Source organism: Clarias gariepinus, chromosome 22 (assembly GCF_024256425.1).
Source record: "Clarias gariepinus isolate MV-2021 ecotype Netherlands chromosome 22, CGAR_prim_01v2, whole genome shotgun sequence".
In the NCBI taxonomy this organism is placed as follows: Eukaryota; Metazoa; Chordata; class Actinopteri; order Siluriformes; family Clariidae; genus Clarias; species Clarias gariepinus.
The window spans coordinates 5,048,433-5,112,500 of NC_071121.1; the positions used below are offsets into that span (position 1 = coordinate 5,048,433).

The window sequence follows — 64,068 nt, forward strand, 5'->3', positions numbered from 1 at the left end:
CGCAGAGAAAGTGAAAAAGCAAACGTGGTCATTGATTTTGCTGTTTAAATATGGCAGGCTCATGACTTGTAAGACATGGGAAATACAAATGCAAATGGACTTTTCTTTTTTATTTGAAATTTGGCAGTCAGTGTGCATTCACGAAGGCGAAACAGGAAACGGTAATGCAAAGTTTGGAACTGCATTTGAATTATGGCACACTTTGTGCATCCACATATGGGAAACGCAATTGCAAATGTAATTTGCAATTCCTTTTGAATATTGTCCGGGATATCGCTCCATAATAAGGTAAATGTCAGAGTTTGTTATGCAGTTAGTAATTACATGCATATTTTACAGTGTAGAATTTATTGTTAAATGTATTTTTTGTTGCTTGAGCTTAACACTTATAGTATACTTCTTTGTAGCAATCACACAGTTCTTAGCCTTTGCTGTGACAGCTTTAATGAACTAATTAGGTTTAATTAGCTAATACAGTAAGTTACATCCAAATTACAACTGTTTATGCCTGTCTCTGATCAGACATTAGTATATGTTATTAGTTTTTAATGTGTGCGGGTGAAACATTTACCATATACTGATAAAAATAATGCTGATATAAACGAGTGAAAACTGTGTAGAATGTACTCCGTTCTACAACAAAGGAGAGCGAATAGGATTCAGCCCTGTGTAAATACCATCCTGTTCAGAAAGTAAGTTTAAAGCTAAAATTTAAAACTAAACAGTCAGCAAATGTATTGGAGTCGAGCACTGACAGCGTTGTTTTATTTTCCAGGCCATGTACGTGTTCCTCCACACAGTGAAGGGGACTCCGTTTGAGACGCCAGACCAGGGCAAAGCCCGGCTGCTCACTCACTGGGAACAGATGGATAACGGCATCCAGTTCACATCCTCAAGAAAATTTCTCACCATTTCCCCCATAGTGCTGTGAGTTAGCCGTTAGCCTACTTGTGAGCTTTGTGAGAAACTCAGCATCTGGGTGTAACAGGTTGCATTAGGATGTTAGTATAAAATTTAAAACAAATGCAGGTACAATGCGGGGAAAAATGGCTGAAGCTAAAATTTAATTTATCTAAAGAGTGAATGCTTCAGATTTTATTTGCAATATTTTAAATGTTAATAATGAAAAAAGTGAGAAATTAAGCTTGCTAGTGCGTGTTTATTTAGGACAATAACAAACGTACAAAGCAGGTGGGGCAATTCTACTGCATAGTTGAGGTCTTTTATTCCATTTTTTTAAATTTGGTAATTAATGACTATCAATTAAGGAGTTACATTTGAAATTGTGGTACTCGCCTGAAACAAATTACTTCAAAGTATTTCTTACAGTATAACAGAGACAAGCTCCTGCTTCCTCTCCCCCTATTTTTCTTTAGCATGAGAAAAATGCGGCTTGTCATGTTTTTGAGAAACAAAGTGCTGACTGGAAAGTCTGTGAATTAGCTCCTTGTGTAAAAACAATAACGTGTTAGAATGATTAGGGGATTTGTTTTTCTGTTGAGGCAATACCTTATCAATCATATTGAAGAATTTAAAGGTCCCGCATTGTACTGCTTCTTATAACAAGTTAAATACTGTGTGTGAGAAATAGAGATGGGAGAAAAATCGATTCAGTTATGGATCACGTTTCTTTTGTTTGAGGATTCTTGTATAACCAAATTGACTCCAAAGTCAATATACATTTATCGAATAAGCCATTAAATAAATCAGCTTATCAGACTAATTTACAGTGGATGTAACCAATTCTGCCTTTCTCTCCAAACTCTGCAAGTGAATTAGTCTCAAACTCACTCATTAAACACTCTTACACCAGTCTTAAAATCCCACGAGCGCTATTTAGTCTCAAAACATGCGCATTAGAAATCATGCATGCTCACAATAAGCCATCTGCAGTAAAAAGTATGTTTTTAATTTTTATAATTTATTTAGTTTGAAGTTAAATGTTAAACTTTAGTATTTGAATTTAGTTTGTATCGTTTAAACGCTATTTTTCTATTTTTGGATTTTTAAGTGAGAAAACTCATGCTATAAAGAATGAATTAGATTTAATTACTTTAATGTTCAGTTAACTTGTAAAGCCAACGTATAAACTTTTTTGTGGTATTTTTAAGGTTCAAAGACAAAATTATAACAAAATCAGAAGAAAAAACTAATTGTGTTGAATTAATATATTAATAAAGTAGGTATCGTATAGTGATTCCTATCTTTAGCGTTAATGCGTCAGCTTAGACACCCCTCAGATAATTTTTCAAACCTCAAAGCCTCATTATTTTACTTAACAAATGCACCGTCAGTGTCTGTGTAAATGAGCTACTGCTGAGTCATGACCTCCAGAGAACAGCAAAGCGGAGCAACAAACCAGGGGAGGGGCTTGTTCTTATGAGGTCACACAGGGGTTTGTTGGTACACACACACACACACACACACACACACAGGAGATCCATCTACATACACCAAAAAAGCTAAAAAGTCAATCGTGCTTTGGTAGATTTTTTTTATTTGCTTTTAAAAATTTGGAGGATAGTACAAGATAAACATGTACAACCATAAAGTTTCCTCCTTGTACTCACAGGTTATACATTCCCACTTAGTTTTAATATTAATATAATCATATAATTACCTGTTGATGTTTTTTTTTGTTGTCCTCTTTTAGATACATGCTGGCCAGCTTTTACACCAAATATGACGCCACCCACTTCCTGATCAACACAATCTCCCTTCTTAGTGTCCTCCTGCCCAAGCTGCCGCAGTTCCATGGGGTGCGTCTTTTTGGAATCAATAAATACTGAAGCGCCGACGTCAGAAGGTTAAAGGGAACAGGAGTGAAGAAAACCAGTTTCTGCCTCTTGGTTAAATTTTTTTTTATACAAGCTGATGGTAAAAAAGCAGCACAGAACTGAACTTCGAAGACTTTGAGGAAAGGGACTTGCGGCAATTAATGTTTTTTTGTGGTTGTTTCCTTTAAAAAAAATTTTTTTTATTTCTCTGGAAATCCATTCCAGACCATGAATTTACTTTGCATACAGGTGAACTTTATATTTATTTATTCATTTAGTATAGAAACCTTTATGCAAATGATACAGTGAGGCAGAATACGGTAACTGAGCTGATAGCCACAACCCCTACCTCCCGAGTCACAAATTCAGTGAGTCGAATGATTAATGATAATCGTCTGATATCTGTAACAGTAATGCACAATAATATAGTAACATCAAGACTGGGAACCAGACCTGCAAGATCCATTAAAAAAAGATCTGGGAAGGGGGTATTTTAATTTTTTTAAGTTTATCAACTTGGGAGTGTATACTGCTGCTGCTTCATGAGGCAGGTGTTGTGAGTGACACTGTGCAACATCCATTCGCTTATGTTTAGTAAATGCCTCATTCTAGTCAGGATCCCAGTTTAAAGTTAGACATTCATTAATATTTTGCCAAATAGAGCCTGTTGGGTTTATTGGATGACATCACATGTATGTGCAAAGAAGGAATTTGTGAGATTGGTCAGGCCTTCTGTAGGAAAGAGTGAAATTGGTCAGAACTTTTGTAGGTAGTGTGGGATCGTTTAAATTTGTCAAAAAAGGAATGGCGGAAGGCCGAGGAATGGTAAAAATTTCTGTTGGAGGGCAGTGGGGTTGGTTTAGCTTTCTGTGGTCCTATGCGACTACTCTTGGTTGAAAGTCTTCGAGGAGCAAGCAGGATTGGTTGAATTTTCCTCCAGAATAAACAAGATTGGGCATGACGCACCCCAGTAGCAGATGGGATTGATTGAACTTTCTGTGGAAGTGATCAGACGGGGTCGGGTCAGATGTCTTTCAGGAGCGGGTGAGGTCGGGTCAAAATTCTGTGTTCTTCAAGTGGGATACATTCACGTACAGTACTGTGCCAAAGTCTTAAGCCAATGTCATTAAAAACACAATAAAATCTGACTTTTTGCACGCAAAATGACGAGAGATAGTTCAAGACATTTGCAAAGTACTATACACGTATGAAAGCAGTCCAGCGTACACGTCTAGATTAGTATTCACATGTTTCCCCAAACTTAAGAGGAGACTATCTGCACAGTCCATCTCTCTCTCTCTCTCTGGTCAGAATGATCAGGATACTGCACACTCCCAGTCTGAGTGTTTATGTTTGAGTGATGTAAGGCCCACTGCAGGCGGTGTGTGCTTTATTATTAGAATATAAAAGTATGTTGTCTTGACATTGCTGTCCAATTCCACATTCCTGAACCTGAATTCTCTCCTTCTCAAAAAGGCCTGTTAAATCACAATAGGCACTTCACAATAAATGTTAGACAATAAGAAGTGATTCATTAATTTCAATATATATATTTTTTTTTTTAACTGTCAGTGCTATATATTTAACCCAGCTCTCATCTTTTGGAAACCTTAATTTGTTTCACCTTTGATGTGCCTTGTTTTATCTCATGTTTTTCATTTACCTTTATGTGTATAAATATTATATAAATGTTATACGTCAGGACTACTTTTGAGTATCGGTTGTAATTCTGGAGGATGTTGTTGCAGGAACAATCGAACGATGTTGAAACTCTTGTTTGCAGCAAACTCTAGAATTCGTATCATTCTACAGCGACGGTTCTTAACGGTAATGAAAAAAAAACATGGTGGTGTACTTTTCCCAGATACTACAGAATGTAATTTATTTGTAGCCATGAATGTATGGTCATGACGAATGATCACATGTCTGTTCACGTTTCTTGTTCACATGTTTTTTTTTTCATTTAAAGATTAATAATCATATTTCTTTTCTTTTGATTAGTTATCTACTAAGCTTAAGTATGGAGATTGAATGATGTACTGTATGTACCATACTGTTGATTATAAATCCTCATATAACAGCATAACGTGTTTGTCGTCAATAAATACTCTCTTTATTATTATTATTATACTACAACTGTCAGTTCTAACCGAGCAATCCGATTGGACAAGAGGTATTCCACAACTTGTGATAAGAGACCGTAACAGCACTGGACAATTACTACAATTACACTAACCGCCAGTCAAGCGTGGGTGAAATTCTGTACCACAGTACTAAGAGAAAGAGAAGCTAACTGCTAAAACCAAAATTCAAAACCAGTCACAGAAGCACAAGTAAAGACGACGTCATCTTAAATAACACCTTGTTTCCTTAGTAATTGCTTTAAAGTCTTTCTAAATTGCCTCCCTGTCGTTTTATTTATGCCTAAAGTGATCTTCATTGCCAACTAGCTTCCAAAACAAGTGTCTTTCTACCCCCTAAACAAGGGCACTACCTAGTATGTTTAACAACATACTAAATCAGAATGTGTGGATATGTAAAAAGAAACTTACAAGGTTTACAGGACTGTACTGTTAGCTCTGCCAGTCACGATTAATTAGAGGAAGGATGTGTGTTGGAGCAAAATAACTGGTAAAATGAAGAAACAAATCATAATCTGTTGACGATAAAATGGTGTTTGCAAAATTGTCATTAAAAAAAAACAATATCACACTTAAGGTCGTCCTGTTTTACTAATTACCTGAACGGCTGTGAAAGCTTCAGTACTTGGGCTGAGCCCTCGTGCACACATCCAGCAGTAAAGCACTCCCTCTCATGCCATAATGCTTAATTAAAAGTATAATCTTGATGAGCTGCAGAAAGAGTTATTTAAAACGCAATGAAACTTGTCTAAGGCGACACAGTGGTGTAGTGGTTAGCACTGTGGCCTCGCACCTCCACAGTCGACGGTTCGGTTCCCGTCTCGTCTGTGTGTGTGTGGTGGAGTTTAAGCATTCTCCCCGTGCTTGGCAAATTTCCTCCAGGTATTCCGCTTTCCTCCCACAATCTAAAGACATACAGATCAGGTTAACTGGTGTTCCCAAATTGCCCTGTGCGCGATGGATTGGTGCCCTGTCCAGGGTGTACACCCTGCCTCAGGCATAAAGTATCCTGGGATACGCGTAAGGTATAGAAGATGAATTAATAAATGAATAAAAACCAAACTGAATTTTGCAAAACAAAAAAACCCCTTCTAATTATTGAATAGATGGCTGTTTATTAATGTAACCAAGTAACTCTTGGTGTTTGCAACAGTCATCACAACATCCTGCATGTTAACGAGGGAATCCTCCCTCCGCTCACTGACCACAAAAGGGAACCTCATGTCCAAACAGCAAGTGGGCGGTATAAAACAGCAGGAGGAAGCCCAACACACCCACCAGCTCCACATTACTCACATCTGTGGTACATCAGAACAGTGGGGGGGAGTACACATGTGCTGCTGGATTACCTGCCCATGTCCACCTGTCTGTCCCTGGGAAAATCCGAGTGTTTTACATGCTGCCGCTACTCGAGGTTGGCCCGTTTCCAGCTCCACGCGGATGGGAATCCCCATTCCTGTCTCACGGCTCTCCCAGGAAAGAAAAGCTGGCTAGAGGAAAAACGAGTTCCCGCCTGCTTCTTCCATTTGCATCGCATGTCAAACACGCACTTCTTTACCAGGGAACAACATGCAAAAAGCACCCACCCCCCGTCACACACAATCTACTACAAAACCATGATCAGGTGACAGGGACGCAAGGAAAATTTGCATTGCGCAGAGGCCACCGAAGTTCACGAGGAAGTGCAGAGTGAATCTCAGCTGGAAGGAAAGCAAAAGCAAAAGCTGAGCGGAACGGCACAAAGGCGATAGTGTGAGAGATTTCTGCTTTCTCATGGTTCCTGGACATTAGCAAAAGAGCTTGTTCTTGATGTCTGAAGGTCACCATCACCACACATTTGAATACATGTGGCGAGTTGGTTGTGCTCAGCCGAGCCGGGGTGTTTAAAAGGGAACTGGGGTTGAATCTGCTGCTTGATGCACGCTGAGGGGGAAAAAGGAGTCAGGTTTTATTGCCACATAGGGGAGTTAAATGTGTGAGAGTGGCGTTGTTTGTCACAGACAAAAAAGTAAGAACTGAAAGGTTTTGTGGTATGAGATCTAAAACGTGCCGGGGAAACGCGATGAAATGCCCAAATTTGCTAAGACTGACCACCAAATTGACACAGCGTCTGGAGAAGACCGTCTATGATCACGTTCATAGAAATGCACTCATGCAAATCAAATACAGAAGTCTACATAAGGTGACGTGGAAAAGTGTAGAATCAATGATTTTCCATCGTCTATACCGCTTTATCCTGTATACAGGGTCACATGGGGCCTGGAGCGCATCCCGGAAGCCTTAGGGCACGGGGCGGGGTACACCTTGGACAGGGGGTCAATTCATTGCAGGGGACAATTTTGGAACGCCAATTTACCTAACCTGCATGTCTTTGGACTGTGGAAGGAAACTAGAGCACTCAAAGGAAACACACTAAGCACATGGAGAACATACAAACTCACACAGTTTGCGCACAGCCCGAGGTGGGAATCGAACCCTCGACCCTGGAAGTGACACTGATGTGTAGATACACTCTAAAACAAAACATGACAATTTTAGATGACCTTGTAATAAATATAATATGCATTTAAATGGTAACAGTGTGCTGCTGTTTTGTTTACGGTGCTTGTTTACCTGGACCTGGTGCCCTTCCTGATGCAACCCTTCTTTTTTTTTTTTTTTTATCCAAGCCTGGGACAGCACTAATGCCATGCAACCCTATAATGACTTCGTTATTGTCTGGGAATCGAACCAGGGCTTTCTTCATGGCAGCCCAAGAGCTGAAACATAGTCCATGTACAAGTACGTAAGAACGCAGACACTTTGAGCTATGCAATGCTAGCTATACACGTGTCTAAGTGCGAACTGCAGTCTCAACATTGCCACTAGGGGTGCTATCGCACAGAACAACATGAGAAGTTTAATACCTTTTTTTATGGATCAACTTTGGAAATGGTCTAGGGATTCGATAGCTTTTATCGCCACCTTGTGGAGTGAGCTCACTTCTGCAGGTGTGTAACAGGGCACGTCGAGTGTATTTACTGCACATGCATGTAAATGTTAACAAATAGCTGGAATGTTAACAAGTACACTAATGCAGCGTCACTTTCAGTCTGCTATTTACAGTATGCACATTTGCCTCTTCCATAATTTGTCCATCATGGCACTATTGTATATTTTACTCATTTATTCTGTATATACTGTATGTACAGTGGGGACGGAACATATTTAGACCCCTTAAAATTTTTCACTCTTTGTTATATTGCAGCCATTTGCTAAAATCATTTAAGTTTTTGCTAAATTCACTTCTTTCCTCATTAATGTACACAAAGCACCCCATATTGACAGAAAAACACAGAATTGACATTTTTGCAGATTTATTAAAAGAGAGCTCTTCAGACAGTTCCTTTGATCTCATGATTCTCATTTGCTCTGACATGCTTCGTGAGCTGTAAGGTCTTATATAGACAGGTGTGGGGCTTTTCTCATCAAGTCCAATCAGTATAATTGAACACAGCTGGACTCAAATTAAGGTGTAGAACCATCTCAAGGATGATCAGAAGAAATAGACAGCACCTGAATTAAATATATGAGTGTCACAGCAAAGGGTCTGAATACTTAGGGCCTATGTGATATTTCAGTTTTTCTTTTCTCCCTTTTTTTTTTTTTTTTAACATTTCTGCAAAAATTTCAACAATTTTGTGTTTTTCTGTCAATATGGGGTGCTGTATGTACATTAATAAGAAAAAAATGGATTTAAATAATTTTTTTATTTAAATAATCAGCAAATTGCTGCAATATAACAAAGAGTGAAAAATTTAAAGGGGACTGGACACTTTCCGTTCCCACTGTATATTCTTGGTGAGGCCATACCTTCACGTGGGTTTTCCTACAACTTCTATGCTGACTAAATTCAACTCACCCCCCCATTTTCTCCCTCAAATCTTTGTATATTATGTTATCTCCTTGACATGCCTTATCCACTAAATAATGCTTGCGCAGTTATACTGTTTATTACTGCATATACAGTACCCTATACTTATTACCTTCTGTACAGTAAATCACACTCACCCTTGTGCATATGGACCCATACTTTAATTTATCACATTATTATTATTTATTGTAAACAGGCCACTTATGCACTTCTGGTTAAATGCTAACTGCATTTCATTGGCCTTATACATGCACTTTGCACAATGACAAAGTTGTATTTAATCTTATTTAATTTAATTTAGGTGCTAGCTGGGCTAAGCAAGCTTTTAAAAAGTCCATTCTATTTTAAATGTTTTAATGTGATTAATAAAAACCAAAACTCAGCGTTTAGCTCTGTCGACTCACACCCCCAGGGTTTTGCGTTTGAATCTCACCTCTTGTCTGTGTGTAGTTTGAATGTTTACAGTGCTTGGTTTCCTCCAGGTCCACCCAGTTTCCTCCCACAGTCCCAAAGACATATACTATAGACTCACATAGTGCGGGGGGTGGGGGGCTGGGGGGTGCGCACCTGTAGGTTGAAGGCTTGGGTCCTTAGCAACGCATTTTTCCCTTACAGCATTAACTGATGGCGTGAAGCTTGAATAGATGAAGCTAATTAGTTTTTATTTTGATTCGCAAAGCCAGCAATCAGACTCTATTGATTCTCGCTTATCTGCACCGTTTCATCTAATTTGTTCATTATTTTATCTTGACCATCTTGCTTGGAATTGGATAAGGAAGTGGAGTCTATCCCGGGGTCGAAAGGCGTTAGACGGGAACATAACCTGAATGGGACATCAGTCTATCACAGGGCACCGAGCAAACACAGTTATCCAGCTACCTGCATGTCTTTGGTCATTTAAATAAAATTGGAGAATTTACACATGCTACTGAGATTGCAAGATGTTACTGCCACCTAGTGTTCATCCTGCGTTGTGTAAAGAAAAAGATCATTATATATATATATATATTATTTTTTTTTTAAATAGCAAACAGAAGAAACAACTGTAGTTTACAAAACCAGCTTTAGAAAAGGATGGCCATTACCAATTCATTATTTATTTGAACTTTAAAAAAAAAAAAAAAAAAGTTGCACTCAGGGCAGCGAATAAAAAGTTAATATATTTTCTATACCCCCCAAAAATACAAAAACCCTAACAAACATATGCCTGCAACAGAATAAAACAATTCAAAAGAACAAACACACCCAAAAAAAAAGAAATCCTCTTCAACCATAACTATGGCTTTGGTTTAATACAACACACCATGTGTTACTGTTATCTGCAGCCTCTTCATTAGAATGATAATTTAAAAAAAAGAAGGCAAAAACAAACTCTTACAGTAAGAAGTAGCTCAGTGCTGTAACATCTCTAAGCTGGTGTACAATCAGCTCTGCGTTGCCAGTCCTACCTGACGCATGGTGTTGCATCTTCACATTTCGTGCCCTGATTGTTTTGAGAGTCGGAAGATCTCTTTTGCACTTACGGCAGTTTTAGTTTCACCTTCTCAATTCTTTCTCTCTGCGTTCCGCCACAGTGAAGACGTGTTAGGTTTCTTCTTGTCGTCGTCGTCATCCGTCTCCAATAGTTCCTCCTCGTCTTCCTCGTCTGTGGAGAAAAGATCGTCTTCGAGCAGCGATTCGCCGTATTCCTGAGCGTGGACTGAGACTTCGTTGGGCATTAGATGTGGAGAACCCTCGATGAAATCGGCGAACCTGCGACATGGGCAGCAAGGAGGTCAGAGGTCAGAGTTTGGTAACCTCGGATTAACTACTGTAGAGAGTCTCAAAAAGTGTAAAACTAACATATGATAAAGATCTTGTTACATAATTAAACATCTAATGTGTGAAACATCCATTTAAAGCCATTCAGACTTTGACTGAAATTCGTGGATTTTTTTTTTTTATAATAAAATTTTAGGCATCCTTAACATTCTATGATATTAAGCAAGAAGTCATGCTGTTGTAATGAATATCAGCATGACTGTGGTGTGGGTGTAGGCATGAGGGTGCAACCTGAGTACTGAAGATAAATACGTGCTGATATCCAGCACAACGGCCCTACCTTGAAAGTGATATTGCTTTTATGCAACAGTTCCACAAACACCATTTATCAACAGATTATGAATTTTTTTTTTAACAGTTATTTCCTCTGCCAACACATATCTTTTTGCGCCTGGTGGAGCTGGCACCCGACGTCTAGTGTAATTAACAGGGTAAAAGTAGTTTCAAATTCTTACAGGCACTATGTAGCCAAAATATGAGGAGAATAAACCTTAAAGTTTCTCTTTATTTTTTTTATTTATTCCTCTTTAAAATATCAGCTCTGTTTACGTCTGGGCTCTGGAATTAAATCCCAAACAATTGGAAAGCTAGTGCATTAGGGTGTACAATCACTTGTTCAACACACCGAGTCGTGCCCCTGATTAGGGGTTAGAGAGCGATTAAGATACGGCCTTGTGTTAGAAGCTTGTTAGCTTTTCTAGCTAGTAAAGAAAGTGTTGTTTAAGATGACATCACGTTATCAGATGTGTGTTCTTGCTGAAAGTGCTTCCGTGACTGGTTCTGAATGTGGAGTCAATCACGTAGTGATACATAGAGGTAAAAGTCCCAGTGCTGTTACCATCCATTATCAACACTCATGGAATGGCTCTCGTCCAATCGGATTAACTAAGATTGAACTAAGTTGTTGTATGACATCCATTAAAACACACAATAATTTGGAAACACCTCCCCCACACAAATATCCTCTAGAGGCATTTTAGACTGATGATACCAGTCAGTAACCGAGTGAACCTGTGTGAGAATGTACTCAACTGAAGAAAATGGCAAATTTAACATTTTCCAAATATACATTTTTTGATCAAACTTTCCAGCGCTAGTAACTACAGTTATTAGACACAGTGATGTTGGTGATGACGATGATGATGATGATGATGATGTGCATTTGTTTGCAGAAGTTGAACCTTTTGGGAGACTGCAGTCTGGACACAGTTTTCCAGGTGCTGAAGTCGGGGCTGCTGCACTGCTTCCTCAGCTCCTCCAGAGCTTTCTGAGTCTCCACCTCAGCCTGTTTTTGGTACTCCTCCTCCGTTAGCAATCGCCGAGGCTCCGGTTTCCAGCGCAGCTTCGGCTTCAGCTTCCTTGGCGGCAGAGACGGGAAACTTGTAAAAATTTTTTTAAAGAATTACGTGTATAAAAACCTTATTACAACTCAACTTATTGTACTCACTCATACAGACTAAATGCCATGGTCACTGGGTACTCCAGGTTTTTGGCGCAGAAAGCGGCCACCATGATTGCTAGCGCCACCTGCTGGACCTGTATGCCGGCATATACGAGCAGCATGCCGAAAATCTGGAGCGTCCACGACAAGATGTTAATGCTGCGCTCCTCCACCAGCGGGCCGTGACGGTAACACACTGCGAAGCTGATAAACCCCACGACTGCAGTGTAGCCTACAGAAATAAACAAACAGTCATGCAACAGATAAGTACACAGCCATGGTAAAAAAAAATTAAATAAAATAAAAAAAATACATTGGACTATAATATAATAGGTATAATATAATCTCCATCCCCTGGTCATTCAGTACATGCAGGTCATCAGCTGACTTTATTTTATCGCTACATAACGATGTTGAGCCTAGACCTGAGCACCTGAGGTTTTTACTAATCCTTTTCGCACTGGAATAGAGTTAATCTGACCTCATTATACAACATGACATTTTTTCCATCGCCAAATTCTAAAGTCCAATCTGTATGCTCCCTAGCAAACTGAAGACGTTTTTTTTTTCCCACTTACTTACAAGAAATTGTAAAGCAAAAGTGCAACATTTTATTATTTAACAAAGAGAAAAAATACATAATTGCTGATACCGAAGTTATTGGTTATTTCTGTCATTAGCACTTTGTTAAATTAAGCCTCTTTTTCTTTTTCTTAAAGCTAATGAGAAGGGGGAATAATGCTGTATAAATTTTGTAATTAAGTTACAAGCCACAATACTTTTTATAATTTTGTATTTACATGCTGCAAAAACGTCCATGAAACATGTTAGTTCACAATATCACTGATAAAAAACAGATTATAACAAAAGTCATATTGTGAACTAACATGTTTCATGGATGTTTTTGAAGCATGAAGGATGCTTTGTGTAATTTAATACTGATGATAAACAGATTATAACAAGTGTTAAATTACACGAAGCACCTGTCTGAGTTTCCAGTTAATGCCACATATGCAGCTATTAAGTGTCACACATCAGTTTGTCTTAGATAAACATTTTGATGAAAACCAAGTGTTCTAATGTCAAATTATAATGTAATTAATCAGCACCTTCTAAACAACAAAAAAAGTTATGTTTAACTTAAGAATAAAACAGCTGCAGCATTTATACACATACTGCGTGTATATCCGTTACATATCGGTGTAAGAGATTTACCCATCACCAGACGCCAGTGCTCCTTGAGGATGAGCTGCAGGTTCTTAAACACAAGCTGAATTACGTACAAAGAGAAGGACCAGCCTCCCACCATCAGCACATAGAATGGACTTCTCTGTTGGACGCAGTAACAAGAAATGCTTTGTGTGAAATAATCTAATAATTGTCTTTATATAAAACAGGCTGATGTAAAAGACTATGTATGACCTTTGGTAAAAAACGCCCTAGAATGAAGACGAGGATGACGAGGGAGGCGATCAGGCCTGTACTCATTCCTGCTGAGTAGTAGAACACCTGACTCCTTAAAGAACATAAAAACAGACAATATTTAAGAAATCAGTTAAATAAATTTTAACAATGCAACTAAATATAAACTACTAGTCAAAAGTTGGGACACAACTTCTAACACCAGGGTCTTTCCTGATTTTTTACTTCCTTCTACTCTATAAAACGTCCAAAATATGAAATAATCTCCTTTAAACTGTTGATATTGAGAAAGTTTTGATCTGTAAATCATTCATAACGGCTTTAATCTGAGGTGCTGTTCGTTAATCTGTGATTTCTGAGGCTGGTAACTCTAAATTATCTGCTCCTCTGCAGCAGAGGTAGGTTTTGGTCTTGCATTTCTGGGAAGGTCTTCAGGAGAGCCAGGTCCATCATGGGTTTTAGCAAATGCACTTGACACAGTACTGTTCTTGCAAGAACTATTCTAGAAACGCTGACCTTCATGTTTTAACTAATGCCACACGTGTTACTTCATAGTTTTGAGAAATCCAGTATTGTTCTAGAATGTAGAAAAAAAAAATCCAAACTTTTGACTGGCACTGCACGTTTGTTAGTTTTGAGACGTTGATTTGTAGATGATGTCCCAAACCAGTCATTTAACAGCCCCATACAGTGATCTAAATCTGTCAATACCTGCTGAGCAGATCTGCAAAGAAGAACAGCAGGACTCCAGCCAGAAACACCGCAAACAGAAAGAAGTCAAATTCTATAAAAGGCAAATGACTGTTAGTGCCAAAATCACTCAAAATCATGTTAGGATGTAATAAGCATGCAAGGTCAGACTCACTCCTGCTGGGTTTTACTCTGTAGACCACTGAGGTATCTGAAGGATCCACACGGAAACAGGTCTTCTGGGTGAAAAGGTTGACGCTCAGGCTGGTCTCGTTGGTCTGCTCATGAAGCCAGTGCTGCATCATGGACCAGAAACTAAACTGCTCAAGCTCCTCCAGCTCCTCTTCATCCTTTACAACCGTCACCTTCAGCTCCTTGGAGCTCCAGACTCTTACCTGTTTTAAATTAGGAGCACATTTTGTAAGAATTAAGCATCCAAATATACAGCATACAAAATTTCGTAATTCCAATTTTGTCACAACTACCTAAAAAAGGAGTGTGATTGAAAGCAAATGTGTCTGTGGCAGGTCCCGTCTTATTATACTGTACGTCATATAATATGATCGGTTTTAGGCAGTTACACTCATTTCTGGTCATCTTATGGCCAAATGAATGTGTGTAAATGTAAATACAAATAAGTAGAGCCTGGTTAATAGTCTTACCTGGATCCTCGTCCAGGTCTCCCTCCATCCAGGTGCAGGAGTTGGGTTGATGTAGCAGAAGTGTCCTGAATCCTCAGTCTTCACTTCTTTTCCATTTTCAATATTGATAATGTTGGGAGCACCTGCACAAAAACAAGAGAAAGGACAGTATCATTATCTATATACAGAAACAAAAAACGTCTTGCCTGTGCATTGGTCTGAACTCGCTCGTTCAATGATATCTTTACGTTTCATACATCACAGGACATGAAACCAGTCTCAGAAAAATCTTCTGCCTGTCTAGCCAGAATTTGTCACAGCATCATGCAAAACTGGCTGAACAGAATTTTATGAATCTTTTACAATTCTTCGATATCTGCCTGAAGTTTAACCTGCACCTGTAAGTGAAATCAAAACGTTGAGTAAAATGATGTCATGAACAGTTATGTGTCGGATTTAATAATCAACTTTAACATAAGCTACTTGCTCAGTGTAAACAAACACCTGCAACAATGGGTTGTAATGAGGAAATCTAAACTGAGGATTTTTACTGGGATTAGTTCATATTTTCACTGCTGAAATAACAGCGCTGAAGTCTCTTTAAAACAAAACTTTACTGATTTTTTTTTTATTTTTCATCTGTGATTCACTCTCCGATTACCGAACATGAAGTGTATTTGTGTGACGATTAAAGAAATACAAATTAATGTAAACATAAACTATTCTGTCCTTTATATCTTTCACATTGATTGTAAAAAAAAAAAACCGAAAATGACAGTAAATTCAAAATCTTTCTGTGAATTAAGTAAACTTTCCAAATATGTAGCCACCAATCCAGTGGAAACCAATATCATATAATGGCACACCAAACTAAATTTGTAAAATTACTGTTAAAAAAAGAATTAAGAGGTTCATCCACATTGGCTTCAACCTAAAATATTAATAAATAATCACTGATTACATTAAAGCTGATCACCTTATTTGTAGCTTTAACCTTTTAACTCTTTATACAAACATACTTAATCTTGTTTTGCCTAAATAAAAAGATCCAGGAAACATTTTAAACGTTGGATTTTGGGTGAATGTTGCTTATAACCATTTTACAGCAAAGCCAAAGTGGCACAAACATCAACAAACAGGACCAGAGAGAGTCTGAAACCTCCTCCAGCTCTAAACTCTACACGTTTACAATTCATTATTTCCATTCTAGTTATTAATAACTGTTATAGTAAAATACAGACATGTTTACCGGATGCGAGCTCAAACAGCTGAAGGAAAAACAGAAGAATAAACGCGACGTTTCTGCTCCTAACGCTCGCGACATCAAACTCTTCCTTCATTTTCATGCATCCCGCCATATTGTTGCTTTCACTTCTTCGTCAGCGACTTCAAGCGGGTTGCAGTGACGCAACAGTGCCGACTGACTCACCAGCGCCCTCTGCCGAGCGGAAGTATAAAAAGGATGAAGCTCCTCTTAAGTCACCTAATGACATTCTTTAAAAGCAGGTGCCCACTGTGCCCATTGTCTTTCTGCTGCTCCCGTGTTGCAATGGCACAGGTGTTTGGGCCTGATCATTGACATTGCTTTGCAGCTATATTTATTATTTTATTATGGTAAATCACAGCATAATGATGTCATGGCTATATGTCACTATTTTAAAATCATTTCTTAATGGTATTGTTATGTCCCCTTTAAATTCATGTGCCCACTGTCGTTTTGGTGCGCTCAGGCGGTGATGGCATATTTGCTTGGACCCGCTTATTGTTGCTTGCAAAAATATTTTTAAAATTGTTAATAATGTTCAGGACGTTAATTAAAAAAATTATATATATTATATTATATATATTATAAATATTATAAAATTATATATATATAATAATGTTAGCAATGTTAAAGATAAATACACAAGTGTGATAAATCAATGCACAAATAAGTGTAGAAATTCAAACAAATAAACACATACTGTATATAATAAAATATTAATAAAGAACTTATAATCATATAAATGGATATATTCTGAATTAATACAGAAATAAATTTAACAAACAAACAAATAAATAACAAGTTAATATATAAAAAAATATTATAATTATAAGATAAATAAAATTATTTTATTAATGAGAGAATTCTAAAAAGAAAGAATATCTTAGATAAAATAATGTTAATAGAAATGCATAAATACAAAGTTATTAATAATAATAATAACAATAATAATAATAATTATAATAGTAGTAGTAGTAATTAAAAAATCATACATAAAAAAGGTAAAAAAAAACATTTATTTATTTATGCATAATTGTATAAACTATTAAAAAAAGAAACCAAAAAACAAATAAATATCTCATTAATCAGGATATAATTAAGTAAATATTTTAAAATTTTTATACAGTTGCCTTCATTTGTTTCAATATTTCTAATTTTGTTTTATTGAGTTATTGATGTATTTTAACTTTATTTCTGCATTTTAAGAACTACAAGCTTTTTGAAATCTATTTGTATTATTCTCAGTGCAGGACATTAATTTGCCATTTATGATATTTAGATATTTAGATTATTCTGTAATTGTTTAATTTCATCTTCTGTTTTTATTTTTAAAATATATGTTTAGACACTAGAGAATTATACACCTAAGTACCAAAGTAGGGTATATGAATAGAAGGATTGGAGTGTATGAGAGACTTAAAGGAACACAAATAACACTGTACCACTGATAAGAAATATTCCTTCAGCCACTTACTGTAGCCAGATATTAGTTTTCTTCCAAAATCCAGAAAAACAGAATGTACAAATAGAATTAAAGAAAAAAAACACACAAAAGTTTTTTTTTATTATTTAATTAATCTTTTCACATTTTTTCAACAGACCTGGAATTATATACAGTATATAGTAGTATATTTGTAATGTTTGATACTAAGTGGTTGGCACATATGAGAGGGGTTGTTACATAAACAATCAATTTTTAAATAATCTTTAAAATTTTATATATATATATATGTCATATGGGAAGACACAATGTTTAGTATATGAATAAAAGGATTGGAGTGTATGAGAGACTTAAAGGAACACAAATAACACTGTACCACTAATAAGAAATATTCTTTCAGGATTTACTGTAGCCAGATACTAGTTTTCTTTTCACAGTGCCAGTAGGTCCATCCCAGGAATGCACACTGTATGTGAAACCAGTCATCAGGCATGAAAACATTCATGTATTCTAATGGTTTTTTTTGTTGCATGAACCGCCCCTCCCACCCTCCTTCCTTTTTTGGAAGGTCACAGTTTTCTTCTAAAGAGTGGAAGGAAACCGGAACTCCCAGAGGAAACCCAAGTAGACACAGGAAGAAAACAGTACAGAGACTCCACACAGATACAGTCCAGGAACCCTGGAGCTCAACGCTAAACTATACAGAACAATGCTTTTATTATCAATGCATATTTTTTTAGAAAAAGCTTCCAAGAATTAAAGATTTAAAATAAAATAAATATATGTTTAAAAAATTATATCTAATACAACATACATTGGTTCACATTTTCAACATGAAAAATCACATGACACATGATCAGATAACACCAGTTTGTACACATGGCACCCAACAGTTTCACATTTTTACTTTGATCACACAAAGCACAACAGGCAAAGAAGGGAAGTCGAGCAGGGTTTGTTTGAGGCAGTATGGAAAAAGATCTGCAAACGTCATGAGACTTGACCTGGTGCTTCTGGTCTCTGTAAGAACATCCTGTTTTCATCTGCTCTAAACCTTCCTGTTTCAAAATCCTCTACACCGCTTTATACACACACTGACGACATGCTAAACCTTCGCTCTAAACTTACTTTTTCAGCCAGTGAAATCTTGGATAATTTCACTCAGAACAGTATAAATACTTATTCATACATATTATTAATACTAATACTAAAAATTAGGCAGAATAAACAAAAAAATTAAGTTAAATCAGATAAAAAAAAATTAATGATTATTCAGTGACTGCATGTAAAAGCACATATGAAAAGATAAACACTAGCGTATTCTTTCAAGTGCTAATCTAGGTATTTGGAAAGAAATACCCTACATTAGTGTACTTCTTGTGCTTAAGTAAAAGTAACTTATTATGCTTAATATCTATTAGTTGTTTATTGTCCACATTTATTCATATTTATTCCATTTTTTAAGTGATCAGGTTTTCAGAATGCTCAGAATACATTCCCACTGATCAGCCATAACATTAACACCACAAAACATTAACACATTAACACTGATCACTCATGTCTCCAGGGACCGAAAGCCATCCCATCTGGCTGGATTCAATAAAAAAAGCCAATGCACAATAGACCGCTGAATAAAGGTAACAGAACACCCAGTGCACCACAGCCCGTAATGCACGTGGCCCAGCAGGCAAAGAGCCCAAGGTAGCCGACCTGGCCTTTAAATACCCTAGATCCCAATCTGACTGAGCTCTCATGGGATACACCAGACCAACAAATCCAATCCATGGAGACCCAATCTTTAACCTACAGTGCTCAAAGGATCTGCTGCCAACACCCTGGAGCCAGAGACCACAGCACACCCCCAAAAGTCTTGTGGCGACATTGTCCAAGGGGGCAGAGCTGCCCAGGGGGCATAAGAGGAAGATAAACCAACACAGGGCTTTATGTTTGTGTTGTAATTATATGGCTGATTGGTGCATTTCAACTCTTTTGTATTGTATTTTGAGAAGATATTTTTTACTCAGATATTATTATACCTTGCAGCTACTGAGTCAAACGTATTGCGTAATGAACTAACCAAAGAACAATAGACAGACAAATGTTTCAGTATCTAGTAACAAGTCTCTGGATGATGTAGTGATAACATGCATAGTTTTCTCTTGATTTTGCTCTTAATTTTTTTTTTTTCTCATTTCTTATCCCATTGCTCCTTATATAATTTGTAAAACAAATATGAATTACTAATAAATCTAAAAGTCCATTGGTTTTCTTGGAGTCGTTTCCTTTTCTTTCCAGCCAAATATGCATTTATCATAATATGATAAGTTGCAGGACTAAAAATATCATTTTCCGATTGCTCCAAATATCCACATAGATCCCAAAACAAACAAAGTCTCAAGACTGATCAGGAAAGAGTGTCAAATCATTTGCTTGAGCCAGCTGACTTCTTATAAATGATTTGGTTTTGTCCTGTCTGCGCTTGGTCTGGACTCGTAGACGAACGCGACACCTGGGTTGGGGGCGCCGTAACCCACCGTGAAGTTCTGAAGTCCCAGCAACAAACATTTCCAGCTGTAACGCAAGGCCTTCCTCACATTCTGCAACACAAAAATAAGATGTCAATCATAAATAGTGCTAAAGAGGTAAAACATACTGAACAAAAAATAAATGCTGTGTATTTAAGGGAAACAGAATAACACATCCCAAGTATTGAATATTACTTATGCTAAAACAAGGAAATAAGTTAGTTTTTGATTTAAATCTACTTACATTTTATTTGTCACATACATGGTATGATATTCAATGAAATGCTCATATACTTAAAAAGAAAGATTTCTCTATGAAAAAAGAATTGAACTAGAGTGTATAAATAAATAAAAAAATAGACATTTTCATTAAAAGTAATCTAAAAATAAAAATAAAGAATAAAAAATAGAAAAAAAAAACCTGAAAAAATAAGTTAAACTAGAAGGGAACAGATTTCAGGATTTACAGACTGTACAGAAAGAAATTGACAGCAGATTGAAACATGAAGCATTAAATGGTACTTATACTGCATGTGTGTTAGCAGAGGTGTGGTTGACCTCATTTATGTGAAACAGTATGTAAACAAGAACGAGATACTGTATATGCAACGTACAGTATGCGCAATGTGCAAATAATATCATTTATAATATTATTGCTGTTGTTTATTTTTATAATGTGCTTTTTATATCATTCCCTTTTTTATATATTCCCTTTGGTTATTTGAAATGTTAAAAGAATGTTAGTTATATAACGTTGCAGGAGAATATTCTAAAAACCAAACAGGAACAATAATAAATGTTTTGAGGATATTACCAGTTAGCTACAGTAGATAGCAGCTATAACCAAATTACAGTACATATACTTTTTAATCTGCTCAGGTTGACTTAAAATCCTGGATCCATACTGTATGCATCTTTCCTCATGTGAAACTCGATTTCGTTTTTTTCTTTTGCTTCTTTGTTTTGAATCCAAAATGGCTTCAAACAATAATAGAATAGAAGAGGGAATGGAACCAGACCTTACACTATGTGGCTCAACTGAAGTCAGTCGTTTAATCATCTCTGCATGCAACAACATCAGCACTGATTTTAAAGAAACGTTCATGCTCCTTGTACTCATTGGATACACAGGTGCTGCCAAGTCAGACGCCATCAGTTTAGTACTTTTAAATATGCTTTGCATTTGGATTCAGACCTTTGTGCCACCCTTATTGTATACTTAAAATAATCCAGATTCTGCATATTTAAAACAATATAAACATAAGTCCTATCTAAGAGATAAACAGACTAGATCAAACGAGAACACTCTATTGTCAGGCTGTTGTCTAAATGAGACTAAGAGTACAGAATGGAGTATAAATCTGTAAACCTGTATTTTAAATAAAAAATGAAAATACACGCGCTCCTGAGAAATAATTAACTCTGACCAGCCTCCTTATCAGAAATCTGCAAAAAAAGAAATGTGCAATACCTTCCTATATTTCTTGTACTTCTCTTTCTTTTTCGCCTTCTTCTCTTCCTTTGCTTTTTCTTTGCTTTCATTCTCCTCTAAAATCACATATTTCTTTGAGCAAAAGTATCTCTGATATCTGCTCTCATTCTGTCCTTCATCCCACGTCTCTAGAAGAGATATGGGCTTCATTCTGTCTATTTCTCTTTTGGAAAACTCTTTTCCCCAAATGAGTCTTCTGTGGAGTTTCCTGCTACATACTGAGCAAACTTTGGATCATAGGGCTGGGGGTGTACAGGGGGAGTGAAATGGGAGGGTTTACTGGAGCAGCTTTGGATGAAATGAATAACAGCTTTTAAACAATGTAAAGAACTGGATACAAATGAGCCTATGGGAAGTTTATTAAACCTGTTATCAGATGCTTTGAACATATGGGGAGATAATGTACAGTTTACAGAATGTTATTCGAGTCATGTTTTTAGATCCTCCTGCTCCCAATTTTAGAGATTGTGGATAAATGATGAGGGGCCATAAACATTTTAACTCTTTGTGTCCTATTAAAAATAATTTTAAATATAAAATAATCCTATTAAAATGGTGAAGAAGACTTTTAACCAGACTTTTGACTAGACAGAGATGTGGCGGATGTGGTGCGAGTTCCTGCAATGTGCAAGTGGTGTTATTACGTGATTGTATGTACTGTACAGTTCCCACAGACAATTGGCGACAAATTATAATTTCAATATGACAAAGTCAATTTTCAATTATCAGGTGTTCCACTCGCTGAATATAACAGTATATATAACATATCACACATGTAGGGGTGAAAATAGTCCAGTAATAAACTAGAAAACACTGTTGAGATACATTTACTTGAGGCCAAATTAATGGCATTAAACAATCCTCAGTACAGATTAAAAAGGGAAAAACCCTCCACATGAATGCCCTCTACAGGCACATGGGTATGGCGTGTTTGCAGAAGTTTAAGGTGGAGCTGCAGCTTCAAACTAAACGCTGCCAAGTTCAGCTAAGGAAGTTAGAGGAAGTGAAATGACTAGTTAAACAAGTCTGACGTTATTTCAGCCGCAACACACTGTAGCTTCACTTGTAAGTATGATTTCAGGCTACCAATAATTTGATTGAGAATTTATCCTGATTTAAGATTTTTTTTTTTATGATTTGTAAAACTAGATATGTTTAAGCATGATTTGTAAGACTGTAAGCAGTTTTATTCAACCTATTTATTAAGATAAACCTAAATTTAAACCCTGGTTATGGTTAAGCTTAGCTGAATCAGTTTATACCCTATCACTGAAGATTTACAAATCATGCTTAAACATATCTAGTTTTACTAGTTTGTTGTGCTTCTGGATTCTGTTCTTATGTGGAATGTGTACAGTTATTGGACAAGACATAAGACGTTCACGTCTTCTCGTTTCTCTACTGTTACTTTCTTATCTGAAAGTAGAATAGAGGAAATAATCCACATAGTTTTTATTTTGGATTCATTACACTCATTATTATTTTTTCATGGGCTTTTTCAATGACTGCTGATGACTTGTTACAGATTCATCAGCAAAACAGGATACAAAAAAATAATAAAAACAGCCCAAGAGGACATCAAATCTATGAGGTTGTCTCTCTCTGTATAAGCACCTGACATGGCTGTAACTGTTAAGCTGCATGAATCTAAATTCTGGTCGAAGAAGAAATCAGCCCCAGTCTTAATTCATTATAGTATACTGTATCTAAATACCATTAGATATCATCATTTGACCCAAAAGTCCAAAAGAATTTTTAACAGCAAAATAATCGAATTTTAAAGGAAAAAACGTAGCACATTTATACTGTATCAGCCATCCTGCTGGTGAGAGGACATTTACAGCTGTTATGACATCATCAATAAGAACGTTAACAATTAATAAATTACATATAATGTTAAAGTCACAGAAATAAATGAGTTATTACTTCCTAACACCAGCACAAAAAGCAATTTTTCATTTCTACTTATTTTTCAGTCCTATTGCATTATTTCCTAACACTTTTCCACTAAGAAAATGTGTAACCCATGTGATGTCTTCCATGATATTAATATTAGTCATGTATCCATTATGTTTCCACCTAGTGCATAACAATAGCAACTGAGTGCGTCATTCAAGCACTGAATACGTCATCTACGTGATAGAATAATTGTCTGAAGATTGTACACACCCGGGTGGAAGGCCTGTTAAAGGTTAACATAATGATTGGTTAATTTTTTTTTTTAAACCATAAGCAGTTTATTTCCTTCAACTCCTTAAAAGGCCAAAAGTATAAGACAATGCATGTTATGTATTATAGTTCTCTCCGTGCACGAAACAGGTGATATCACTAACTAGGTCTCATCTGTCTGGCTCATCTCAGTGCTTATTAGAATTTTTATCCACCTCTGCATAAAACTGCCTAAAACCAGGGAATTCTCTATTAAATTCTGTACTTCTGTGGCGAATGTCTGTTTATGATCTTCAGGAAGCAACCAAGCAGGCAAGGATTGAGGAAGAACATGGATTGAGGCAGTTTGGAAGAACGAATGACTTCATAGTAAGTATTGATTGTTGTATAGCAATTTCACTGCACAAAAATGTATTATTCTCTATTATGCTCTATAATTATTATCTTGATGATATTATTAAAAAAAAAAAATTGAGAATGGCCTTCAAGCATCAAATTTCACTTTTGTCCAAATATTTTTGTCCACCCCCGTACACTTGCTTTTTTTGATAGAGTTGCAACACATAGTTTACACATGACTGTCTAAATATAGTTGGGGAAATTTTGGTGGTTTCATTTATTACGTAAACTCGTTTTTTATTTCACATACATGTACTGTAGTACATCGACATTCACATTTTAATGAAGCCCAAAATAGCTTTTTGTCTTGGAAAGGTTGTCTAAAATTAGTTTTAAAATACAGTACTGTGCAAAAGTCTTATTTATATTTCTTTTTTTTTTTTCGTACAAACTTTGTTATACATGTTTGTTTTATAACTTCATTATTAACCTAGTACAAAAAAAAATCAGATTTTTAAATATAAGTACTATGTAAGTATTGATGGGCAAAACATGGTATTGGTGCTAAAAAAGGGTCTGACCTACAGTAGGTAAAAAAGTGAATTTACAGATTGGATCATATAACACCATTATTTTTTTTTTTTACAATACTTAATGCTTCTTATCTCCTGATCCATGCTTCATTTTTTGTAAATAGACATAAAAGTTTATATTTTTATCAGATAAAAAGAAACACATTTTCTAAATACAATTTCATGCCCTTTCATGTAGTGTCCGTAACCCCCCCCCCCCCCCTTCCCGCCTTTTTATTCAAATTAGATGAAACTTGGACAATTTAGATTTGACATAAAAAAGATAAATCTAAAAAAAAAATTATTATACAGTACTAAAATGCAAAATTGCAAAGATCATGCAACATGAATTTAACATGGTTACGGACACTACAGATTTTTACTTTTCAAGCTCTTACCAAAAAGCATCTTTTATGCAAAGCACTGAGGTCGCCCTGGAATTTTAATGGTATATACGTTAATAAAGAATTATTGGGCAGATTACAAAAAGAAATTTGAACTGAACAAACTTATGGTGTGTGTCTAATTTGGAGCATTCAAACAAAACCACTGTTGTCAGAGGGGTTTTTTGGTTCATAGAATAATCATGTTTTTTAATAGTTTATGATAATCAGACATGGCAAACTTGAACATGGAAAAATGGCAAGATTTTCCTGCATAAAAATACACTGAAACACACTTTTAGCTTGTTGTGTTTCTGGATTCTGTCCTTATGTGGAATGTGGAATGTGTACAGTTATTGGACAAGACATAAGACATTCAAATGTCTTCTTGTTTCTCTACTGTTACTTTCTCATACCCGAAAGTAAAATAGAGGAAATAATCCACATAGTTTGGGATTCATTACACTTATTATCATGTTTCCTATGGGCTTTCTCAATGACTGCTGACGACTTGTTACTGATCCATTTAAAACAAAACCACTGTTGTTAGTCATTTTGAAAAAAAAATCTTTAATTTTGCACTTTAATTTAAGTAAAAAATTTTGAGTTACAGGTCATATGCTTCTAGAAGCTTACATCAATTTTTATATTAATACACAAAGAAATATAAAAAAAATACTTTAAATTGTAGTATTATTGTTTGAAGCAAGACTATAATGCTAGAAAATGGTCATTTTAGGGGCATATATAAAATCATCTCTCCAAAACATCTAAAGTTAGCAACATTTACACATTTTCTGCATTATATGTATAACATAAAAGAAAAATGATAAAATCAGCACCAATACTGTGTTTTTGCCCTAAGCAAAACAAATTTAGGCCAGAAAAGAAAGCAGCATATTATATAAAAGATAACTTTTCACCAAAAAACTACTGGGTTTTGCTTTATGAAAAAAAATCATACATGACTATATTTTAAGTAAAGCATCGTCACACTAGTTATTGACTTTATTTTATTTAATAATGTTTACTGCTGTTTTTAAAAGACTTGTGGCTCTACAGCAGTTATTTGCATGTGCCTAAGACTTTTGCACAGTACAGTACAAACTGGTTGAGTTTTTTTTTTTTGCCTCAGAAAGTGAAAATGCATTATACAGTAAGCTGCACTTATTTCAGTCATTTTCAGTTTCACATGAGAAACCTGATCCTAATTTCACAATTTTATAGTCTATTTCTGTCTAATGTTATATAGCAGCTAGTGAAAGATGGATAAACGTACAAGTTTGTTTAATAGCTGACCAGTGATATTGTCCTTAGCCTTTAAATATTAACACAGTCAGATCCATAAATTTTTGTAACATTGCATAGACACCTCTTTGAACGTCATCAGGTGTTTTATCTGCTTGTCGTGGAGTAATAAGGGATCAGGTCACATCTGGCCATGCAAATACTTGTCAGCGATTTGTTCCATTATTTATGAGCCCCTATAGTGAAAGGTTAGGATTACTGATTGGTTAATGCCAAACCTTTGTTAAACCTCTTGGAACAAAGCTGAAAGTCTTAACTTAATTTACGTCTTTAGTGTTTCATTTTAAAATCAATTAAATGTGGACCTGACGGTATAATATTTAAATGGAGCTACACGATATGAAAATCCTTATACTGGTTTGCATGAGTACTGTGTTTTAAAAAAAATCATTTAGACAATGAATCTTCACTAATGTGGACATCACTGAAATTATATTATGTGGAAATCCAGTCATCGTCCACTTTATTAGGAACACATGTACACGCAATCCATAAGCTCATGCAGATACACAGGTCAAGAGCATTAATATATGCTTACACCAGAAATTAAAAATGAGGAAAAAAGTGAGGTGACATGATTTTCAGTACCATATGGGTTAGTTTGAGTTTTCAGAAAGCACTGATCCTATGGCATTTTTACACAAAATCTCTAAAGTTTATGCAGAATGTTGGCTAAAACAATAATTATACTTGTGAGACTGCACACTGGGACTACAAACTGGAACACCATGTTGATGTTAGAGATGACGATCACTCCTGTATCTGCATGATTCAACGCATCGAACTGCTGTCACATGGTGTGCGGACAGGTTTCCTAATAAAGTAAATATCTAGTGTATACAAAGTTTTAAATTGCATATAATATTTGTTGAACAGATGGAAACATACGGATATTCACAATTACAGTCTACAGTGAATCACTGTGGAGAAAGTGCTCCTAAAATTGCCAGGTATGCAATACCATACATACTGCACAACGTCTACAGAAATGTTTTGACAGGTTAAATTGGAGGACACTTGATCAGTCAGATGTGTGGTATTTCTTTTGGATTTCAAGGTTGGACAAGTTGGATGGACCAAGCTGCATCTCTGTGAAGAGTTCGAGTTCAATGCTGGATCCGATTGAATTTAAAAAAGCAGCTGGCCTCATACAAGGGTAAGACTTTCCACTGCGGTCCCAGAGAAGTGTATAATCTGTATTTTATTAGTTCCGACAGAGCAATCTGATTGGATGAGAGACATTCCATGAGTGGTGATAATGGACTGTAACAGCACTGGGATGTTTAAATGTATACGGTACGTAAGTCAAGTCAAAAGTTTGGACATAAGTTCGGATTTATTTTCTACAACAATATTCTCGAACAATATAATAAACAAGTGATTTAAACCCTAGAGCACTATCTTTCCATTTTAACGCTATTTGGGATTTAACCCTGGAACCCGAAAGTTAACTTAGGTAATATTTTTGAGTTTAAAAAAAAAAAGGAAATATGAACTTATAGGATTGTCCACCACCTTCATGGTGTATTCTCCTCACCTTTTTCATGCTACAAAGTGTTACTTAACAAATGACTAAAACTAGCAAGCGTCCACTGTCGTTGAGAGATCACTGCCACAAGTAGTAGTAGAGATATTAGTCACAAATCTATCTACAAGTCGTGCATTTGTTACTGGTCTAGTTTCCTCAAATCCATCTGGTGGAAATACAGGGACAAAAATATTTGGCAAAACCTGTTAATTACTGATTTCAGGTGTTTCAATCAGGCCCCTTATCTCCAGTGAAGGACAATCTTAATGCTTCAGCTTACCAAGACATCTTGGAAAATGCCATGCTTCCCACTTTGTGGAACCAGTTTGGGAGATGACCAGCATGACTGTACCCCAGTGCACAAAACAAGCACCATAAAGCCATAGTTTGATGATTTCGGTGGAGAAGAACTTGACCCACAAAGAGCCCTGACCTCAACCCCATCGAGCACCTTTGGGGTGAACTGGTACAGAGATCGTGAGACTCGTCCAACATCAGTGGCCGACCTCATTAAAATTTTACAGAATAAATGGACACAGATTTCCACAGAAACACTAGAAATCTTGTGGAGGCCTTCCAAGAAGAGTGGAAGTTGTTATAGCTGCAAAAGGGGGAGCAACTCCATAATAAACTATGTGTATTGCAGGTTTGGCCAAATACTTTTGTCCATGTACTTTAGTTTTTTATTCACCACTTCCTCAAACACATTGTTTTCATTCGAGATCTTTATCTCTTTTTGTTTTGCTAATTTAAATGTTGTACCTTTTGTCACTGATACGTCTGTAAGGAGCCGGAATGAAAACCATGCGTTTAAGGATGTAAAGAATCAGAACAATTCCGTTTTGCTGTACATGTCTCTCTACTGTAAATTAGGAAAAATGTCCTCCTTCATTCTGCATCCTAAAGGTTACTCCTATGTTCTCCAATTGTCTCATCCCCTACTATACATCACTTTATGTATTTCTCAATCTGAGATGATGTAATGTATGTTCCTCCATGTCTGACAAACACAACCACACCATCCTGACCAATAACAAATCCTGGTCCATTCCACTCTGGTCCATTCCACTCGCTTGTAGTCACCCATTTCATACCTTTCATCAGTGTGACATAGTTGCTTTCGCAATGCTCTTCGCATTCTTTCAAAACATTTTGCTTCTGTACAAGCATTACTTGATGCATGCAAAGCAGAAATGTGTTCTGCAACCCATTCAACACTAACTAATGAGGACATTGTGCATGGTGTTACTTACCATAAGATCCCAGTCCATCTCAACCAACACGTCTTCACCTTCATTATGAGTTCAGTAAGTGTTTGGTTGTCTCACTCCAGAAGACCGATGCTCCCTGGGCTGTATGCTGCTGTACTTTCTATTTTTGAGTCAAATTTATTTCTCTGCCATATCTCTCACCTCGACAATGTCGAACCCTCAACCATCGGCCCTAAACTATTTCTGAGGTGCCCATGGAGATACCACACACTTTGTAAAGTTCATGCAGATCAGCCACGGCTTAGTTGTACTGAGATGCTAGTGCTAAACCAACAACATATCTTGCTTAAGTCTTACTGTATTTGTGACATATTTTATATTCACTCAGATTTTTTGGCAAGATGATGTTACATTCTGTATCTTTGTAGTCTGAGCTATTAAGATGCTTTTGTAGTCTCTCAAATGGAATATGATCTTTGGATTTCTTTGGATTGGAATATGATCTTCAGCAATTGATAAGATCCACTCATTATACCAAACATCTTTATGGTTGCCTTTATTGCCCACAATGTTTACATAGTAACGGCCAGAACTTGTAAAATCAGGTTTAACAGGTTGGATGAACATTATTGATCTGCCATTATTCATGTCAAGTCCCGACTCTTTTCTCATGAGGCTCTGCACATTCAAGTCAAGTCAAGTCAAGTAGGCTTTATTGTCACTTCAACCATATACTGTACAGTTCGTTCACAGTAAAAACGAAACGGAATGTTTGCTCAGACAACTTCAGTCTCTAAGTTACATTTAGTCTGTGAGTGACTTTTTAACCTTTTGGTGGAATTATTCCATGTTGATGAAGTTATCCAGTCATTCTAACACCATATCTGGTGCATGCAGTGTCTAGTATATTGCTGCACCAAAACACTTTATCCTAAGGACTTCTGTTTCAGAAAGCAATTTTTTTTTTTTGTAATACTACATTCCTATACATTTTTTGTTCTACTGTGCTGAGTCAGTTTAACTTGTTCATCGTTGTGTGAGCAGCTCTTTGCCCAGTGGAATGTACTTTAAGAAATAGCACATTTACAGATAGTAGATCTGTGCCCGTACCTGTTCAGTGGGTTTGTGCCAGGCAGTAGTGCCCTTGGTTGTTTATTCTGGGACCATAAGTTGCCACTCTGTTGGCTTTGTCAATATGCACTTTCCTGGTTAATTCCCATTGCTGTACTGCGAGGGATTTTTCCTTCAAAAATCCCTTTTATGACGTTGTTCAAAATCAATTATTTATCAAAGTTCAAGTAAGCATCATATTCTGTCTTTATCTACCTTTAGGAAAATTATTATTATTATTATTATTATTATTATTATTATTATCATTATTATTATTTCCATTACAGTTTATCTTGCTCTTCCAGACTTTTTGACCACCATCAAAAACTAAATACTGCCATCAAAAACTAAATACTCCCACTCCCTCCCAGAACAATATACCTGAAGCACATCCATTCTTATAAATGCAGACATGTAGTTAATGGAATATAATAAAAATTGTGAAAATATCTTCTAAGTATATTTTGTAAGTCAGAATGCCAGTTTTGCCAGTCGCAGAAGGATATGTGTTGCCGGAGCAAAATAAACAGTTAATAAAGCAAACAAATCATAATCTAAATGCTGTTTGTGGAACTGTGTATAAATGCAATATCACACTCAAGGTTGTGCTGTTGTGCTGAATATCAACAGCACTCCTTCTTGTGTGATATTGTTTAAGTATAATATCTGAATCATTTTTAGAACTTAATGCATCCATCATGTTTTACTGTAAGCCTCTGCAAGTAGCCAGGCCTGATCTCATCTGTTTCTGACTGTGTGTTAATCAGAAATACGTGTCTGGCATCAGTGCCCAAACCTGTGGCTGCAACAACCAAGGGTATTTTCAGAGACCAAAGGTAAGTCATAAGCTCTGAAATACTACTTTTCTATTGGATTCCTATACACTCAGGCTTTGCTTTTCTAACACACAAAATAAGAAACCAAGTAAAGAAATTGTGTGTGCAAAGTGATTAGTTAATAGAGAAATTGCACACATCAGGATTTAGACTTCAGACATAACTTGCAAAAAACAGAGGCATATCTCTTTCACTTTCACAAAAGCTAGCAGTGCCATAAAATATGCAGTGATTAATAATTGATATAGTTAACGCTATTTCATTACTTGTTTCCATGAAAAAAAAGTGAATTCAAATAAATTTTACAGCCAGAGTGTGGATAATTTTTGACTGACCCTAGCATTACCCAAGCCACATACTAAAGTGAAAGGAAAACAGAGAAGCTGGAGGGAAACCATGTAGAAACACCAGAACATGTAGATCTTTGCATGGACAATAATTTTTAAATTTGAGTTTTTAAGTTTTTTAGAGAAATTTGTATTTAGTATGTTATATTAAACCGTATGCCATATAAATTGTTTTTATGTATTTAGGAATCATGCTGATGGCTTTGGCAAGTCCTGCTCTCCTACAGTTACCGAAGTCAAGTTGCAAAATAAACAAAAGGACAGGCTAAAGGCAAAATTTCAGCACATTTACTATGACCCAACAATACAGGGTCAGTCAACATTCTTGAATGAAATTTACACAGAGCTGTACATCACTGAGAGTGACGGTGGGAATGTCCAAATGGAACATGAGGTCAGGCAGATTGAAATCATATCCAAGACACAAACCGCAACAGAAATACCAATCAAATGCAACGACATCTTCAAGCCCACACATGGACATGGCAAACCTATTAGGAATGTCCTGACGAAGGGGGTTGCTGGAATTGGAAAGACAGTGTCTGTACAGAAATTTGTCTTGGACTGGGCTGAAGGTAAAGCAAATAAAGACATCGGGTTCATTTATCCATTTGCATTCCGTGAACTAAACCTGATGAAGGGGGAGAAGTTCAGCCTGATCAGTCTTCTTCAGTGTTTTAACATGGGTACGTTTGAAGCAAGTTGCAAAGTTCTCTTCATCCTTGATGGACTGGATGAATGTCGCTTTCCTTTAGACTTTCAGAACAACCGGAGAGTGTCTGATCCAACAGAACAAGTGTCTATTGATGTCCTACTGACAAACCTCATCAATGGAAGCCTATTTCCTGATGCTCTTCTCTGGATCACTTCTCGTCCAGCAGCCGCCAGTCAGATCCCTCAACAGTGCATTGACATGGTGACTGAGGTACGAGGATTCAATGACCCCCAGAAGGAAGAGTATCTCAGGAAGAGGATAAACGACCAGAGTTTGGCGAGCAGAATCATTGCGCACATCAAGTCCTCAAGGAGCCTTTTCATTATGTGCCACATTCCTGTCTTCTGCTGGCTTTCTTCAATGGTTTTGGAGAGAACTATCAGTACTCTAGAAGGCAAGGAAGTTCCCAAGACACTCACTCAAATGTATATACATTTCCTCCTAATCCAAACCAGAACTAAAAACCACAGGTACTCTGATGGAAACGAGGGTCCATCTGATGATGGCATGATCATTAAACTGGGCAAACTAGCCTTTCAACAGCTGGAAAAGGGAAACCTAATATTTTACGAAGATGATCTCAGGGCATGCGGCATCAACGTCAAAGAGGCTGTTATCTATTCGGGAGTGTGCTCGCAGATCTTTAAAGAGGAATGTGCCTTGACTCAGAGTAAAGTGTATTGCTTTGTTCACCTGAGCATCCAGGAGTTTCTTGCTGCCGTATATGTGTTCCTCATGTGTAAGAGGAATGTTCTTGACCAGACAAGTTGCACTGCATCAGATGCTACCCAAGCACTCGATGATATTTACAAGAATGCCATAGATCGAGCTTTGAAGAGTGAAAACGGGCACTTGGATCTCTTTCTCCGCTTCCTTTTAGGGCTTTCTCTGGAGTCCAACCAGACCCTTTTGCACAGTCTGCTCCCACAGGTTGGACCCAGCCTGGAAAACACAGAAGCGACAGTCCAATACATCAAAATGAAGATAGAGGAGAACTCCTCCTCTGAGAAATCTATTAATCTTTTCTACTGCCTGAATGAGCTTAATGAGCTCTCCATACTAAACGACATTCAGCGCTATTTGAGTCCCTCCAAACTTTCCCTTGCTCAGTGGTCTGCCCTCGTCTTCGTATTGCTGACATCTGAGGCAAGACTTGATGTATTTGACCTCAAGAGGTATATCAGATCAGACGAAGGACTTCTGAGACTGATGTTGGTGGTTAAAGCTTCAGAAATTGCTTTGTAAGATCCTTACACATATTGAGCCCTTAAAAATACAAGTTCTTCTTTGTGTTTGTTTTATACAAATCAAACTAAGTACAGGTTATTGTTATGTTTCTCAGGCTGGATAACTGTGGGCTCACTGAGAGATGCTGTAAAGCACTGGGCTCTGCGCTCAGCTCTGATTCCTGCAACCTGCGAGAGCTGAATTTAAGTGGAAACTCTATTGGAGACACAGGACTGAGGCTTCTTACAGAAGGACTGGGAAATGGCAACAGTAAATTACAAACACTAAGGTAACAGTGTTTTGAATTTTTGATGGATTACTTGACCATCTGGGTAAAGATAGCAGAGAATGGTGTAAAATAAGAGTGTGATAACAACATACTATGTTGTGGCAGCCAGTGGAGGCTCAAATGATTAAGAATCTGTATTAGTGACCTAAAGGTCGGGGGGTTCAAACCCCAGGAATTCGGTAGCTCATTGTGTCACAGCTCTGAGTTACTGTTCGGAAACCGCTATTGGGACCTTAAGCAAGGCCCTTCTGATCCATGGGCACAATATAGTGCATTCAGGCATCACGTACAAAGCTAGGATACGCAAGGAATCAAAAAGATTCACTGTGCAGTAATACTTATGTGGCAAATAAAGGCTAGGACTAACGGGTCCAAGCACATTTTACAAATAGGTCCCTCTTCATTGTCCACTTCTTGACAAGGAACATAAAACAATATGGGAGCTTCATATGATACAAGTCGAATTTTGGTACCTTCACCAATGTGACTAAGTTGCTAAGTCTTGGTTTGGGTTCATGTGGGTTCTTTTACTTTTGTCTCCACTCCTGTCTTTGGTTGATTGCTCTAATGTGGTCATCTATTCTGTGTATTGTATATGGTTGAGTTGACAATTGAGACCTACTTGACTTGACTCTTTCTCCACCGAGGTTTCTGTTCTTGCCTGAGAGATATAATTCAACCTTGTTGTACTTCCTGGTTTTGACACACATCTGTTTTCCCTAGTTATAATTAAATAACCAAGTCTTTAATCTTTGCTGGTCTACGCAGGCTTTCATATTGTAGGATCACACCGCAGGGCTGCCTCACTCTGACCTCACAGCTTCTTCCCAGACTTCCACACCTAAAAGTACTGGATCTGAGTGAGAACAGCTTAAGACAGACAGGAATTCGAGTACTTGCGACCTATCTACAGAATCCAGAGTGCAAACTTGAGATATTAAGGTCAGTATCCGTTGGTGATTTTGGAAAAAACTGAATAAACCTTATGAATGGTCATCCTAGGGTTAAGGTTAATGTGAATAGACTTACATGTTTAAATTTCCACTCCTAGACTGAAAGACTGCAGAGTTACCCCAGAAGGAAGTAAAGCTTTAGCAGCGGCACTGAGCTTAAATCCGTCCCACCTGAAAGAGCTTGATCTCCACTGGAACAATCCAGGAGACGACCCAGGAGTTGAGCAGCTGGCTGATGTCATGAAGGATCCACGCTCCAAGCTTGAAGTCTTATGGTTAGAACTTTCTTTCAACATCTACAAAGCAAAGATTTTCAACCAACGTCCATGTGATACATCATACTGTACTTTCTGTGATACATCATACTGTACTATCATACAAACTTTGTTTTTATTTCTTTCCTTTACAGGGTAAGTTACGGTCTGCTCACTGAGAAATGCTGCCAGGCTCTTGCTTCTGTTCTGAGGTGCCCCTGTGGTTATCTCAAAGCTGTGGACCTGAGCGGAAACTCGATACAGGACACAGGAGCAGAGCTACTGTCTTCTGGCCTGAGAAGCCCACACAGCAAATTAGAAATACTGAGGTCAGTCTGACTTAACTTTTGGCTCGAGCAGCGATTATCATCGTCTATACCACTCTAGCCTGTATACAGGGTCGCAGGGGACCTGGGTGCCAATTCATTGCCGGCATCCACCCACTCATTCATTCACTATGGGAAATTTGGGAATGCCAATTAACCTAATCTGTGTGGCTGTGGAGAAAACCGGGCCAGGGGTAGCTAAGTGGTTAAGGCATTGGACTGCGGTTCGGAAGATCCCAGGTTCAAACCCCACAACCACCAAGTTGCCACTGTTGGGCCCTTGAGCAAGGCTCTTAACCCTCAACTGCTCAGATGTGTAATGAGATAAAAATGTAAGTCGCTCTGGATAAGAGCATCTGCCAAATGCCTAAATGTAAAACTGGAGTACCCGGATGAAACCCACCAAGCAAGGAGAGAAATTAAAATGAAATTGATTATTTTTGACTCACCCTTGTATATTGTATATAGCATATAATTGTGTATGCATTGTATTTAGTAATTGCTGATTCTGAAGCTGAGACGATAGTATGTGTGAGTTGTCTTAATTGATTAATAGACCAAATGGATTAAATTTTGTAAAAAATTATCTTTTTGCAGATTGGCATTTTGCGGCATCACAGAAAAAGGAGCTGCATCTTTGGCTTCCGCTCTTACTGCAAATCCTGTAACGCTCAAAGAACTGGACCTGAGTGAGAACCCTGTTGGAGACTTTGGAGTGAAATCACTCTCACTTGTGATAGAGGATTTTAACTGCAGGTTACAGACACTCAGGTAAAGTGTGAATGCATTTATGTAACATTTACATCTTTTCCTATTGGCTTGATACCTCCTGAACCTGGAAACTTCTCGGAACAGGCTTAGACAGGGCGGAGTCACGGGAGACGGCTGTATCGCTCTGGCTTCGGCTCTGACCAGGAACCCTATCCATCTCCGAGAGCTGAACCTGGGAAACAACGAGCTAACAGACACAGGGATAAAACATCTTTGCGACGTCCTGAACAGTGACAGTGAACTTTTCCAGTTAGAGTGAGCGCTTTACTTTACTTCATCCAAGCATCCAAGCAAACGTTATTCTCCTGACCTTCTGTTTTATCTTCACGCTAGGCTGAACGAGTGCTGCTTAACTGAGAGCTGCTGCAATTCACTGGCGTCGGTTCTCCTGAAAGAGTGCTCTAGTCTAAAAGTCTTGAATCTGGGAGGAAACCAATTGCACGATTCAGGAGTGAATACTCTCTGCGTCGGACTAGAAAGTCCAAACTGCAAACTGGAGATATTGAGGTAATGCGTTCTTCAACAATAGTACAATTTCATCAAGGTAATGAACACTGAGAAAAAAAGTAACCATGATAAAACTCTGGTCTTCTTCTAGGCTGTTTAACTGTGGAATCTCTGGAAAAGGATGTGAAATCTTAGCGTCAGTTCTGAGCAGAAAGCACTCGGTCGTAAAAAAACTGGACCTTAGTGAAAATAACCTTAAAGACACGGATACAAAGCAGTTGAACATCTTACTTGAAGATCCAGGCTACGAACTAGATCAAGTCAAGTAAGTATTTCTTTCATATATTTGCAAATGTTTGTAATTGTTTATATGTAATTATAATACTTTTAATTCATGGATTAATAAAGGGAATGAGGGAAATGCAGCTTTTGTTACCAAAAGTCTAGAAAGTGTAAACTGTGATGTCTTGTGATGACGATCCTGTGGACGGAAACTTACTGATGGTTAAAAAGCTCTAAAACTAGAGACTTCTGTCTGAAAACTCTATTATCTTAATATTTATAGTGCTTATTTAAAAAATAACAACATATACCAATCAGGCATAACATCAAGAGCCATGAAACCAACAATGATGCACTGTTCGTTCTGACTCCTTTCGATCCCAACCAGCATTAACCTTTTCCTCGATTTGATCTACATCAGCGCTTCTACTGGATCGGACTACGCAGGCCAGTCTTCACCCCCCTGTACATCGGTGAGCACTGGCCTTCCATGACCCTGCTGCCCATTCGGTGGTTTTCCTTCCTTGTTTCACTTTTGGTATGACCAGACCACTGCAGACCGGGAACATCTGACAAGAGCTGCAGTTTTGGAGTTCCTCTAACCCAGTCCTTTATCCATCATAATTTGGCGACTCAAATCCTTACGCTTGCCCATTTTTTCTACTTTCAAGACATCAACTTCAGGAACAAAAGGTTCACTTGCTGCCTAATATATCCCACCCACTTCAAGCCATCACTGTAACGAGATATTGTAACAGTTACTGTGACATGGGCAACATCTTTATGGCTAGACCACTGGGTCAAGACAACTTCAAAAAACTGCAGCTTTTGTGTGACGTCCCTGATCTGTAATTCCAAAAGTGGTCCAAGGAAGGAAAACCAGTGTACCGACGACAGGGTGATGGGCAGCCAAGGCTCACTGGTGCACATCGGAAGTGAAAGTCCGATCCAGTAGAAGAGCTACTTTACCTTAAACTGCTTTAAAGTTTAATGCTGGTTCTTGTAAACCTCTTGTATTAGCTACAGAAACAATAGCTTACCAGAATGCGTAAATAACAAAACACAGAATAAATTTATTAGATGATCAATTATAATGTAATAGTGCCTTAATATAATATATAAGTTGTTTTAATTATGACATCTTTTTGTCAACATGCTACAATAACATGCTTTTCTTTTTAAAGAACGGCTAGAGTGATGATGTATTGTTTATACCTACATTATTTTGTTTCTTTTTATCCCAGTTTATACTGAACAACGCAAAGGATGTAATCAGAAGATGGTCAGACTTGACGGCAAACAACCTGTGGACTTCTTGGAGCTCTTCCAGAATATATTTAATTTGTATTTTTCTGTTATGCAAGTGCACCTTTTTTTAGGGGACATTATATTATATATGATGCTTAGATTTTTGTTGTTTCATATGGGAACTAGTGTAGTCACTACTGTTTTATAGTCAGTTGTGTCAGTTACAGTAACTGGACTGATGATTGTGCAATAGATTTTGATGCAACATGATCAGTTAAGGTCATTTTTTTGTTAGTTCAGATTGAATTGTGTAAGTGTTGTCATATTTTATTTAAATGTATATGATAAGCCTTATTAAGAAATAAACTTTTTCTAACTTCTGTCTATGTGTAATAAATTAATGTTGACTATAACATGAAAGTCGAAAACAAACTGTCTAGCTCGACCCAAGGGGACGTTACATCCGATCCTCCAGCATTGCTCGACTGGTCCCACCATCTCTCAGGGGACGAGGAAGACGTGCATCTAGACTGTTGTCTGTTCTGGCTCCTAGGTGGTGAAATCGAAATCTAAAAATCTATCAGTACAATCTCTGTGCTTTTACATAGTACACTTTGGTGTCACTCTGTTTAAGCCTTAGACTCGGGTAGGTGACTCAGTCCAGTATGGATTGTACACTATATAGCCATAATGTCATGTTGGATAATGTCAATAATCATGTTGGAACAGGAAGGGGCTGTCCCCAAGCTGTTGGGAGCACGAAAATTTTCAAAATGTCTTGGTATTCTGAAGCATTAAAAGTCTCTTTCACTGGAACTAAGGGGCCGAACCCAACTTCTGAAAAACAACCCCACCCAAGTTCCAACATGACTGAGCCCAGTGCACAAAGCAAGGGCCTTCCGAGTTTGGTGTGGAAGAACTTGGCGGAGTCCTGACCTCAACCTGATAGAACACCTTTGGGATGAATTAGAGCAGAGACTGCAAGCCACGACTTCTGATCTCACAAATGTGCTTCTGGTGCTTCAGACAAGAATGGTCGAAAATTTGCGATAAACACACTCCTAGACCTTGTGGAAAGCCTTCCCAGAAGAGTTGAAGTTGTTATAACTGCAAAAGGTGGGCCAACATCATATTAAACCCTATGGATTAAGAACTGGATGTTACTCAAGTTCATATTCATGTGAAAGCAGGCGAGCAAATACTTTTGCCAGTCTAGCTTTACTGTTATAGTAACCTTGATATTTCAGGGATGAAGATTTTTTTTCTTCTAGATTTTGAACCTTAGTTGTGTGAAATTGTACTCATTCAGCCACAAAAACATTAATGAGATTAGATAGTGTGACCAGGATGGAGTTAACATTACAAATGTTCTTAATTTGTTTCGTGGAAACGAGTTCTTCTACTCCAGCTATGGCAAATCATGTGTCATGGAGCTAGATTTATGTCCAGGGTCATCGCCTTAATAGCACATAATTAACATGCTTTATTTCAGTGTAGGTTAATTGTACTGCTATGACATACATCCCTATCCAAGTGCGTTTGGGACAGTTTGGAGAAAGCTCCATTATTGGTGTGAGAGTCAGTTATCCACCTAATTTTGGTCATATAGATTTTGTTAGCGACAGATTGAATGCAACTGGCTTTTTTATCCAACAATCAATTTCACTTGCAAAATACATCATGTTGCAGAAACATCAGCGACAATAAATCAATCAATAAATAAATAAATGAGCACTTTGATAAATTCAGATGATTTTACATACCAAACCTGAATCTGTTTTAGTTCCAGTCAACATATCCCTTTATTACTGGACATATTTAATGAAATGTGATAGAACAAATTTAAGTCCATTTAGGTCCACAGGCATGTATTTACACTACAAGTCAACGTAACAGTACAACAAAAATAACACGTACAAACACAAAGAGACGAAGGACAGACATTTCATTTCTGAAATGTTACATAAAAAGGCGAGAAAAGGTAAATCCAGACATCAAGCGGTACGCTTGTAGCCATGAATATTATGATACCACATGTGGTGTTTTTATGGCAGTGGGTGAGAAGATAAAACTCAGCAAACTGCATTACAAAAGTCCTTTTTTTCCCCTTTGGTGGTCCTTCCTTCTGCGGTTTAGTTATTTACAAAAAGCTCAAAGCTTCACCAGTAGAAGGTTTTGGTCAGAAAGCTGGCCGCTGAGCTTAGCCAGCTCCCACTGGCATCCTGTTTGGCATTAGTGCGAGAGATGGCGCGGTCTATCTCCTTTTCTGGGCTCTCGTCTTCTGGTAGATAATCGGGCACGTGATTATTCTCCTCTATGTGTGTGTCTGTAGTGCTGAGCGGGACGAGAATCTGCAGGATAAAACAAGGTCACAGTTACTGGTTGAGCATATATGTGATCTTTTTTTTGTCAAATAAGGATATTTATATGTAAATAATAAGACCCTGACCCTAACCCTAACCCGTAGAAGCGTAAACAACGCTATCATGAAAATTGAAGATTATGATCACAAAAACCCTGACTCTCTGATTGGGAAAGAACAGCATATTCTTTCCTTGACACCGGCTAAACACTGGCATCAGAGTTTATGCATGGAGATGAGGACAGATGGCATTTCTTCTGATTTGCACTGCGGCAATTCGTAAAGATGCAGCGAATGGCTTCATGTGTCCTGAGGAAACACAATACACCCTCCCCTTCCTGGCTGATAGCTGCTGTATGATGGAGAGAACTGGCTAGCCAGTGGGACAAAAGAAAAAAGGCTACTAAAAGTTATGGCTGATTGCTGTATATCTGAATCACTAATAACGAGATCCGTTCCCAGGAGCACATTTGATAGTCAGATCTGTTCTCAAGTGTGACAAAGTGAGTCAAACACCTTTGACAAGAATATACAATGTAAAGCATACCAATCCACTTGACTAAATCTCTGTCCCCTTTCCCCACACCGCCATCATGTGGCCAAAAACGATAACTGCACCTAAGGAAATTTATCATGTTAAATGTAACACTCTCTGCGCCCTTAAATCACGAGTAAACCCCTGGACGCCACAGAGCCGTTTTCCATGGTATTAGACTGTGAACTCTGTTTTGTTGAGTATTTTCCCAAATTTAGGATTCTTCACCATCAGGACAGCTTTACAGGACAGCCATTTTCTACCATCGTGCTTGCGAACTGATTCATTGAAACTGGTGCACATCCCCACACATACAATATACCAGACTTTGAACATTTTATACAATCACACACTGAAAATATTCTATATAGCTCTAAATATTGTTATCTGGTGCACTACTGTGTCTATTTTATATACAATACACGTGAGTTACTTCTGTGATTGAACCGGAAGTAGAATTGCGGTCCATTCGTATCTGCAGAAATTCGTAACTTCAATGTTTGTAAGTTAGGGACTACATGGATCAGTGTTCAGTTTGGAATTCAGTCACACGCGTTATATTGCATTCTAGTATAGGCGTTCTGGACAAGGTCATAGAAGTTGTGTTGGGAGACCTCCTGACTATGAATGGCAGGTGTTCTCCAGAAGTAAAGGTTGGAAAACCTTGCTTGTGTGTGCATGTATATGATTTCCTTGCTGCAGGACTGAGCACCTACCTCCTCTCCGCTCTCATTCCTCACCACCTGCTGGGCTGAAAGCACTTTAGTTGAAGCAATCGCCGATGCCAGGCTCTAAACAGGAAGACAAGGTGCACTCTACTGTCTTACTCAACTTTAAAAAGGTAGACACACATATGATCTAATTACAAATCAAGTAACAAGTTCTAATATAGATAATGAAACAGAAGATCTACCTCAGTGGGCAGGTCTGCACGCACACGCACTGTGATTCTCTTCATAGCCATCTGGAAAGTGAAGCTGATGACTCCTTTAACCTTTAGAAGAGCCTCCTCACAAACACCTCGCCGATCCTGTATCATTTTACATCACACGGGAAATTAAAACGCTGTATACTGCTTCCTAAATCTCTAAGCTTCATCATCAGGTTTAAATGCTGAAAACTTTTTAATGCCATTATTAGAAAAATGTCCCTAGAGCTCATCTTTTGTATTTGCAATTCGTGCCAGCTGTGAAAGGACTGTCATAGTAAATTCATTAACACAACGCCCACACAGGGCACTGATACACAATTACTTGTGCTGCTTTGCGACAATGACAATTGTTAAAAGTGCTATACAAATAAAATTTAATTGAACTGAATTACCGTCCCATCCAAACCCTGTATGAGCAGGGTAACTGTTTTGGCCTTTTTATTGGAACTGTTGATGAAGAACTGAGGTTTATTCCTTCTCATGGGTTGTACAGGAGTTCTGAAAGATTCTCTTCTCTCTGGAGCACTCAATACTTCATACACCTCTTTAGCAAGGTCTGTGATTTCAGAACTCAGTCCATTCCTATATGAAAAAATGAAAATGACATGTCAGTATTCTATTTTAAGTTAAAAAAATAATAATAAAAACGTACTTAGTGAGCATCAGCAGAACCAAGACTTACTTTTCCATCAGAGTCTCCAGGCTCACCATCATACCCAGCTCATTCTTCATGGAGTTAATATTTTGATACGATTCTGCCAGGTATCTCAAAGTCTAAGGACAAGGAACATTAAAGTAACAACATATGTCTTTGCCCCTCAAATTTACAATACACCAGACTAACTAGAGTATCGCATACAACCCTAGTTCATGATATCAATGTGTTGAAAGTGTTACAAAAGGCACTACCTGGAGAGTAGCAAACACTACTTCAGGGTCTTTGTGGTCTAGGAACAACACAAGACCAGGAAGACAGCCCTCGTCTTTTGCAATAGCCACCCGATTCTGAGGCTCTGACGCCAGATCCCTCAGCTGGGTCACTACTGACATTGCGTCCATCATCTTGCTAATGATCTGCTAAAATTGAAAACAGATCAGATTTAACACGAGGAAAGCTTTTCTCAGATTAAACAGTTATATTAAGACTCCTAGAGTGATCAGTTCATTAATGTATTTATGCACATTAGCTGGTGACTAAATTCGATTTAAATTGAGATTGTGTAAGTATTATGATTTTATAAATATATTTTTTTCTGATTTTGTTGCAAGTTTAAAACCATGAACCTTAAAAAAGAAAAAAAGAAAAAAAAAATACACAAGTTGCAGGCATGTGTGGCTTCGAGACTAATTTGTGCTTGTGTGCTTTGAGACTGGTGCAAGCGTGTGTAAAGAGTGGGTTTTGAGACTTATTCAGACAGTTTAGAGTTAAAAGCTGATCAGAGGCTTTATAACAGGCATGGCTTTTAGTAATGTAACGGCATAAAAATGCATTTTTGTTGCACCGCGCAGAATCTCATGGAGCTGAGAACTACTGGCCAATTGACCCTGGCATCTCTATCATAAATGAAATTTATTTTTTTTTTTTTTAAATATTTATTAACTAAGTAAAGACCTTTAACTAAGTAAAGGTCACTTGCCACTTGAAAACTTGTACTAATAATGCCCAGCAGGAAATCAAGGAAAATTCAGGACTTATTATTAAAGGCCAAGAACATCACATGCTCCTTATGCACTCCTCTAACCCTCCAGACTTGCCTGACTCATCCTGATACCCAAACTTTTCCACTTGTGACTCACTTTTAGCTGCTTTGGATACTCTAACGTGCAGATTCTTAAGGTTCATACTTCCTAAAAACAGCTTGTGGACAAGATTTACTGTTGTTGGTACCGGTATTCTTAAGCTCATCATCACATGATCCTGAAGGATCCTGCACATTTTAGCTGCTGTGGCCATAAAGACTGCCAACTTGCTCATCCCAAGATCCCTATTCACCATATAGACACTTACACTAAACACCCTTCCTGTTCATCTTTACGCTTCTAAAATAAGCCAGAAAAGCACACAAAACACTAACAAAATGCAAGTGCAAGCGAGATGTGCAGAAAGTTATGAACAAATTTTCAACAGGAATTCTTCCTCGTCACTGGCCAAAAGCATGTGGATACCTGACAATCATAACCACACGTGCCTGTTGAGGCAGCACGGTGTAGTGATTATCACTGTGGCCTCACACCTCTAGGGCCAAGTATTCTATTCCCATAATCATGTCGGAATAGAAAAGCACTGTTGCCACAAAGTTGAAAGCACAGCTTTGACGAAGATGTCTTGGTATGGTGAAGAATTAAGATTACCCTTCACTGGGAATAAGGAGCATAATTGAAACACCTAAATTCAGTTTGGCCAAATATTGCACTTTTGTCCATAGAGTGTTCAATGGGTTGATAATGTTTTTTATGGTTTAAACCCCAACACCACCAAATTGCCACTGTTGGGTCCTTAACCCTCAACTGCTCAGATGTATAACGAGATAAAAATGTAAGTCACTCTGGATAAGGGCATCTGCCAAATGGTGTAAATGTAAATAACGCTGTCTATCGTGCCGGGTTGGATAATAGTGTGCCGTGTCCCTTTATTTTTGGGGCAGGGGTGTCTCACTGATTAAGGATGTTGGACGACTGATCAGAAGGTCCCAGGTTCAAACCTCATCAGCACCAATATGTTGCTACTGTTGGGCCCCTTGAGCAAGGCCCTTAACCCTCAACTCCTCAGATGTATAATCAGATAAGTCGTCGACCAAAATGCCATTAATATAAATGATAACTAGGAATGATGTTTCCCAAAACAACTGCTGAATTTCTGACTATTCCGTTCCATACGTGCATCTCAGACTTGACATCCAGTTGACCATTTATGTATATATACAAAAAAAACTTTACCTCACAATAAATGCCTCATTTATATTTCACAGCCTTTTGCATCCTCCATTTCTTAGCAGCTCATGTTGTGCCAGGCTAACGTAGATAATTTTATAACTAGCATTAGATAGCAACTATGATGGTTTTTCCATCCAACAACAAAAAAAATCTCCACAACACACCTATAACTGTTAAAACGGGTTTAAACGGGGTTAAGGTTTGCTGTTACACAAGGCTAAGCTAAAAGAGTTAGCCGAGCTCGAGACGCCAACGTCACCTCGCGTTAGCAACGATGCTAACAACCGACCTGTTTCACACAGCCACAAATTGCTTACTTTGATTTCTAGACGCTAGAGAACCTTTAATAACGACCTTTTCTTAAATAAAATTCGCTTTATTTTATGTTCAAGGAAATACATAAACACACTTAATTTAATACAAATATAAATTAAATTCTTACCGTTTAACGTTCTGTCACATCCACACTGACCGCAAATACAAATTTCGCACTAACTGTATTTTCTCACAACGCCATTGGTCCGGCCGGTGCTCGCGCAAATCAAGACCGGCCACTGTGATTGGCTGGATGCAACCGTAGTTTGGTTTCGTCCAATCAGATGCGTCTTTGCTTCAAACAGCTTTATTTGAGTTCTCGGACACATAGCACGAGCGCGTGAGTTAAGAGGTTAGTAGCTCTGTATTTCGGGGCTTAATTTAAGTAATGATTAAGTGCATATATTTTTTAATTGTATATATATATTGTGCAGTATGAGCATTTGATCGTTTTGCATAATTCAAATTGGTTCGCATGGATTGTTCATCGTTTCAGAATTGAAGGACATGTCGTGTCTTTGATCCTCCTGCATCAGTGTGTTCATCAGTTTTACACTGGGAGCAGAAGATCAGAAGGGGTCATGTCTTTGCTTGAAGACCTCGTCCATCTCATTAGATGTGTCCTGGAATATTTTGGGGTTCCCCAAGAGATGGTGAGTGGGCAAATACTTTTTCATAATTTCCATTTATGTTGAAATAAATTAAATAAATAAACACTAAATAGGTTGCCCTCATCTCTGAACTCAATTTGCTTCATTCCAGCTGGTCCCAGTTTGGGAAAACAATTTATGTGGACAGTATCGCAGCATCGTCCGCATGATCGGAACCAATCTCAAGCTGACACCCTATCCTCGGATTCACTTCCAGGTAGCTAATTGTTGTTTCACGTATACAGTAATGCAGCAGCATACAGTGGTTTAGTGATTAGCACTGTTGCCTTCCACCTCCAGGGTCCGGGTTCGATTCCCAACTCGGGGTGTGTGTATGTTAGGAGTTTGCATGTTCTCCCTGTGCTTGGTGGGTTTCCTCCAGGCATTCTGGTTTCCTCCCATAGTCCTAAAACATACAGATTAGGCTTATTGAATGTGTCTACCCGGCAATGAATTGGCACTCCGTCCAAGGTGTACCCCGTTATTCTTCTGGGAGTGGCTCCAGGCCCTCCGTGACACTGAATAAATAAATTTATATACAGAATAAAGCGATGAGTGAGTGAGTGATTGAGTATACAGTAATGCAGTTTTGAGATTATTAGTGTCACTATATGGGCAAAAGTATTTGAACCCCCACTGGTTGTTGTTAGTCTTTCGGCTGCTCCTGTCGAGGGGTCGCCACAGCGGACAATACAATCCATACCACTTTGCACCGGTTTTGCGCCAGGTGCCCTTCCTGATGCAACCCTCCCATTTCATTTGGCATCCTGAAATCAGCACTGCAACCAGTGGCTGGAATTTGTGCATTGGGTGGGAATTGAACTCAGGCCTTCCACATGTCAGCCAAGAAACCAATGCCCACCAAATGTCATTTTTGGCATTTTGTCATGTAATTTTTGAAAATTCTATTTTAGATTTACTCCTTTGCTGTTCGGAAATCCTCTAATCTCTTGCAAGGTCTTTCCATTACAGTTTTTAAAGTGTCATTTAATACAGAAGACTTCAAGCACGGTCCAGTGATGAGACTCTTAGTCGCAGTAAAATATTTTAATGGTGGAAGCTTTTTAAAGAAGGCGTATGTCTGTCAATTACAATCTCGGTCGAGTTTTCCTGTGAAGATTCAGCGAGTAGAACTCACTTATGAAAAAAAAACAGCCTGGTTTGATCACCAATGGCGTTCTGTTTTTGTGGGACAATGCATGGACTTGTATAGCCTGCATTTGCACATTACAGGAACTCAGCTGGTAGTTAGTACTGGAGCCCAGCGTTTCAGATATGAAGCAGGCAGTTCGATCATGGCTCCAACACACTGAAAAAACTTTCTAACTTGACGGTAACCAAGCAAGATAAGTGCATTAGTGTAGTAGGGGTTTGTATAGAGAAATAAATCCGTTTTTTGCCGTCAGAGCTGTGTTCTGTTATTCTACACAAGCAAAAGTCCCGATTTGACTTGAACATTGTATGTCACGAACAGTGTAATGGAAATACTTCTGACCTCTTGTAGTAGTGCATTGATTCAATGCCTTTTTTAAATTAAGACTTTAATGACTTTGCCCTTTTTGCTCTTCTCTCTCTGATCAGGTTCCTTTACAGACAATCAGGAGACACGGCCATATCGAAGTGTCAGTCGATACTCCTGCCATTCCATCTCTAGCAGATGTGCTGTGGGTGGCCGAGGACGAAGGAGACAATTACACCAGGTTCAGGTAGTTGGAGAAAGAAAAAAGAGCTTTTATACTTTAGGTTGTTTGTAATGCTGCACTGTAAACTTAGCTACAGTTGCGAGAATATATGGAGAGGAAACAATGGGGTGTTAAACACATTTGATCTAGTTTGGGCTTATCAGTATAACAATCACACATACGCAAACATCCAATTACAATGCATCCAAATGCAGATAATCAGCCCACACATGTTATACATGTGTTTTCTTAGTTTTTAAATGGAGTTAATATGTTAAGGATTTTCATAAAATCATGTCCAAAGTTTTTATAATGCATTAAGGACACTGTTGCATTGCAAGTGACTTCCTCGCAGAATCATAATGTGATCGCTATTGCAGAAATTCTGGCCCGCTGAGAAAACAAGGATGGCTGCAGGGCTTCGAAACGTCAGCAGCTGTGTGTGTACGACCTGCTCCTGCATCCCTGCGAGACCAGAAATCACACACAACACAAGCATCAAGCACACAACCAGAAGCCTTTAAGAAGATCCAAGCACTGGAGACTGAGCTACAGAAATTACGAGCTCAGATTGCAATGATTGTTACCACTCCAACAGGTAAGCACCCAATCACAAATGAACTGAAGAAATGTGGAAATGGCTTGTAGCAAGATCAGGACCTGCAGCTAAGCATCTCATTGCTGTCCTATTCTTCAAGTCTTTTGTTAATATGAATCAGTTTTACGACTTCACAAAAAATTTTATTAAGTCCCTGTTTGACTTGAACACCTCTTATATATTAGCCCCTTGGATAGATCGATTAGTGTCTAAATACTCATTTTCACTTTCATGCAATATTTTTTTTCTTCCAGCAGACAGTTTCCTCCCAAGCAATCCGTCCACTCCATGTTCACGTCTTCCCTCCCCTGTGCTTACCTCCACTCCTTTCACGGCTCCTCCGCCACCACCACCTCCTCCACCTCTTCCTCCTCCTCCTGCCCCTGGGGTCGGCTCAGAGCGGGTCTCTGTGACAGATATGATTAGACAAAGGCAAGCAGCCAGGAAGGACAAAGCTGGAGTGAATGAGACATCACCAGCTGCTGTTCCTTCCATGTTAGATGTCCTGAAGGCTATGAACAAAGTTAAACTTCGGAATGTGGAGAGGTATGCCTACTCTTGAGTTACACGATTTTACTATATTGCTGTTCTCTGTTTAAACCTGCAATGCAGGTTTTCGTTAAAGAAACAGTTTGTGATTTATTTTAGCGCCCCCTGCTGGCATTCACAAGGAAAATGCTCTTTCTCAAACAGAGCAAATTATAGACAAGTGTAAAGCTTGTGTAGTTATCTGATGGACAAATACTGTAGAATTTAGGCACGCTAGATGGAAAGTAATATTATTACAATGCAAATTGATGTGAAATATCCTAGCTAGAAAAATCTCTGCATTGCAGAAACTTGCATGCATTTATCTGGAAACCAGATATTATTATATTAATTAGTGTGATGATCTTGCAAATTTAAGATCTGTTCACATTTGTAAATAATTAAAGTATAGTCAACCATATTCGGTATCTAATGAATGTTTTTGATTTGTTTCTATATGCTGTCTCAGAGGCACTTTAGGGCTACATGGCTTATTTTTTAAATCAGCCCTTATTGTCTTACAGGCTTTGTATTACACTGCTCGCTTTTCTAATCATGAATCATATTAGGTCTTTCTGTTTCAGTTCTGTATTCTGTATAAATCTACAGTGCAAAGTAAACATATGTCAGGGTCTGTACAAGGTGAAGCAGTTAAATGTAGCCTTGTTTAAGCAAATAAGCTGTAAAATAGCTCTTTATGAGAGGAGTCTGGTACAGATGTACGGGGGAAAAGTCATGTACTTTTAGTAAGTTTTAAAAGTTGCTCATGCATTGAAAATATTTTGCTGAAATATCCTGTTAGAAGCTTTTTGTGTAGTAGCTAGTTTTCTAGAATTAGCATAAATGTTTAGTGAAAAGACTTGAATCTTGTCTCATTAGCTATTCTCATAATCAGTTTGTAGGCTCTACTTCCTACTGGTTATCCTGTCAGGTTAGCACTAGGCTAGCTGTAGCAGGAGTTGTTGTAGCAGAAATGTTTATAATCTAAAATTATCCTAGAAATCCTGTCAGGTTACCTCATATTAGCTACTATGCTACCTTAAGCAGCAAATATAATAATTATTCATAAATATCGAGGAACCTTGGCATATGAATGCCCACCCTTACAAATCTTCACCAATTTAGCAAGAAATTAGCATTGGCATACGAAGCATTTTTTATGGCATACGAACAAACGAACCAAGATTTGTGCAAGATTTAGAGAGGACATGGCACCATGGGTCCCAAGAAAGTTTTCAGGGGTGTTAGCAAGAAGAAAAGGGAGCCACTTTAAGTAGAAATTAAGAAAGTAATAAACGCCAAAAAACCAGCCGGTGACTAAAGGAATCATAAATTAAGGTTATGTGAGGTTTAATGTAAATTTTCCTCATATTTTACTAAACTTGCATATCTTTCCTAAATGTTTTGATTGTTTTTATATGCAAAAATATGACTATAGTGTTGAAAATTGGTTATATTTTTAATATTGTTGGCTGACGGAAAAAATTTGTAGCGCAATACAAATTTCAACGAATTAAATGCGTTTATTATGACATAAATCATGACTGTTTACTTCATATTAGCTACTAGGCTAGCTTTAGCCGTAGAGATTCAAAATAAAACCTAAAATCCTGTCAGAAATCCTTTAAGGTTAGCTAATGTTACAGTAGCTAGTAGGTTAGCCTTAGCAAAAATTATTCTTAATGTTTATAATTATGACCTAAAATTCACACTGAAATCCTGTCCGGTTGTCTCATATTAGTTTTAGAAGTAATGAATATTTATACAGTGGTACCTCAGCATGTAAATTTAATTTGTTCCACAAGTTTGGTGAAACTTGGTATTGTGAAAGCCTTTTCCCATAAGAAATAATGTAAATGTCAATCCATTCCGGCCACCCAGAAATATTTGTGACCAATTTAACACTATGATCTATAATATCTTTTTATATATAATATTTTTACATATAAAAAATTAGAAAAGGCATGTAAAATATGAAATGAAATAAATGGACATTAAACTTCTCTTAACATTAAATTAGAATTCCTCCTGGCAACGACTGCTTTAAAAAACGAAACTGAAATTGCCTCCCTTTTTCCAGCCACGTTTTTGATAACATTCTTGGGACCATGGTGCTATGTCTTCAATAAATCTTGCACAAAATGCAAATAATTACACAAAAGAATATAAAAAAAACTCGAAGCCCTTCATGACTCAACACTCCCATTTGATTATCTTGGGAGTTTTGAGATTGGGTGGGAATCGAACCCAGGCCATCCACATAGCAGGCAAGAAACCTACCACTGAGCCACCAATGCCCAATGAACATTTATAACGATGACTTAAACATCTAGTCAGAAATCTTATAAGCAACCATAAAAAACATAATATCCTGAGTGCATAAACACCTGGAATGGCAGGTTGTGCTAGGGCTGAACCACTAATTAAATTATTTTGTAAAAATTGTGTGTTTATGTGCACCTTAGAAACATTGTTGTTAAATCGAGCAGCGTGTAGCATGGAACATTCTGTGTTCTTCATTTGGACACATTTTGTCTTTAGTAAAGACGATGCCAAACAAAAAGAGATCAAATAACCCTGTGGGACATTCCTAGAACTTCTGGGAGAGGTGGGATATCTAAGATCATTAAACACTTTCTAAGAAATAAACAATTTGTAGTTAATATTAGTAAGTAATAATCATTATTATTAATAATATATAAATAGTAATAACAAAAAATATATATATTAGTGGATTATAGATGGCAGAATGTCTTGGAATTTTCCTTTAAAATGCAGGGATCTCCATGTAGGATTAGAGTCGTACAAAGAACTAAAATGTTTTAACCATGAAGTCAATAATGTCCCTTTGTATATTGACCTGAGCTATGTGTGCTGTGATGTTTATTTTTTTTAGGTCGCCTGGAGGGACACCTGTACGAAAAAGAAGGAGTAAAGGGATGGTGTGTGCGTCAGACCCCGCTGCTCTTATCGCTGAAGCTTTAAAGAGAAAGTTTGCACACAAGCAGAGAGACAACTCGTTTGATAAGGAGAACCGATCGGCTGAACCCTCGCCATTCAGCAGCCCTGACACACCCAGAGTAAGAAATTTTCCGCTCAGTGTTTCTAGAAACTAAACAGCTGTGCTGTGGGATAATACAGTGGCTATAAAAAGTCTACACACCCCTCTTAAAATGCCAGGTTTTTGTAATGTTAACAAAAATAGACCAAGTTCTGACTTTTTCCACATTAAATGTGATCTATAACTTGTACAACTCAATTTAAAAATAAACAGAACTCTTTTTTTTTTTCTTTCTTTCTTTTCTTTTCGGGGGGGGCGGCAGAACAAAAATAATGAATAATGTGGTTGTATAAATTGGAACATCCTTAAACTTTGTTGTAGCACTTTTTATTACAGCACTCACTTGAATGTGATTGCTTAATTCCAAACACACATTTTACCCCCCCACCACCTTTTATGTGGAAAAAGTTCTAAAATTATTGATCATCTTCTTCTTTTTTTTTTTTTTACACAGTCTATGTATTTTACAACTTATTTATTATCATATTCTTATTATGGCCTTATAATATAATTATAATAGCCTTAAAGAGAACTTATTTTAGACAGTGAGAATAGGGTAATGAAGTAAACAATGATGTACAGATAATGTTACAGAAAATCAAATTGTTTTATTTATTTTTATTAATTTAAGTATTTTAATAGACATTTCAAATTTTAAGGAACTTCATTGACCAATTTATTGCATCGGTTATTGCATCTGAATTCTGGATTAAACTTTTGAGTGCTCAACTAACAAACATCAAGCTGAAGAAATCTTTGGATAGCCCTTGTGATACCAACGGGGATTTCCCCCAAGGGGAAATGGTGAGGGGAAGTCGATGAGGGTGCGTCAAAACTGTATTGGAATGCAGCCAGTGTAGAAAATAAGACAATGTAGAAAGAACAACTTATTGTGTTTTTATAAACCGTCGTTTTTTTATATTCCAGAGAATATTAAGGTTGCATGTTCAAAACGTTATTTTGCTTCTGTTTGTTGAACAGAACGCACTGAAAGTGGGTGAAAAGGAAATTAAAAAAAAAGACATTACATTGAAAAGTCCTACATTTCACAACAATATTGCACATTTTCAGCATTGCAGCTCTAATTTTATACATACCCAGCGGTTACGTTACGGATAAACCGTTTGGGGCATGCTGTTATTTAAATAATTTAAAAAAAGGGTCAACTAAAGGGTGGCATGATGTGGCCAGACGTGGGTTGTTTTCTAATTTGCACGATATGAAAGGTTTTGTTCCTCTTATGCAGTACAATAGCAGTTTAGTCAGCACTGACAGTTTTCTATTTATTAAATTTTCATGTTCTACATCTATAGTTATATTAGAAACTAGTTCACCTGTTTAACATTTATAAATAGTTACCAGACTTTTTTTAATATTATTATTGAATTGCAAAAGGCAGCAATTTATCACAGGTAATAATTGGTAGTAGTCATAAATTTATGTTGAGTTTGTCAGTAATGTAACAATTTTTAAGGTTTATACAGTTTTATATATACATTTATAAGTAAATCGTGCAGCCCTACAAGAAAGCCCCCACAAAGCCCCCCGATCCTGACGACTTTCCCTTACAGTGGAAGGAGTTTGGGGTAGTTACAGCTACTCACTCACTCATCAGTCATATTACCGCTTGAGCCTGTATGCAGCAGACATGGGGCACTTGGCAGGTTATCCATCGCAGAGCACACACACACACACACACACACACATATATATATATATATATATATATATATATATATATAAAATCTTTGGACTGTGGGAGGAAACTGGAGTACCCAGAGAAAATCCACAACGCATGGGGAGAACATGCAAACTCCATGCACACAGACCAGAAGCGGGAATCGAACCAGGACCCTGATGGCAAGGCCAACGGTGCTAACCATTAAGCAAATTAACAGTGATTACTTTTTATGACAATTTGTTCATGTAAGACGTCAGACATTCAAGTCTTAGTGTAAGTTGTAACTGTAAGGGATTTCATTGATAGACAAGCCTTTGATCTGCCTGTGTGAACTATAGGGGGAGCCCCTTAAAGACCACAACACGAGGTAGAGGGTTTGAGCTTTTGCAGGGAAGCTGAACGTGACTTGAGTCATGTTGTTGTTATTATTATTATTATTATTATTATTATTATGAATAATACTATTATAGTTTTGACAATGTGGGTACATGGTGGGATTTGGAGCAGAAACATGTAGAAACATATCATGCTCATTACAATTTTCATTTAAAGTGTCGAGGCTTACCAGCAGATGGCGCTGTTATTTCTGTTGAAGCACATCTACAAGTCCAGACGCTTTTAGAGATCACAAAGTGTATTATATAGACATGATGATGTATTATTTCATTTCGAGCCTTTAATTCATGTTTTTTTACAGGTTCCACTCTTCCCGAGACGCAGTCAGGGCCGAAACCATTCGTCACCTTTAACCCGCGGATCAGACGGGAAATTTGATGGAAAATAGGCTGATTTTTTTTCTTGTTTTCACCTTCTTTCAGCCCCCGCAGTCTTGTGGTACTTTTTCTTCTTTAAAAGGACACATGAGCTGACTTTTTATGCATCGCTTTCTGCTGTGGATTGCTTTGTTTTTATACACTTCTGCAGATTTTACACTGGTGTTTGTGTATACTGTGAATATAAGGTGCTGGATCATAGCAGTTCTAAGTTTGGGTCAAGCCTTTACCTTATGGACCTCTCTTATGCAATTCATTAAAATGGTTTTATGTTGTTTTTATTATTAATACTATAATATGAGGGGTGTTCAAGTCAAAGCGGGACTTTTGATTGTGTAGAATAACAGAACACAGTTATGAGAGCTAAAACTCTTTTTATTTCTCTATACAATCCCCTGCTACACTAACGCACTTATTCCAGCGTTTCACTAGTGCTTTAAAAATCAAGAAAGAAAGAAGACCTGCTTTACATCTGAAGCTTCACGCTGGCCCCCCAGGAACACCTTTAATGGTCCAAACGGGTGGAAATGGCTTGCCACACTTCCTGTAAAGTGCGAGTGGTGTTTATAAATGATTGTTCGTACAGTTAAAGCAAACAGACGCATCTTTCCCACAAGCTGATGACAAGTTAGCTGCTCATTTTCAAGTATCAGGCTTTCACTGAATGTTTTACAGGAACAACTGCACTGGGCTCCGACCCACCTCGGCCAGGATCGTCATTAACGTACAGCCTTTTTTAAAACGTTTGCACCATTCAAATTGTTCACTGCGAGAACCTCATCACCGTACTGTGCTTGAAGTCTTCTGTAAATGTCAATCAATTGTAAACCTACTGTATGTTCTGCTCATGAGATGACCAGTCCCGGTTTGACTTGAACGCTCCCTCGTATTTGTATAGTTGCACTGCTTGGCTTGTCGTTTTTTTTTTTTTTTTTTTTTTTAGAAAACACTGAACTAAAAACGCTCCATGTGAAACGCAGGTTTAATTCATGTAGATTTTTTTTCACAGTTGCATGATTTCACAAATGTTTTGAAAGTAGCGAGTATGAAACGTGTCTGCAGTATTTGTGTGTGTGTGTCTGTGTGTATATGGTATACATGTGTGTAGCATGTCTGTTCATCCATTCCTCCATTATTTTCCTTTTCACCCGTTTCATACGATCTCACTTTCATCCATGATCTCATATACTCAACATAAACAAAAAATAATAAAGCTATTGTCTTATCTGTCCTGAATGTGCTCATCAGTTTTGCAAAATTCAGAAGGGTTGAATTATCAGGCTGCATCAAGCAAAGAAAACTGAGGAGATTTGAAATTGCTTGAACTCGCTTCAGGAACCGTTCAACACAATATCAAAACCTAGAAGGATACCATCAACCATATGAATGGATAAAAAAGAAAATCATGAATTGAGGTCATTTAAACATTTTTGCTGTGACAGATGGATAGTTTTCATCATGCTGTAGAGTTGACATTAGCTCTTCAACCTCAGATTTGGTAAAAAGCAAAATTCTACTTTCGGTAAATTAGGATAGTTAATAATACTTTAGAATAATGACAGTTGTGTTTAATGATGTTTTGGGGTTAGAAAATGGAATTTTCTTAAAAAAAAAAAAAAAGTAAGTTTTTCCACTTACTGATTGTGAGTAATGTTAGATGGGTGCCAATATTTTCAGACTTGACTCTAAAGGGATGGAATATTGCGACAACAGACACTAGGTAGGTTGTTGCTATTATGTAGTTGCTTTTTACAACACTTAAAAAATATACTGGTGGACCAAAGAAAGCTGCACACACATATTACAAAACAATTTTTCATTAGAATAAATAATAAAGTTTACTTTTATACAAAAATCTGTGTCCCATCAGGAACCAGAAGAGTATCCCTATTCAAGGTGAGTTAGGGCATAAGGCAGGGTACACCCTAAATGGGGTGCCAATCCATCGCAGGACACACACACACACACACACTCAATGACACTATAGGCAATTTGGGAATGCCAATTAGTCTAATCTGCATGTTTTCGCGCGGGGAGAACATGCAAACTTCATGCACACAGACCCCGAGGCATGGGGGAGGGAATTGAACCCGGATCCTGGAGGTGCGAATTTGCTAACCAGTACACCACCATGTCGCCTGCAAAGATTATTTGGTCCATGAATTTTGGGTTGAAACTTATTCAACATGATTGACACACAAGTCAGTGGTTAAGGCATTGGATCACGGTTCGGAAGATCCCAGGTTCAAACCCCACAACCACCTGCCACTGTTGGGGCCTTGAGCAAGGCCCTTAACCCTCAACTGCTCAGATGTGTAACGAAATAAAAATGTAAGTCGCTCTGGATAAAATGCCTAAATGTAATGTAAGTAGAAACCTGATTGGATGGATACAGATCGTGTGGTGCCATAGTGCATGAAATTTTTACTTTGACTTAAACTCGACTTTTTTTTTAATTAAAGCTCCTGAAATGTGATAAGTTTTGAAGTATATACTGCATATTTTGATACTGAAAAATTATTAACTCCATATTTAATGGTGGTTGTGAATTTAAAATCCCACCTAGCGTTGTGTGTTTAGAGTGGGGTTCTCACTTTAATGAAAATGTTAAATGTTAAATATTGGTATAAATGGATCTCAATGCCTTATTTGCACTGAGCCCGAAGGAGGGTGCCGGGCCGAGTGTATCACACTGTACTTGACCTTGAACCGACCGACTCGGGCACGCTCTGGTGATTGCACTTTATGCAGTAAGTTTGTGTTTGTGTGCGGTTGGGGGTGTAATGGAATAAATACATTGTGTGGCATGTGTTGTTTGTTTCTGTAAACCACATCCTTCCAATCACTAAAGGTTAGCATGAAGAGGATGTACTGGTGTACCAAGGCAGGAAATGGTTACACACGAAAATCTGATTAATCCTGTACTCTGCCTCTCGCGTTGTCAGTCGGTCAGAAGTAGTGCCTACGTGATGGAATGTTCCCATTTACAGATTCGGGTTCTGCTCACGTCTGCTTTTTTTTGGTTTAGAAGATAGCGTGTGTGTGTGTTTAAGTTTAGTAGTGCACCTGTACTCTCTCTCCCTTGTACTCTCCCATTTGCATATGAGCCAGCTTGTGGCTTGATAAGAAGTGTGTTACTTTCAGCACTTGAGACTGAAACATGTCAGATGACAGAACAGCAGTAAATGTCATGTGCAGGTTGTTAGAAGGTTGTATTCAAATCTCAGGACAACCAGAAAGCCAGCGATGGCTCTTTGAGCATAAATTCATTTCAGCCCCAAGCGTCTCTGGATAAAAGGCTTCTGGCAAAGGAGTAAATGCAAAGCACTAAACTACACTTGCCTGCAGACTACAACAACAACTACAATAATAACACCAGCGTACACAGGGGCTTGTATGTACAGTATGGTGGATGCTTCACTGTCAACAGAGGAAGGGAAAAAAGAATACGGTGAGGAAATTATTTGATAAAGCAGGTTTTAACCCTATATATTACACTCAGTAAATTACTTGGAAAGTTACATTTCAAATTTTGAAGACTTTCCCAGCCATTTTTTATTTTCAAACTTTTTCAAACCCCCAACATCCCATAACACAACCCCCCCCCCCCCCCCCCCCCCCCCAATTTTGCTTTGTTATTGTTTTTATGTTGCAAATTTAGTTACTGTATATGATTACTCACATGTCTGGGATAATACGTTTTCTGAAAAGTGTGCATATAAATAATAAATATTTTAATATTTGAAAATTATCAATTTCAAGACCTTTTTGCAAAACCTTTTTTTTTTTTATTTGTATTAGTTGTGAAGTGAAGTTACTATATATAGTTTAATATTTAATTAGTAAATATAATTTAAGACTTTTTCCAAGGTTTTTTTACTTTTGTAATAAAAAAAAAAGGGTAATAATTTTTCCAAAATGTATATATGTAAAATAAATAAATAAATAAAAAAGTAGTATATTTGGGGGAAAAAATTTTTAAAGACTTTTTTACTTTAAAAATTTTCTTTGTTGTAGCAAAGTGAAGTCATCATATATGATTGCTCATTTGTCTAGAAATTCTTTTCCAAGAAGTGTATATGAAAAAAATAATAATAAAAAAATCAATACTTTTGTGATTGTTTTTAAAAAAAATATATTGTCATTCTTTATGGTTAGTGATGTCACCTGTCTAGGGTAATATTTTTCCAAAACGTGTATATAAAATAAATAAATAAAAATTAGAATACTTGGTAATTAAAAATTTTAAGATTTCTTTTCTAGACCTTTTTTTTTTTTTTTTACTTTTGTGATGTTTCTCAAAAATGTTCTTTCTTGTGGCCAATGAAGTAACTGCATATTGTTGCTCCACCGTCTGGGGTAATAATGTTTCCAAAATGTGTCTATATAAAACTATACAAGTATATACTGTATATAAACCTATAAAGATAAAGGGGGCATTTATTTGAGTATTAAATTTAAGAAAATGCAAAATACAAAAAGACTTACTTTCCACAAATATGTTTTTTTTGTGTTATTGATACACAGACTTGTAAGTTACTAAATGTGGTTTAGAGTTTATGTAAGTGAGTAAATGAATCAATGAGAAATGTACAGTACAGGTTAAGGTAGAAGATGAGAAACATTTAAAGCTCTACTAGCCGTTACCAGTAGATGGCGCTATTTACCTTCAGAATGTCAGAGATCTTTGGACCAGATGAAGTCAGCACATGAGTTTATGTGCCGGGATGTATTGTGCACACCAAAGAGAGAGAGAGAAAGAGAAAGAGAGAGAAAGAGAGAGAGAGAGAGGTCCTCTGATAGGAGGGGACAGAGTTTCCAACTTAGTATTATCAGGATTTGCATACCTGTATGAGCACATTTGCAACCCAAATCGCACCTAGTGATTTCGACTGTTTTGTGCGATGCGATTGGGAAATCAGATCACATGACACAGGCTTTGTTTGCTTCATGAACATTTGCTTTGAATTAGAATTCCCTGTAGGGGTTTACTACATGTCAGGTCTGTGTGTGCACATGTGAGTGAGTGTGTGAGTGTGTGAGTGACAGCGAGAGACCAGTGGCCTTCAGGGTGTTTGAATAGCAGGTGGAGAAGACACTGAATACGAAAACATACACATAAGCACACAGTAAGGGTTAGAGGTGGCACAGACAGACACACACACCCCTGACATCATCAATAATGCAGCTAATAGATGAAAAGTCCTTACAAATACACTAAGACTGGACGTTATTAATGGGGACCGAGTAGAGCATTAGAGCACATGGTTTTATACAGTGCTATAAAACTTCGTCTAAAAAAGTTTTTTTTTAAAAGGTTTTAATAAATGTCGCAACATGTTTAAAACAATTAATAATTCATTGCATTAATAATTACAGGTATGCCAGGACAAGGGCCTTACCACTAGAGTTGAAAGATTATAATTGCAATAAATGTTTGCTGGGTGCCAATATTTTCAGAGTCGACTCTGTCAAGTCAAAGGAATAATGCAACTTGGACAACTCGGAATTGTTCCCAGACGTCACGTGTTAGTCGAGCGGTCCTGATGTTACGGTGTTGTCAAGTCTTTCCCCGTGGTTCAAAATATAGTAAACAATATAAGCAACATGATTGACATGCAAGTGGAGACGCCTCCCTGTCCTGATTGGTCTGTTTTTTTGTTGGCCATTTGTTATTGTTCTCTTCTGTTTACTGCCAAGACCAACGTCTGTGTGTGTGTGTGTGTGTGTGTGTGTGTTGTGTTGTTTAAGCCTTAATCTAATCCAAAACTGTGTAACAAGAAGAAAGTTATTCTTTTTTATATAATTAAAAATTTTATATTATTTTTGACTATTTTAAATAAAAGCGTTTTGTGTCTGTGTTTTCTTTTCTTGTTTAGTTGCTCTTTGTGGGGACCAGCGAAAGGTCCCCACAATCTAAAAACTTCAACCTGTTCCTAACTTCGCACTATGCCCACGCACAATTTAGCAAAAGACCAAAGCTGATACTACTCATGATACTGATTAATCTGTTTAATCCCCTTAATCTGCACTGTTTTTTTTATTTATTTATTTATATTTTTTTAAAGTCTCCCCACTGGTGTGCATGCACATCTAAGCTTAAGTGATTTAATCTGCGAGTAAGTGTGTATGCATATTACACTCTAAATATTTACACTCGACACAAAGCTCTCAGAGGTTCATGACAAGATGACAAAGTGCTCCCCGTAACAGCAGCAGGCGATAACACGGTGACTCACACATCCTGAGACGCTGCGCCTTGCACTACTCACATCTTTATTATTACTTTATCATCTCGATTATTAGATTAGACAAAATCTGTATGCAAATAAGTTCATGGGGTTATGAGTTACCTCCTAAAATGTATTTTTTTTTTTTTTGGTTTTTCTAATAAATGCTTCAGTAATTCCTCTTAAAGCTTTTTTATTTAGTTATGGCCTACTATAAATAATTTACAGTAGAACTATGAGTCTGAGGATTGGATTCAAGCAAGCAGATCTTGGACGCTTTATAATTTACATTTCCTTACTGATTATCATTACTAATAACAGTCCCATTATCAGAGAATAGATCACCCTCATTTCACTTTTAACTCTATGTGTGCGTGAGTGCGCTTGTTTAACCCTTTTTTCATTGCTCAGAGCTGGTACTTTCCCAGTAAGAGTCATTTCAGTTTGTGTATGAGTAAGTGAGCGATTCTGGGAAGGCAAGGGTTAATTTCTCACTCCCACTTCTCTTCACTTCTCTTCTCTCCTTTCTTCTTCTCTTCTCTTCTCTTCTCTCCTCTTCTTGTCTCTTCTCTTCTCTCCATTTCTCTTCTCGTCTCTTCTCTTCTTGTCTCTTCTCTTCTCGTCTCTTCTCTTCTTGTCTCTTCTCTTCTCTCCATTTCTCTTCTCGTCTCTTCTCTCCTCTCCTTGTCTCATCCCTCATTTGCTGAGATAACGCGCATTTGCTTGAGTTTTTCACATACAGTAATATAAAAACATACACACAAGCACCATTAATTATTGTTCATGCAAATGCAGATGAGATTCTGATGGTGTATTTTTAATAAATGATTCATTTATTTTTGTAAAATGTAAAATGTTTTACTATCATTCTATATGCAGTACCCAATGCATGATCAGTCATAACGTTAAAACTAATGAGAGGTGAAGAGCATAACTTTAGTTATCTCATTATTGTGGTGGGATGGGATGCATCAGTTCATTCTTGAAGTTGATGTGCTGAAAGCAGAAGTGCGTAAGAATTTGGGTGACATACAGTTGACATAAGTCCAAAATGGCAGATCTTGTGGTAGGCCCAGTCTGCAGGGGTTATTACCTACCAAAAGTTGTCCAAGAACTCAATGATCCAGCTAAAGAGTCAAATGCAACCAAGACTAGAGCGAATGCTAGCTTGTCCGGTCCGATCCTACAGTATAGAAGGGCAGCTGGAGAACAAAATAATGAAAAAGTTAAAAAAAATATGATAGAAAGATGTCGGAACCCACAATGCATTTTGCACGAGGCTGTACCTACAGTATGATGACCCCCGTACACTGCTGAAAGCTCATACAGTGGCAGGGAGCAGTCGGCAGGGTGCAGGGTAGAAATGGCCCTACAGTAAGAAGGCATGCTCAGGGATGCAACATGATGCTTTAGGTAATGATCTGTTTGAGGGGAAATCTTGGGTCCTGCTTTTCAATACGAGATCTGGTAGTACACCCTTAATGCCAGTAGCCTCCTCAAACTTTACAGTACCTGATTCCTACACCATGGTGGTTTTGATGATGTCATGGCTGATCGGTGTATGTGATTGATATCATTGCAACTGAAAATAAATACCCCCCCAAAAATCCCTTTTCCTTCGATTATGATCTTCAGGAAAATTAGATAAGGCAACTTGACATGGGGCAAGTAAATGAAAATACATCTTTTTTCATAACCGATGACACACTGGAAAAAACAATGATTCAGGGCAGAATTTCCACTCAAGGGAAGTGTGTATATTTAGGTATATCCATGTTGAACATATTGAATAGTATTACTTACAGCTGCATGTTCACCTTATTGTAGTGTAATAATAATATCAATAATATCAATAATATCAAGTTACACAAGGCCAAAGGAGTTGCGTCCAGAGGAGTCATGAAAAAAGGACGTTTCAAGCATGAGATGTTAAATAAATTGTCACATCAATGCAAAAATTGTATAATTCACATCTATTAATGATTTTATATATAAAGCTATTTTGTAGCCAGTTAAAAGTTTTGAACACGCTTTCTTATTTCATGGTAAAACAATGTAGAAGGAAATAAAAGTTTCCATCAACACATGTAAAACATTGTTAACTGGTGATTTCTGAGGCTGGTAACTCTAAATCAACTTTTTCTCTGTGGTTAGAGGTAAGTTTGGGTCTTGCTTTCCTGGGAGGGTCTTCATGAGAGCCAGTTTCATCATGGTGCTCGGTGGGTTTTGCAAATGCACTTGACACAATACTGTTCTTGTGAAAACTGTTCTAGAACAGCTGACCTTCATATATGGACAAACCTGTTAATTATTGAATTCAAGTGTCTCTTACACCCTGTTTAGGACATCATTAATGCTTCGGCATACCAAGAACTCTTGGACAGTGCTATGCTTCCAACTTCGTGGCAGGTTTAGGGAAGGCCAACATGACTGTGCCCCAGTGCACAAAGCAAGGAGGATAAAGAAATGGTTTGATGAGTTCGCTGTGGAAGAACTTAACCGGCCCTAATACAGACCCCTGATCTCCACCCATCGAGCACTTTTGGAATGAACTGGAACAGTGATTACGGGCCAGGCCTTTCCGTCCAACATCAGTGTCTGACCTCATAAACGCTACAAACACTATAAAAATCTTGTGGACGGCCTCTCGAGAAGACTGGAAGCTGTTATAGCTGCAAAAGGGGGACCGACTCCATATTGAAGTATATGATTTTAGACACAGTGTCATTGCAGGAATACTTTTCTCCATATAGTGTAAATATACAGTATGTGTATTATATAATGTATAATAATGTATATATACTGTACCTATTTGTATACAAGTGACACACCCCAATTATGAACACAAGAGCAGATGCAAGCACGAGCAGAAACAGAATAGATAGTGCATTAGTCATAAAACATCAGTCAACAAGATGACAGGATTTGCATATTTATGACTAGTTTGTATATTGCTTATTAGCTGTGTGTATGTTTGTTTGTGTGTGTGTGTGTGTGAGAGAGAGAGAGAGCTTTTTGGTGACTTATCCTGTAGGATAAGTTCAGCTCGTCTAGCTACTTCTCAGCTGTTGCCTTATAAATGTGTCAAGAGAGAACAATGATTAAAGGAGCGTCTCACCGTTCCATTATATTGTCGTCATTGTGAATGATTACACACACACACTCTCTCCCTCTCTCTCATAAACACCCTCTTTAAACATAATTAATAATGCAGCTAATTAACACTATACCTAATCTTAAATATAACCTTAAAAAAAAAAAAAAAAAAAAGATATATATATATATTTTTTTCATGGGGATCAGCTTCAAGGTCCCCACAAGGTCAAGGTTTTGGATATAAGTGAGTTTTGTGATAATGTGTGTAATATTGTGCCAATACACATTGTGGTACTTGCAAACACTCTGTTGTTAAGAAGAACAAATGTAGTTTGTTTGGGTTGTATAAGTGTACCTTCACCAGGGAACATGCTGTATCTTTTTGATTTGTGTGTGTGTGTGTGTGTGTGTGTGTGTGCATATCAGTGAAGACTGAAGAGGGAATTCACATTCCACGACCCTTGAGCCGGCACCGGGAACACGGCATATCATTTGACTTGCAAATCCACGTGCAAATGAAGGGATTCTGGGCGAAGGCGTGTCGGCGAGGTGGTCGTGTGTCAGCCAGGTGCAGCAGATCCAAAAAGGCGAGTGTGTGCGTGTGTGTGCGTGTGTGTGTGTTTTTTTTTTTTTTTTTTTTGCAAGGCTGAAACTGAAATGTGCTCCTTTTTTTTTACACGTTCAGTCACGTCGCCGCCGGTTTCGGCCCACTCCTACCTACCTTCCACGGCAATCCTAAAGAATCTCGGACGTGGAGATCTCATGTGCTGGGAGGAATGTGTTCCCTCACCTGTCATCATCTTCTCATG

General features: G+C 37.6%; 6 protein-coding genes across 9 annotated transcripts in view; 3 read left to right on the forward strand and 3 right to left on the reverse strand.

The window, feature by feature from the left end:
- Nucleotides 1-4,863, forward strand: part of ormdl2 (ORMDL sphingolipid biosynthesis regulator 2) — a 7,707-nt gene extending 2,844 nt beyond the window's left edge. For both annotated transcript variants that reach the window (XM_053483048.1, XM_053483049.1), the window contains exons 3-4: nt 776-927; nt 2,654-4,863. In XM_053483048.1, coding sequence (XP_053339023.1) covers nt 776-927; nt 2,654-2,789 — 288 coding nt within the window. In that variant the 3' untranslated portion in view covers nt 2,790-4,863. The remainder of the gene's footprint in view (nt 1-775; nt 928-2,653) is intronic.
- Nucleotides 4,864-9,925: 5,062 nt separating this feature from the next.
- Nucleotides 9,926-16,230, reverse strand: nemp1 (nuclear envelope integral membrane protein 1). The gene is made up of 9 exons (XM_053482943.1): nt 16,096-16,230; nt 14,868-14,989; nt 14,381-14,600; nt 14,227-14,299; nt 13,516-13,609; nt 13,309-13,423; nt 12,100-12,325; nt 11,834-12,010; nt 9,926-10,583 (listed from the first exon to the last, which is right to left on the reverse strand). Exons 1-9 carry the CDS (start codon nt 16,202-16,204, stop codon nt 10,376-10,378), a joined length of 1,344 nt encoding a protein of 447 aa, XP_053338918.1. The 5' UTR covers nt 16,205-16,230; the 3' UTR covers nt 9,926-10,375.
- Nucleotides 16,231-17,686: 1,456 nt separating this feature from the next.
- si:dkey-126g1.9 (uncharacterized) lies at nt 17,687-21,771 on the reverse strand. Its single transcript, XM_053482091.1, has 2 exons — nt 21,548-21,771; nt 17,687-20,148 (listed from the first exon to the last, which is right to left on the reverse strand). The coding sequence occupies exons 1-2, from the start codon at nt 21,716-21,718 to the stop codon at nt 19,999-20,001; spliced, it is 321 nt and encodes a 106-aa protein (XP_053338066.1). The 5' UTR covers nt 21,719-21,771; the 3' UTR covers nt 17,687-19,998.
- A 786-nt stretch (nt 21,772-22,557) lies between these two features.
- Nucleotides 22,558-38,265, forward strand: nlrp12l (NLR family pyrin domain containing 12-like). Of its 2 annotated transcripts, none has more exons than XM_053481872.1 (15): nt 22,558-22,633; nt 24,035-24,106; nt 27,216-27,289; nt 27,397-27,495; nt 30,956-31,024; nt 31,558-33,327; nt 33,429-33,602; nt 34,371-34,544; nt 34,654-34,830; nt 34,965-35,138; nt 35,733-35,906; nt 35,991-36,161; nt 36,240-36,413; nt 36,505-36,678; nt 37,880-38,265. In XM_053481872.1, the coding sequence occupies exons 3-15, from the start codon at nt 27,216-27,218 to the stop codon at nt 37,887-37,889; spliced, it is 3,414 nt and encodes a 1,137-aa protein (XP_053337847.1). In that variant the 5' UTR covers nt 22,558-22,633; nt 24,035-24,106; the 3' UTR covers nt 37,890-38,265. The 2 variants fall into 2 exon arrangements, with proteins under 2 accessions (XP_053337847.1, XP_053337848.1); XM_053481873.1 differs by lacking the exon at nt 22,558-22,633 and adding an exon at nt 23,745-23,759.
- A 1,244-nt stretch (nt 38,266-39,509) lies between these two features.
- armc1l (armadillo repeat containing 1, like) lies at nt 39,510-45,189 on the reverse strand. Of its 2 annotated transcripts, none has more exons than XM_053482901.1 (7): nt 45,088-45,189; nt 42,621-42,788; nt 42,394-42,485; nt 42,104-42,293; nt 41,694-41,810; nt 41,497-41,571; nt 39,510-40,234 (listed from the first exon to the last, which is right to left on the reverse strand). In XM_053482901.1, exons 2-7 carry the CDS (start codon nt 42,771-42,773, stop codon nt 40,043-40,045), a joined length of 819 nt encoding a protein of 272 aa, XP_053338876.1. In that variant the 5' UTR covers nt 42,774-42,788; nt 45,088-45,189; the 3' UTR covers nt 39,510-40,042. The 2 variants fall into 2 exon arrangements, with proteins under 2 accessions (XP_053338876.1, XP_053338877.1); XM_053482902.1 differs by having other exon boundaries at nt 42,621-42,785; nt 45,088-45,180.
- A 76-nt stretch (nt 45,190-45,265) lies between these two features.
- On the forward strand, nt 45,266-55,164 carry mtfr2 (mitochondrial fission regulator 2). The gene is made up of 8 exons (XM_053482058.1): nt 45,266-45,312; nt 45,457-45,613; nt 45,723-45,827; nt 47,192-47,316; nt 47,673-47,890; nt 48,145-48,436; nt 51,315-51,498; nt 53,858-55,164. The coding sequence occupies exons 2-8, from the start codon at nt 45,542-45,544 to the stop codon at nt 53,942-53,944; spliced, it is 1,083 nt and encodes a 360-aa protein (XP_053338033.1). The 5' UTR covers nt 45,266-45,312; nt 45,457-45,541; the 3' UTR covers nt 53,945-55,164.
- The last annotated feature ends 8,904 nt before the right edge of the window (nt 55,165-64,068 follow it).

Coding starts and splice junctions, on each gene's coding strand:
- nemp1 (XM_053482943.1), bottom strand. CDS start 16,204: ATGGCGGGATGCATGAAAATGAAGGAAGAGTTTGATGTCGCGAGCGTT. Junction 14,990..16,095: donor GCTGTTTGAGCTCGCATCCG/GTAAACATGTCT, acceptor GTTTTTGTGCAG/GTGCTCCCAACATTATCAAT. Junction 13,424..13,515: donor TAGGGCGTTTTTTACCAAAG/GTCATACATAGT, acceptor TGCGTCCAACAG/AGAAGTCCATTCTATGTGCT.
- si:dkey-126g1.9 (XM_053482091.1), bottom strand. CDS start 21,718: ATGAAGCCCATATCTCTTCTAGAGACGTGGGATGAAGGACAGAATGAG. Junction 20,149..21,547: donor AGTACAAGAAATATAGGAAG/GTATTGCACATT, acceptor TTTGTGTTGCAG/AATGTGAGGAAGGCCTTGCG.
- nlrp12l (XM_053481872.1), top strand. CDS start 27,216: ATGGAAACATACGGATATTCACAATTACAGTCTACAGTGAATCACTGT. Junction 27,290..27,396: donor AGTGCTCCTAAAATTGCCAG/GTATGCAATACC, acceptor TTGGATTTCAAG/GTTGGACAAGTTGGATGGAC. Junction 33,328..33,428: donor AAAGCTTCAGAAATTGCTTT/GTAAGATCCTTA, acceptor TATGTTTCTCAG/GCTGGATAACTGTGGGCTCA.
- armc1l (XM_053482901.1), bottom strand. CDS start 42,773: ATGATGGACGCAATGTCAGTAGTGACCCAGCTGAGGGATCTGGCGTCA. Junction 42,294..42,393: donor CTGGAGACTCTGATGGAAAA/GTAAGTCTTGGT, acceptor TTTTTCATATAG/GAATGGACTGAGTTCTGAAA. Junction 41,572..41,693: donor GTGCAGACCTGCCCACTGAG/GTAGATCTTCTG, acceptor CTTCCTGTTTAG/AGCCTGGCATCGGCGATTGC.
- mtfr2 (XM_053482058.1), top strand. CDS start 45,542: ATGTCTTTGCTTGAAGACCTCGTCCATCTCATTAGATGTGTCCTGGAA. Junction 45,614..45,722: donor TTGGGGTTCCCCAAGAGATG/GTGAGTGGGCAA, acceptor GCTTCATTCCAG/CTGGTCCCAGTTTGGGAAAA. Junction 51,499..53,857: donor GCAGCCCTGACACACCCAGA/GTAAGAAATTTT, acceptor GTTTTTTTACAG/GTTCCACTCTTCCCGAGACG.